Below are 72,089 nucleotides of genomic sequence, written 5' to 3'. Positions count from 1 at the left end.
GAAAGCGGTTCACATGTTTTCACAGTTTTGCCTTTATTTTCATGCTGGTATGATGATGGACCTGACATATGTAAGCTCGGGGGAGGGGGCTTGACACTGACATGGGAAATAAACTATTCCCCTGCAAAAAAAAAAAAAAAAATGCTTACATTTATTTTTCCTCAGGTTGAATTCGTAACTAGTTATGAGAAGTTGGTTCCAAGTTGAGCTGTTATTCTGTGATCCATAGTGCATGCATTTTTGCATTGTAATAAAAATGAAAGGAATGCTGACTGAATTAACTAGAACCATGAAGTATAAAGCTCTAAGACAAGTGGAAGAAATAGCATATGGCTGACCTAAGAATGTACTGACAGCAAATTAAGTTACAATGCGCATTGTTTGGAGATGATAAAAGATGTGGATAGTTTTTGCAATAATAATTGAAGCAAAGAATTGGCACATACACAAATTAGGAAAACTTTTTATCACACAGAGCAACTGTTCACTGGATTGAAACCCATCCCCCCATTATATACTTGCCAATACTTGTCTAACAATTTAAGTATTTATACATCAAACTATTTTTACTTTATGTAAAAAATGCTTGTCTACATGTTACCATGAAATATTCACAGTATTTTAAAAGCAGAGTTGAATTTTGGAATAGTACAACAGAAATGTATATCTTTTAATTCTAGCCTAAGAATGATATATACAATAATCTTCTCCCTAGGACTAATAAAAATATGCCTGAATCTTTTAATAAACAGCACAAATATATCAAAAAATGTATAGTGTTATACTAAAGTAACTAAAATGATCATTTTACACATGTAGCACAGGCAAAATCCTCATGCCCTAGTTAGCTGTATTAACTGGATGCCTAGTGATGCAGGCAGTAAGCCAGATAAACAAGGGACAAATGCATCCATTAACTGGCATATATATTTTAACAGTAGACATTTCCCAGATTCTGTTCTCCAAGCATAGTTTTCTGAAGGAGCGGATAAAACAAACAACTACTGCTTCATAACCACACGTATTAAGTAAGCAAACTGCCAACTTTCATACGTTTGTACACTAGAAATATGATTAAAGTGACTTTGTGCAACAAAAATGTTACATCAGAGAAAGGTGGTGTTCCATGTACTCATTAGAGAAAACATTTGCTGTAAGATTGAAAAGCTATGCTAAGACAATTTCAATTGTAATGAAATAAGATGATCCATTCTCCAGATTCACTAGTTAGACCACTGCAGTATGCTGCCTATGATGGCCATTAAGGTTAGTTAAATACATTCCATTCTTCACTAAAAACGTAATCAGTTTAAATGCATGATATATATGCAGAATTTCTTATGAGAAGCAGGATAACATAAACTATAAGCATTAACTACGTCTTCTAATAAAACATTTCCATTACAATTAGAGCAACGCATTTACACAGTCTGCTCCTAAAGTTCGACTACATTTTTAAAATGTTGTGAACATTTCATGACAGTATGAAGGCATGCATTTTCATTTGACATAAAAATAGTTTGATTTATAAATAGTACTACTTAAGTTGTTAGACAAGTGATGCCACTGGTTTAATGGAACAACTGTTCACCTGTTCAATTCCCTTCTTGAAATTTCACACTTGGTAACACAAAAGCCAAGATTAATTTGTAGGATATAAAAGTCTATTCTTTTCTTTTTAATGGAGAATAAGAGACTGCAAAGTGAACAAAAATCCTGCAAATCATTGTAAAAGCATGAATCTTTAATATATTAGTTTAATATACCAATTCACTAGAAGCACATTCTTGCTTATAATAAAAAAGCTTCTATAATTTTGTTTATATGCTGAAAAGCAATGCATTTTGTTTACCTGTACAGCCAATGAGGAGCTTTAATGGCCATCAGTGAGCTATGTGTATCATTTTCACTGGATCTGTGTGTCCAATATAATATTTCACTAGCTATGCAATTGACAAGTACTTGAGATAGGACATGACAGCCAAGCATAACCTACATTGTTTCAAAATGCCAAACTTATTACAGTGTATGAAAATTACACAAAGTGTACACTAAAGAAGACTGACAAAATGCATATGGCATATGATATTAGAGGTGAACTCTAACATGAGCAGTAGTTTTCTCATGGCTGGGACAGAAGCAATACAACAAAACAAATAAAGGACTGTGGTAACTACCAAACTGGGGGCAGATGTAGTTTATTCTTAAAAAGGTAGGAGTATTAGTGGATATACTCAGTAGATATTTGAAGCCACCAGACTATAGCATACGAAGCATGTATAGCCTAGATAAACACGCTTGGGAACCATCACCAGTAAGTTTGGTCTCCTTTTGTTTTGTTAAGGGTTATACTACTATCCCCTGGAATAAAATTTATATGAACCCATGAAATCCCAAAGCATTAGACTTGAAGGAGCGTGAAGTGTTCTATTGTGTCACAGTGTAAGGTCACTTAACGGGCAGGATACTGGGGTAACGAACCTATTCCTATAAGAATTTGAACTTGTCTCATGGCATAAGCAGAGTGTTTTAGTGTGTGTATTCTTAACATTACCAGTATTTTTGAGATGAAGATTTAGTGGAAAAAAGTCTTTCCACAGCAAAAAGGCAAGGAAGAGACATTCATGCAGACGTTTGTATGAGGCTAAAAAGTAGAATCTATTAGGATAGCTAAGGTAGTCTAACCCTTTGTTTCCATTGCTTAGGAAATGTTGAGGTCTTTCACACTGGGATATGTTATTGGTAAGATACCAGACCATTATATTCAATCATTAGTCAAATAAGGTAAGAATATAATGGCATTAGATCTCTTTGTAGCTAGATGATAGTCCTTTAATAATTAATTAATAAGACGATAAAAAAAGAAGACATTTCTAACTAATAACAATAAGTTTTTAGTCTGAGTATTTTATCAGCACAGATAACACTACAGGTCAAACAACCATTTTTAATTGGCTCAGCACTCTAGCACTTTTATTTGTTATAACTTTAACATGTTTTTATTGGTGTATAATTACAGTAGACCGATGTGATTGGACAGGATTTGTGTAAATACTTTTTGTTTGCTCAGACACTTTGAATCTGAAGGGTAGAAGCCACCTGAAAGCGCTCACTCATTTATACTTATTATAATCGTTTTAAGACTACAGCCATGGTGACTGCACTGGTATACCTTGATACTTGTTTTCTACAGTGCTGTTCTTTGGGTACCGTGAACTACATTCCTTTTTTTATAATTTATTAAATGAGAAGGAATAAGGCCAAGATTAAAAACTTTTACAATGAGTTCAGAAATAATGAACATTGTGGTAAGAACAAGGTAGCCTGATATACCATCTGGAATGGCTATTTATAGTCATGGTAATAGCTCCCAGCATCTTCCATCCCCGGGCCTCTGCTGAAAAGGAGCACAGCCCAGATGGATAATTTTGGTAAACGTAAATAAAATAAATAAAGTCTGGTAAGTGGCGATGAGAAGAACAGTGTTAAAATCTCATAGAAAAGACACTGGAGTATGAGTAACGTGAAGCATTTTTGCTACGTTTATCAACAAAGACATTTGCCATGGCTTTGGAATGAACACAGTTAGTGCCACTTACTTTGATTTCAATGTGGTATTAGGCATTACTTCTATTACTATTAAAAATTAGAAAAAGAAAATTTTGGTCATCATTTGAAGACTTGGCTACAATGCATTCATATTCAGTTGGGCTGGCCTTAGGCCATTTGGACCTATTTGGCCCTATATGGACCTGCTCCCTCAGGGAGTCCTGCACCAAGCTATGATAGGTCATAATGCATTATGTGGCCCAGAGAGTTGCCTGAGAGACACTACAGCAAAGTGCAAGACATTGTCTTACTGGCAATCATCCACCTTGTACTTACAAGTCTTATTAGTTGAAAGGACAACATTTCCTGTCATGCTGCATGGCACTAGGACTAGTCCAGTATTGTTAGTAAATGCAGCTTCACACCTCTTGTATAGCTCACAATGTTACCTGCTACCTCTCCTGTAGTACTCAATTGTTGTCACCAAGTTCTCAGCAGAATTTTCAATACGAAACTAGAAAGATTAACCATCTGTCTTTCCTTTACCATACACTGTTCCAAAGATAATAAAACCAGGCTGAATTTGCACACTAATAGAAAGTTAGTACATTTTCTTTTGCTTCTGTTGCTGACGTGGACTTAATGATGGTTTGCTAATGAGTACAATTACAAGATATAACTGTGGAATGGTGAGTCTCAGACAGTATGGAAACAAACGCTGGTAAGCCAAAAAAATAAATAGACATTGCAACATGAGGTAACTTCTGATCACTTAAACTTGTTACACTTGCCAGTTTAACAGAATGTCGGAGAAAAGCATGTTGCAATCACAGATGGGACAAGTCAAACACAAGGGGGCATCTGCTGATTGGTTAGACAAAGGTGGATCCAAAAATGATTCAATTGGATGAAAGTGAAAAAAAAACAGTAAAAGAAACAATTTGATGTATAAATGTACTGCAGCTCCTGTATCAGAGTCACGTACAAAATGGGGAGCAAGCAGAAACTTAAACGCAGAAAATAGATTGATATGGTGAAAGAGTTTTGTAGCGAACATATAATACAGAAAGATAAGTAGACTGTGTGTGTTTTGTATGTTCTGCTGACATCCATGTCAATTTCCTTCCATCTGCCAAACCAGGATGCTTAGTGACCTCTCTAAATTATCCGTGCATGTAATCCTTATCCTTGCCTTTATGGCATGGGAATGGATGAAAAAGACATACAACCATGTACCCAGTTTCAAAAAATAAAGCAAACAACTGAAAATAAACAAATTGGAATGACTATAAGCGGGATGGTGTGTGAGCAATTCCATTTCTAAGGAGACGATTGAGATTTTTTTACTGAGGAGCTTCAACAGTTTTATGTAGTTTTATAGAAAAACATAGACTCTAAAAATGTATGACAATTCTGTGAAAGGACCTCCAACCATGCAAAGCAAGTGCAGGAGACAAGCGAAAGCCCATGAAGGAAGAGGGGTAATATGACATGAGAAGGTATAATGGAGGTTAGAAAACGTTTGTGCACTTTTTGCCTGCTCAGTCTTCCCATAGTCATTAAGCACAGTCCACCAACTCATTTGTCCACTACATTCTGGCATCCAAAGGCATTGGGCATGGGAGAGGAGCTGGGGACAGTGATGAGTCCTAAGACCTTAGCAGGTTTCATGATTCAGATAAGGCTGCTTCTTGGTTGCATGATCTGCTAGGTGCCGCCTGCAGCACCTGCCAAAGGCACTGGTACTTACAAATGTAGGTTCTTTGTAAAGAATGTTAAAACTAAGGTAGAGCACTGACCCACATAGAGAATTTCAGGTACAGTGTGGTGAAAATGCAGCAAAAGAAGCAATAAACTTTAATCAATATTTATCAGTGGTAACAAGGACAAGCCATGCAGGGAGGTATAACTCATGATAATATGTAGCATAACGCAACACAATCATAAGCAGACAAATACAAGACTTTAAAACAGTAACACTACCATAACATCATTTATTATAATGCTTCTATGGAGAAAATTAGATACAATTACAATGATGTACTATTGCTGGGCATGTAATGTGTAGAGGAAGAGAAGGTATAAAAAAAGGAAGAAATAATAATAATAATAATAATAATAATAATAATAATAATAATAATAATGGGGGGGCAAAGCAGAAGTGTGTTGCTATCTTCTGCCAGGTTCAGGAGCTCTGGGCAGTACTACAGGACTTTGAGAATATATTTATGGGCAAACTAGGATGCATCCACCTGATGAAGCATTATATAAAACATAAGGTCTCAGTGACCCATCAGACAGGTACATTATAGTATGCTTGAGTGAGATAAGCAGATCATGAGAGAGGAACTACAGGAGATTTTGGATTTAGGGTAATCCAGTAGTCCAATAATTGACTTCTCTTTTAACATGCCTTATGATACAATGTATGAAAAGTATTATATTTTATATGTAGTATGTAGTAATAGCATATATTCCTGATATCTAAGCCTTAAATATTCTTATATATGGTAATCCAGCCTGGGGGGGTAGTGTTGTAGGTGTGGAGGTCAAATATGCGGCCCCACCAAAATGGTCAAAATTGGGCCTTGTAGTTAAGGCCGGATCTGATATTCAGTCATACTGTTCCTAATGATGCGTTTAAGACATCTTCAGACATGTACTCCTCCTGACAGATGCAAGAAAATATTTTGTACTGTCCTTACAATTTTTACCTCCTATTATAAACTTAGAAATATCAATATGAAATGAACCCATTGGATCAGGTGAAAAAATATTTCAAACTATGTATTAAGTTCAAATGCATAGCTAAGCACATTACCCCACTGCATCAGACACTTTAAAAAAAAAATCAAAACATTGTGTTAGGTAGTTCTTCACACAACACTTTTCATTTACAAATTAATTCTATTAGCATTGCTATTGTTGTAAACGTAGTACATTTCATTTCAAGGGTGAGGTGTGATGGGTTTTCTGCGGGATAACGTTACAGTATTTTTTTCTCTTAGGGTAAAAGTTATTGAATTATGATTATTATTCACTACATTGTTAGAATGTTTGATGCCATACACACAGAGGTACTAAATGCTAAACAATGTGCCTACAGTTGCAATGAATAATAGGTTGCAGGGGGCTTGCTCCTGCAAAAAAATGTTTATGGGTTGATTTTATTATGCTAGTTTTTCACTCATTAGGGTTTTCCAAAGTTGGTTTCTCAAAAACTTGGCAAGTTGGCTGCTCACAGTGTTGTACCTTAACCATTCATAGATGGACTAGACTCCCTAAATTACCTGGCCTCAAAACACTCAACTTATCTATCTGGAGGATCTCCGAAATGCAGCTCAATTTTCAAATCTAACAAATAAAAAAAAATGCAATAATTTTTACAAGCCACCCCTTCCCTCTCCAGAGTTATCATGGACAGTGTACCAAATTAACACATACTTTACCTATCTGTTTGTGAACTCAGTAATAGGAGAGGTGCTCTAAAAATAAAGCACACAATAAAACTTGAGTAACGTCAACTTGAGTCAACAGGCTTAAACAAATGTAGCTTTGCATAAATTATGCATTTTATATATATATATATATATATATATATATATATATATATATACACACACACACACACGTACATACATATATGCATACACACACACACACACAAACACACACGTGTGTGTATAGTTAGATATGCACAAGTGTGTGTGAGTGTTTGCATATATATGGGTTCTGCTACTTGAGTAAACAGATAATTGATGTAATAATGTCAAAATAACTGTTTTTACAGGGAGGGGAAGCCCCCATGCTGAATTATATAGATTTAATCTGAGATCACAGTCCCTGAGCAAAGAGAATATTACCTATACAGGGACTTTTGATCACTTGTTTGTGCTGACCAAATGGAGTCAGACAAGCAGATGTCGAAGTACCTGTAGAATTGATCCAGGGCCTACAACCTGACTCATATAATGTATATATAGAGCTATGCACAGCACTGTGAGTGTATATAGGTTTACTATCAAAAAGAAAACTGGAGATGCTCTGAAGATGGACAATCAAAAGATGCATGTTCCACTGTCGATGTTGCTGAACACTCCATGTTAGAAAGGCTACTGTGCATTCACTGATATGAATTAGAAGTACAGCACAGAGATTGTGGTACAGTGCAGTTTCCTCCCTTCCCTCACTATAGTGCGATCTTGGAGTTGGAATAGATAGTTAGCAGAGGCTGTGGAGGGGGAGGCTTGCTCCCCTGCAAAAACGTCTTGTGAGGTGTAGGAGTTTCACTTACCTGAACATTGTGAACCAGACGTACAGTTTAACCTTCGTTCTTCCATTCAATGTACCATACGGGAAATCTTTTTTTTATGGCAACATTTTGATAGCAAAACATACATACATATATGTATACACATACACACACAATATATATATACATATATATATATATATATATATATTTTATATTATATATAAAAATAATAAACAAATAAAGTTGGATGTGTACTCCTCTGAAGACAGTTAAAAATATTTAATAAACACAAACCACAATACGGATGAAGTACTTTTCGTTTAGCTGCTAGCTAAACTTCATCAGATACAATTGCATTGTGCTCCCTCCATTTATATTAGTAAGAAGTCATTTGTACATTCTTAATCAGACCTTATTATTCAAATTATTTCTTAAAGCATACATTCCCTTGTGCTATACTTTGGTGTCCCTTCTATCAAGTAATACAAAAAGTTACAAATTCTTAACATTAACTTAAAATTGATTCTTTACATAGAAAATACATATACATAGTCATGTCATCTCAACAAACTTTTCAATTTTAAAATACAAGAGATAGAACATGTTTCATTAAGGCCAGGGTATTGGCAGGCATCTAGTCTTAGCTGCCACAATAATTCAGATTTTTCTAATAATGACGAACCCCCTCTAAAATCTTTTAACACTTTATCTATAATTTTAAATTTAAATTTATGATCTGACGTTTGTTCTTATTTATGTTGTAAATATGTAAATATATATATATATATATATATATATATATATATATATTATATATATTTATCTACACACACATATACATCTCTACACTCACAGGATCGGTACTATTCATCGAATGACCGTTTCACGGAAAGTGAAATGGCCAAGCACACTTTCGTGAAAGTGCTTTTCACCAAAAAAGCAGTTTCATGACAGTGTGCTAAAAAAAAGATGAAAATGTGGGAAATGGCTGTTGCTGAGATTGTAACACAATGGGGGATGACAGAATATTCCCTTTTTCCCACTGTAGTGCGATTTTGGAGTGAGACTATAAAAGTGGGGGGGCACAACGAGAGTACTGTGTTTTTTTTTTTTATTTTGTTATTTTTAAATGTTTTTTGCAAGCTTTAGTGAAAGTGCTTTTTTGGTGAAAAGCAGTTTTGCTGAAGTGTGTTCTGCCATTTACGTTTTGTGGAGACGTGATTTTGTGCAATAGTACTAGATCCACACACATGCACACACACATTTTATATATAAATAATTTGGGCACAGAGGAGTTCATTTGTGGGCATGTAACACATCCTATTCAGCTGATCGAAAAGTACCAGCTTTCCGAGTATAACACTGCTGTATGACTGAGATGGGGAAACTAGCCCTTTCTGTAGTACAATCTTGAAGTTGATATATACTATTAGCAGTGGATGTGGAGGGTGCAAGGAAGCTTTCCCCTGCAAAAACATGGTATGCACTTCTTTCAACCCTTTGTGGACTGTTTTGATATTTAGGCGTTGACCATCGGTTGACTAACAAGTTGCCTTTTCACTAGAAGGTTATGCTTCTGTATAATTTTATATGCAAGCTAGCTAAATATAAATATTGATATTCATAGTCATATATTGTTGCCATGTGTTTCTTTGCAGTCTGCATTGATCATGTGCAAATATTGTCGATGGTTGCAGTGGTCTAATTCTACATTACAGTCGAATCACAACAGTTCAACAATAATATAATTTTAAGAGTTGTCCTTTTTCTCCATGATTGTGCATCTATGAAGTTAGGATATTTCATTTATGGATGTATAAGAGGTGAAGTACCTTATGTAAAAGCAATATTTGTTCTGTAAGTGATTACACACATACACACATATCCAAAGCTGTGGGCAGTACAGCGGTATCAAACTACTATCACACTATATGAAAATTCTGAAGAGGGCGATTGATAAAAGAATATGCAAAGTAGTAGCAAGATGGGAAATGAGCCATCAGGATTCGGGTCAGGCTGCAGCACAACTGATCTGATGTTTGCAGTGAAACCGGTATTAGAGAAGCTAGAAATGAGTAAAGAGTCAAACTGGACATTGACAGACTTGGCGAACCCATATGCCAATGTCTCAAGAAAGCTGATTTGGCAGTCCTATAGTAATTTAAAATCCCATAAACTTTTGTAAAATTAGTGCATGCCATGTGCAGACTCAGTGGCTCAAATATTAACAGTCCTCAAGTCTCACAGAGGGGTTCCCAGTGGGAGTGGGTTTGCACGAGGACTGCTTTTCAAACAGGTGATGGACTAGAAGTTGGAGGGGACAGCTTAAAGTTTCTGTATGCAGAAGATGTGCATTACAGGCAGACTCTGAGATGAACTTCAGCACATGTTAGGGGAGTGGAAAGCAAAACTTAAAAACACATGGGAAAAATGTGTACAGATAAGACAGCTGTAATGGTAGCAAATTTGGGAAACTGGAAGAAAGTGAGATAGAAGGGACAATGGAGGAACAGGTGAACAACTTCAAGTATCTTAAAGATGTGGTTGATGAGAAAAAAAGAAGATTAAAGCTAGAATCATAGAAACTGCAGCCATTAGGCACAGAGTGTTAAGGGTAGTGTATGACAGAAGAATGCCAAAGAAACATTTACAAAACAGTGGTGTGACTGGTACTTCTATATGGTACAGAAACCTGGACAGTAAAGGCAGAGAAGTACAGAAAGCTAGAGGGTATGGAGTTCCTGAGACAGGTGGTAGGATGTACACTGTCGGACAGATGAAGAAATAAGGACATAAGAGCAGAGGCCAAAGTAGCTCCAATTACAGAGAAGTTCAAAGAATACAGATTACTGTGGTTTGGGCCCATGTGCGTGCAGAAAAGCAAAAGACAATCTGGTGAAGAATATTTAGGACAGAAAGGAAGAAGGGAAGAGAAAACAAGACCATCCAGCAAAGACATTGATGGATGGTGTGAGAGAAGACCTGCACTGGGCAGGCATGACTGTATAAGAAGGTAGGCGAGCTGAATTAAATCGAGAGATGGTGACAGTTTACACAACACTCTAGCCCCATGTATAAAATGGGGAAAAAGGCAGTTGATGGTGATGAAATGTATATACACACACACACACACACACACACACACACACACACACACACACACACACACACACACACACACCTGTGAGACATAGTAGGATTTTGAGAAGAAAAGCCTCTGATTAAATAGATGGTTAAGTTTAATCAATGTTTATTGATTAAACTATCACTGGCGGCCACGGTGGTGCAGTGGTTAGCATTGCTGCCTCACAGCAAGATGTTCTCCGGTTCGATCCTCGGCTGGGGTGCCTTCTGTGCGGGGTCTGCATGTCCTCCCTGTGGTCGCGTGGGTTTCCTCCGGGTGCTCCGGTTTCCTCCCACATCCCAAAGACATGCTGCAGGTGGATTGGATACTCTAAATTGGCCCTAGGTGTGCGTGTGAGTGTGCCTTCTGTGGAAGGTTGGGCGCCGGGCTGGCAACTCGACACCGTAAAACTCCACTGCCAATTAATGTGCGGACAAGGTGATCCGCTGTGGCGACCCCTAACCGGGAAAAGCCAAAAGAAGAAGAAGAAGATTGATTAAACTATCACTAGGTAAACCTAGCATCAAGTAGGACAGTTAAACGTGCAATGCCGATTAAACGTTTATGTCCTTCTCTCTCCTTTTACACTGCTCAAATGACAACCTATTCTTTTACTGAAATCCCAAACCAGACTATACTACCAATTTCTCCAAGAGTTCCAATGTGTTTATTTTGCAAATACGCATATGCATTAATAACCTTAATACAATCATCCTGGAGCCATAAAACAGACAATAGCCTGCTCCACCCCAATCACTATACCATGGTAGCACTCTTAGCAGCACCTTTTATCAATAGAGGAGGCATGTCAAAGCACTTCTCAAAACTAAAAGGCTGCTAAACCCTACCAATAAATATTTTCAATTTCCCATTCACTTCATGAATAAAAAAGTTGGATACCCTTAAAATAAAATATTCAACTGTGTTAAAAGCAGACAATTCAATGAGTATTTTTTTTTTCTCTCAAAGCACTACAATGAAGACTAGCCCCAGGATATACTAAATACAGGTACAATCTACTTCAGACAATTTCTTAAAAATAATGTAGGCAATAGACACTGAAGGAGATAAACCTTTATAAACTGAATTTGATGCCCAGTACCAAGCCAACAAACTTTACAATTTTGAATGCAAATTATTGAAATATATTAAAAAAAAAAACTGAATGAAGACGTGTTAGGAATTCAACTAAAATGTAATTCCACTGAGGAAACAGCATCCAAAGATTTGAAGACAATTGAAAATAAACATAAAAGTAAGTGTTGCTACTGCAATATAAAATACTTAATGTGGACTGGGTGCTTAAATCAAGGGCAAAATTCAGAACCAGGCCTAGCTCTGGCAAAATAGGCCTTTTTCAGAAAGCTTGCAGAGGCCAGCAATTCAGAGACACATTAGCTGCAATGAGTAGATACCTCATTATCAGCATATCTGCATATCTATGAATAATTTAGTGATTACCACAAGCACTTTGTTTGTAGTAATTACTGCTGGCAGACCAGGCATCACGTTGCCATAGGCAGCCTCTCTTTCTCTCCCCCATATTCATACATACAAAAAAAAACTCACACACACTTACAGATACTACCACACACATAGACCAGCATATCCTCTACCAGATCACACTCATTCACCCTTATGCACAAAGAAACACATGAACACACACGCCCATCTACATATACCCTAACTCACTCCCCTCCTGCGGCCATACAGGCAGACATGCACACACTCAATGGATAACACTCATACCTCTGCATACACTCTTATATGCAACATACATGCACAGAGGCACACACATGCTCATCATTACATGCATGCTATGCGTCTAAGGTAATCTCAGCTACTGAAAGTAATTAGTGAATGTGAGCTTTTGGCTGAGTTTATTAACATGGCTGGCGGTAGTGATTTACATAGCTGAGAAGTTCTATGAATCACTTGACTGTATAAAGTACTTACCAGAAGATTATTTCAGGATGAGAGCTGATAATTATCATATGCCCCTACCCCCCGATTTCCTCATTTGCATTTGAGGTAGATAACACACAGTGTTGCTGTACCTCTCTGTGGAATGCACTGCAGTAGGGCTGCCTCTGAACTGGAAAAGACTATAGCTAACAGTAAAAACGGGCTTAACACCACAGGTAATATTCCAGAATCCCAGGACAAGTTAAGCATGCACAATCAAACATTAAGAATGCATGCAAAGTCACAAAAGTAACAGCAGGTGGCAGATGTAACAGAACAAAATGCATTACACAAATATGCAGATGGACTGAAAAACCTTTAGGTGAAGCTTCTGTTTCAAGAAATGTTAAGAGGCTGCTTTGAATTACTATGTGTATTGTGCTCTGTGTATAGCAAACAATTTTTATATCAGTAGGTTGCATCATGTGATACTCTGTGTAAACAAATATTTACTGGGGATACATCTTTCCTGCAAAATAAATAAACAAACAAACAAACAAAACCACTCATTTTTGCCCTCTGCCCCTATACCCCTGATCTCTAGAATACTTCTGAGGAAATAAAACTTGGAAAAAATGAATTAAATAATTTTCCTTTACTCTGTGCTGGCATGGCTATACAGGTAATACATGTAAAGACTGGGGGACAATACATGCTGGGGCTGTAGGGGACACAAATCTCCTGCAAAAAATTGGAAAACTCTCTTACAAATGGTGATCACTAGTGGCAGGCATCTGAAGAAGTGTGATTCTGTCAGTAGCCTCAAGGAGTTCTACTTTAGTTCTTTAAGTAGACCTCAATGTAACATCTAGCGACAATAAAATTACCCTACAGTCAGACTATGAAAGCTGAAATGGATATGTCTCATACAGGAACTGTAAAATAGACAAGAGTGAAACAGACATTAAGCATTGTGCCATTTGCTAAAAAGATGCTTTAATAATATATGAACAATTTAAAACAGTAGCAAACAATCATGGCCACTAATACTGGGTGACATTGTTTAGTAAGATACTGTTCAGTTGACACTTCAGCAATATTAACTTAGAAGCACAAAAAAAAAATCTGAAACATATGAACATTGATATGTGGAAATGCTTGTAGTGCTATAGCAAATCATTTGGAACTTGGGCATTAAAAGCTATTGGACAAAGAGCTATTCATCTGATACATATATATCATCCATGCATACTGTGTTAAGCATAATGTGAATTTGGTGCAGACTACACTGAACTGTTGAAAAAATAAGGACTTCAAGCAAATGTAAACAAAAAAGAAGGTCTCAAAATGAGACTATATTTTACTACTAAGACTGATCAGTTGTGCATAATAGAAAAAATACATTCCAGTACATATCAATCAAACTGAGAACCAAACAGTGTAACAACAAACCAGAAGATAAACACATCTGTGATGGTAAGGTATTGACACACCAGCCAGCAATAAATTCCAAAGCTTTATTAAAAATATTGACTGCTTTTGTTTCTATAATATCTGGAACTTCAGAACTAAAACAATCACAATAAATACCTTCAGGATGATAAAACATTCAGCAACAACGACGGCAGGGTAGATTCAATACAATGAACCATCCTGGTCTAAATGATGCCTGCTCCATTAATTCAATTTTAAAATTGAAACATTATGCTGTCTCTGAGCGTTTTTAATTGAAATGGTCTTTGTACTGGTAGCTTTTTCATGTAACTCATATCTATTGTGATAATTACGGAATATTTTAGTTCCAGATATTACAGGAATGAAAGTACTCAGCGTTTTAATAAAGCTTTGGAATTTATTGCTGGCTGGTGTCAATACCTTACCAACACAGGTGTGTTTATCTTCACATTTCGGTACATCACAGTCAAAATAATAGTATAATACATCCCAGAACTGTAACAGCTATTGAACGAACAAATCAGTCTAATTTTAACACCAAGTACTTGTGGAAATAAGCTCATTTGTCTTAGGAGTATAAACATACTTATTTGTTTTTCTGTTTCGCAGAGTGTAATGTATGTATGTATCCTTTTTGGTTTCTTAATCCATTTCACTTCCTAGCACTCATATATTTTAAGTTGTTTTCTTGTTAGGCTACTGAATTTCATTTTTACATCTGATTCTTAAAATAGTCCAAATTTAATTTTGCTTTCTGCTACTTACAACTGTATGAAACACTAGTAACTTATAGTGGATTCTTTTTATTCAGAAACCAAGATGTTTAGACATATACATTTACTCAGGTCATAGGTAGTATAAGGTTGACCATTTCTAAGTGTTCAGTTGAGCCAATCAAAACAACCTTTTGGGGGCAGTTAACCTTTATTCCTACTTCCTTTCTGTAACCTCTGACTTTTTAACATATCTGGAAATTAGGCTAACTCAGCTGTTTATTACACTGTACTCTCTAGTTTTGTAAAACTGGGCCATGGCAGTTCATGCATGTGTATGCAAAGACGTGTGCACACATGGAAGTGCATGCATGTGTGTACAGACACGAGTGTTTGCATGCGTGTAACATACAAATACTCACATGCAAGTGCATGCATGTGTGCACACAAAGACACTCACACACGTGCATGCACACACACACACACACACACACACACACACACACACACTGCTCTAGTAAACTGTTTTACTTCATCATTGTGATCATCATGCATTAAACTTCTGCAGTGGTAGAAATACTGAGACCTTTCTTTCATTAAAGCATCAATTTTCCTACAAGTAACACTGTTTATATACAATTACTACAAATAATGGCATATGATTATTTCTTTCAATTGCAGATGGCACAACTATTGTTGCTTTTGTACCTATTGTCTTTGACATCTCTGACCTCTTGTATGCTGGTGGCCTGAATAAAATCTTACTTCTTGTCTGCTCACCTTTTTACCTCCACACAACAGGAATCTGAAATATGCTTTTATATCACTGTCTATTCTCAATTGGTTTAAAAAAAGAAACAGTTTAGTTAAATAATGACTTAATCACCTTACTAAAAAACAGAATTGGTTTTCTTCAAGCAAAGATCTTTTTTTTAACTCAATCCAACCTTTAGCTACCCTGGAATTAGTTATAATAAGGTTAGGGTTCAAAAGGTGATGTCTCTGCATGGAGATCGACAAAACATCCTTCAATGAACAGACTCCTAAAAATTGTCAAATAAAGTCAGTTGTTTTGTAACTGAATTTCCATGGAAACAATCTTTTTCATGAAATTAATTTGCTATATTTTAAAAGCATTCTATTTAGTTATTCAGATCATCACTAATGACCGATGTTCTAGTTCAGGATAGATTGAGATCTTGTGAGAAGGTGGCAATGCTCTACTTGGTGCATCATCAATCTATGGTGAAGACTTGTCTCTGTTCTACAAAGATTTCTCCAGCATTCTAGCAACATTATGCTGTGAGAGTATGTGTTCTCGGTGGCAAGTAACATTTTAGGATGACAAAATGCACATTGCTTGCTGAAACGTATCTAGTTTCATAAGCTGGTGTGCCAGTATCTAGACTGATGTACAATTAAGTCATCTAGGTCTGCAACAGCTTCGTTACATATGTAGACCTTCACAATGCTTTTCAGGTATGAAAAAGACTTAAGGTACAAAACAGTGTTCAAGCCAGCTTTAACATTAGTGTGCGCACAGAGGAAATTCAACACTGCTACACTGACATCAGCCTGCGGCTGCAGTCCTGTCTTAACCAAGTCAAAGACATTTCCTCTGCTAAAATAACAGAAAGATGGCAATACAAGAAGAAAATACAGGTAAACCAGATTGTTAGGATCTTGTAAAGGACTGTTCAAAGCACCTCTTTTCAGACTATACGTTCTGAAGATTGTTATGAAAATACAGACCTGGGTTCTCTTTGTCGTATGAAATAATTTTAATTTGATTGAACTTGATGTGATATGCAAAGTAAGTGGCCCATCATGAAATTTGCTGTTTCAGCAACATATCCATGCTGCCCTGCAGGTTTTGGACTGGGCAATCAGAAAGCAGGACAGCTTTTTGCTTCTTAGCAGAAAGACAGACTTGACTTTGTCACTGCCAATGTAGCAGGCTGTGAAAGCTGTGAAGGTGACTAGAACAAGAAGTTTGGGGCTACAGGTAGAAAACCATTTCATGCTTCACAGAATATACTTATGATCCAATATCCTCACCATAAAGGACACACACACACATTACAGCATTTATTTAAAAATCTGTGTTGCGGTTCTACTTTTGCATTGAATTGTAAATTTAATCATAACAAATAAAAATATTCCTTTTAGAGAAATTGATTCCATGTGTAAAAAATGCATAGGTCCTGCTTCAGTACAATAATGTGCAGTACGACGTATGTGCACAGAACTATCAGAGAGCTCATAAGAGCAACTGTTTAACTTCACTGAAGGAACGCAGCAGTTAAATGGATCATTCACGTGTTTTGTTCTCTGTTCCAGTCAGTTCCACCATTCTTATAAAGTGCAAAGTCAGTTTCTAGAATTTTTATCCCCCTATTAGCAGTGTAGCCAAGGTTAACGAAGATTTAAGTCAATATTTTTCCCATGTGTACTACAAGGGACTGAGAAGTAGTTTTGTAATTAAGAGAAAATCCCTGAACAGATTATGGTTCTAAAATAAGACACAAACATACTGTGCTATCTAACATTAGATAGTATAATTTATAAATGAAAATTTACTGGATGTTGTAATTAGACCACAAATCCAGATCAGTACCACATCACCCAAAAGGACATAAAAAGAGCACATCTCTTACTTTAAGAACTGCAGAGCCTCAGTCCACAGCTGAGATGCACAATAAAAGCAACATTCATGTGACTACCTTCCTGCCACTTCCCTTCTTCCAAGCTGCATTACTGTGTTTTAGATTCATAATCCCAGGAATGCATTCTGCACACATCTAATATCAATCACTACAAACTATTTCTTACAATTCAAAATAATCAGAAAACTTAAACCATCCAGTTACCCTTATTTACTAAATAAGGTGCAGAAGGCTCTGGGCATGAACAACTCCAGGATTCCCTGAAAACACAAGATGACATATACAGTTCACCACAGAAAGATGTGGTCCTTGTCAAACATACATGTAGTCAAACAGTAAAGTCTCAAAAGACACATTTCAAGGATACAGATTAATTATGTATTCTATTTGCAGAATCTCAGTGCAGTCCACACAAAACATGAGAAGTTAAGGAATCCAATGCGGAGACATCACTGCTATGGAAACAAGTTAAGTTTTGTGTGTTTATGTCTGTGTTATTTGTGTCTCTGTCTGTCCATTCATTAACTAGAGTATACGATTGATCCAATGTACTTTTTCCCTCATTTCAGCCCAGTGTTACTACCAGTCATGCAACAATTGTACTTAAAAAAAAAAAAAAAAAAAACACTACACGTGGGCTCACTCTGCTCCCTTACCCCCATTTCCACCCACCCCTAGGGTCATGACCTTTATACCCAATTAGCCACTCCCTTAAACCTCTCTCACACCAACCTCATTTCTATATAACCATTCCTCTTCTTACAGTCTTCAATCAGCATCAACATCTACCTTCACTCCACATCGCCTCACTCACACAATACCCAATGCACCCAAACTCCGGCTCTATAAACAAGAACAACCGCCCTGCTACCAGAAATATAACATTCTAACCTCCCCAGGAAATCAACATATCTCCTTATACTCAACATAAACATAAGGAGCATACTGAACAAAATCCCAGAGCTACACACTACCCTGGGCCTCTACTCCCAGACATAGTCCTCCTCACAGAGACCTGTATAAAACCACTAAACAATAATAATGACTTTGTTCCACCTAGTTACAATACTCCTAGACAAGACAGAATATCCAAAAGAGGTTGATGCATTGCCCTCCTCTTCAAAAACAACCTGACCATTGAATTGTTAACCAAACAACCTAAGTTCAGTAATGCAGAAACTATGTTCAGTAAGCCTCCTGTAACTCGCTCCATCCCACTAACCTACACGGATTCACTCAATTAAATCAAAACTACAACATGGGTAGATAAAGCATCAAAAAAAGGAGTCCATCCTAAACTGGATCCTTACTAATAGACCATCTCAATCCTACTTCTCAGACTCCTTCCCAGACACTCTCAGCAGCCACCTTCCCACATTTATAATTAGACACCGAGTGAATCCATTAAAATCCTCCACTCTCCAAAAATCCAATATACAAAGAATTTCAAAACCCATGACTTCACATGTGCACCTAATCAATGCAGCTGGAGACTACTCTAATCTCTCCTCCTGGAAAGTGCTGTAGACTACGTCAATAACACTTTTCTAAACATTCTAAATCATCTTGCCCCTATCAGAACTAAATCCAACTATGCCCCCTATCTGACCAGAGATACCGGTCTACTACTAAAATAAAGAGAGAAATCATGGGACTCGTGCTGTCAAAATAAAACACAGACTAATAGACAGGTATACCAGAAACTAAGGAACAAAGCCAAAAAAACAAATTAGGACAGACAAAAGGAACCACTATTTAGGCATTCAAACCAAACACAAAAATAACCCACAACAATTCTCGGCAACCATTAATAAAGTCCTACAACCAGTAAAGGCTAGTACTCTACCCTCAAAGATTGACACCACCACCAATAATATTCCCAGCCAATTCAACAAACACTTCACCAAATCCATCCTAGCCCTCACCAATAGCAGTTCTCCCACTTCAGATCCAAACCTATCTTCCATACCAGCAGACCAGAGCCTCTTCTCCTTACAACCTGTCCCAACTAGCACAATATTATATTATATATATATATATATATATATATATATATATATATGTATATATGTATATATATACACATATACACACACACACACACACATTATATATATTTATACTTATATATATATATATATATATATATAAATAAAACACCTAAATCGGCTTAAACTCACAAACCTGGTGACAAATTACCCCCAGAATATCTAAAGACTGCAGCCAAAGCCATCTCTTACCCAGCCTCCATGCTCATTAACCACTCTCAGAACAATGCATTCCTTCTCTGTGGAAAATTTTGCATACAATATCATTCCACAAAGGAGGTAACTCTGTGGAACCATCTAATTACCATCCAACTGCCATTCTATCCCCCTCATCTAAAATCCTCTAAAAATGTATACATTCACAAATAATGTAGTATCTCCTCACTAATAAACTGCTAACCAACATCCAGCATGGATTCAGTCTCACTCACAGCACTACCACAGCCCTCTATTCAAACACAGTAAACCAACATCAAAACAATGGTAACCTGGTATCCACTGTATTCCTAGATCTCTACAAGGCCTTTGATACTATCTCCCATCCCAAACTCCTTTTTGCTCTCTCCTATCTTAATCTCAGCTACTCCACACTAGCATTGTTTCAAGACTATCTAACCAACTGCCAACAAGCAGTAAAATGGCAAAACTCCTTAATTCCCCTCCCATCAGTCATCCTAGGGGTCCCCCAAGGATCTATTATTGGATCGCTTCTTTTTAACTTATTCACCAACCAACTCCAGAAGCTACTCAGCATGCCACTCCAGTCCAGTATGCCGATGACTTCACTCTAATCTGCTTTGTCCTATCACACCTTCAGCAACAGGAATTGACTCGAGTCCTTTACTGCTGTTGAAACCTGGTTAGCCAACCAACATCCAGCATGGATTCAGTCTCACTCACAGCACTACCACAGCCCTCTATTCAAACACAGTAAACCAACATCAAAACAATGGTAACCTGGTATCCACTGTATTCCTAGATCTCTACAAGGCCTTTGATACTATCTCCCATCCCAAACTCCTTTCTGCTCTCTCCTATCTTAATCTCAGCTACTCCACACTAGCATTGTTTCAAGACTATCTAACCAACTGCCAACAAGCAGTAAAATGGCAAAACTCCTTAATTCCCCTCCCATCAGTCATCCTAGGGGTCCCCCAAGGATCTATTATTGGATCTCTTCTTTTTAACTTATTCACCAACCAACTCCAGAAGCTACTCAGCATGCCACTCCAGTCCAGTATGCCGATGACTTCACTCTAATCTGCTTTGTCCTATCACACCTTCAGCAACAGGAATTGACTCGAGTCCTTTACTGCTGTTGAAACCTGGTTAGCCAACTCTCAGCTAACACTTAACCCCAATACAGCTAATGACATTCTATCCCACTACAGCCTTAGACTCCATACCACCATTCACAATATTCTCACTTAATAACACCCCTATCACACCTGTCAAACACATCAAACTTCTAGAGGTTATCCTAAATTGCAACATGAAATTAGATATGCATATTGCACAGACAATAAAGGAAGCCCATAAAAAACTCAGAACTCTATACAGATGCAAAAAGTACCTCACCAATAACAGTACAGCCACCATCGCAAGAGACCACCTACTATCCACACTCCTCTATGCCTCCCCCATACTCATCAACCTAGACAAAGCAGACAAACACCTGCTACAATAAAATAGCTAGGTTTGCTACTGACTCACCTTTCAGGACACATCACTGCATAGCAATCAGGCAACTATCCTGGCTAGAATTACCTGACCTGCTCACATATAACCAGCTTACAACAGCCCACCAAATTCTATATTATCCTCAGAGTAGATATTAAGTAGATCTTGAAGAGCAGGAACTCTAAAACGCCTATTAAGATCCACCAATAAAGTACTGGCTGACATAGACAAAAGCAACAATAACTCTGGGAGCTCCTTGTTTTCCATTTCAGTTGCAAAAGCATGGAATACCATCCCCATTGATATTAGGACCACTGAAAACAAAAATAAGTTCAAAAACTCCTTCAGTCCCATTTAAATAATTCTTGGTTATATAGTTGTTCTGACCCTGGATAACTTTGTTTAATTAGATCATATCATACCGTAACCTTCTATGAAAGCTTGCAACAACTCTTTTCTGTACTCTTAATCAATTTGTGTTTACTTTACTAGCCACTGATGAATGTAACCAAATGACTGAACAAAATGTCCTTTCAACTGTATTGTTTATGTTTATTGTAACACACTGTGCTCCTATTTACTTTTTGCTCCTTTCTTGGCCTTGAACTGTACTTTAACTTTTGTCTCGGTACTTTACTAACATGTGTATTGTATTATTTGCTGTACTAATCTTTGTGGAGCTGTTCTCCTCAGCCCTCCACTGAAAATGGGATCCATGCCCGATTGGACATTCCTGGTAAACAAATGTAAAATTAATAAAATCTATTTGGACGGGATACATAAAGTTAAACAGTACACTTCACATATATTGATAGGTTAGTGTGTGTGCACATCTGTGTGGATGTATTTCAGCCTGAGTGCTTGTTTGTGTGTTTATCTCTTTCAGCAAGTGCGTGTGTGTATGTTTTTTCCTGGTGTAGATTAAATCTGCAGAAGTAGGATCTGACACCATGCATGTCTGTATAGAAGGAACATTCCCATGATGCAGAAGACACAGAATTCCATACCAACAGCTCTGTAGTGCACGCAAACATGGTTGGAGTGCAAGAATAATGCATATATCTAAATATGCAAGTTTTGCTGTCAGAGAAGTATCAGAGTCCTGTAGCTCTCCAGTCTCTAAAGCAATTTGGAAACAGAATTAACGGATATGTTCAGATACAGTGGTAAAACAAAGCTTATGCTGGACTGACGGAAAGGTAGAAATTTTGCTGGAGAGCACATCTTGAGTAAGTGGATCACAGCCCAAGTGGGAACTCCCAAGCCTAATCTGTATTTGTGCTGATGACAGCAGAGTGCCTTGTTAACCCAATTAATGACTTAAAGTTATGCAATAAGTAAGCTTGTATAAATGCCCAGTCGTGCAACTGCTGTACACGCTTTAGCTATCAGGTGAAATTTAAATGTTGTGTGTTCCATGTTGCCTGTGATCACTATTCTGCCAACATCCCTCTTACTTGAACTGTTGAAGTCATATTGCTGAACTGGAAAAGTTTCATCTGTACCTGCCTTTTCAGTGCATTTAGTCTGCATAATGCCATGCACAGAAAATATATAAGAAAAAGATCAGGAAATGAAATCAATAGATTTTTTTAGACAAAATCAAAAATAGGGAAGAATAGCAAATCTGAAAATGATGTCTTGTTGCCAACACCTTGAAAACAATGCTAATTTTATTGAAGAACTGAATTTAAATCAACACCCAAAAAACTCAGCATAAAAAGTGTTTAGTAATTTAAAACCAGATTTTCAAACATTCTCAGTGGAAAAAATTTGTTTTCAGACAGAATTTGGACCTTTTTCCATACATCATCCCCATGTACCCCCATACTTTATATTCTTAAAAGGTCATGTTAAAATGCATGTCTGAGAATCACAACTGACTTGATAGCCGAGGTGGGATTTGTGAAAGTGTCATACTAAGCATGAACCTCTTACTGTAGGAATGTGGCAAGTATAAGAGATGAAACCTAATTTCTGGATTACACAGAAAACTGCCATCTCTAGGATAAATTATGCATTATAAATGTAAAGATATACAGTGGTGGGGGCATGAGATTCCAGAATAGCAGCTGGTACTGTATCCAGAAAATGGGGAAAGAAAATTTCACTGAGTAAACTGCCCCCCCCCCCCCCCCAGCTTAGTAATGATCATGGCCTCTCCAAACATTTTCATGGGTCTGGTATATGATCACAGACTCTCTAATTATCCAGGTAGTCATAGTAGGAATTGTGAAACCCACAGTAACCATATAGTGTCGGATATGTCCACCAGTGACTACAGCTTTTCTACAGTTTGTCAATTCTGGTAGTAATCAGAATCCCCATCCATCCACATAAAGTTGAGTAATGACTAAGGATCAACCCAAATCCCAAACACAACCTATTGGAGACAGGGACTATACCCATCTCGGATACCTATCTTTCAGGCAGTCAAATTTCCCATCATACTACAACCAGGTTTTTAGTGGCTAGACACCTATATCTACCTCTGTCCTTTTAGCTGACTGCAGAACCTCTCACATTTCCTACACCCAGCATATCAGCAGCTGAAACCTTTTGCTTATTCATTCTTAATTCTTGAAACATTTTAGACCACCTACCAAACTTCACCTTTTTTGTAGCAATCAGGCTTATGATCCAGTATGTCAGTGTTAGTCTACAAAACCCACCTTCTTTGCTGAAACAATGACTCAGGCCCTGCTGCAGAAAGATCTCGGATATAAAATTATGATGTTCTAAATCTTTGTCCTACATAATGTAGGTTGCTTGAAATTTTAAGCAGTTAGCAATGCATAGTATGCATGATAATGAGGCACATTACATTTATTTTTAAGAATCATTTTTAAATAGCTTTTGCATTGAGTGGCCAGACTTCTTTACCATGTCAACCAGATTCTGCAATATTATCCTATGCTCATCTCTACAATGCCCATAGGTAGCCTGTGCTGATCACCCATTAAAGCCAAATGGCTTTCCAAAGCACTAGCTTTGTAAATTACTAACATTTGTCTATTAGCCTACATACCATTTATGCATACCTTCCTCTCTTTCATCAATGAGCACTTAGGCAAAAAAGTGGAATGATCATTAGCTTCCCTGTATGATTTCACAGTAATGCATTTGTGATGTGACCTACCTGCACACGAGGTGCAATTAATAATAATACCTGTAAATGCACACAGCATGATGACTAGTACTGTAACAACACTCTTGACCCTTACCCTCAGATTCTGCAATTAAGCTTATTACTAGGGATATAGTGAGGGGCTAAGTAAGTGAAGACCTTGATGACAAATGTTGATATCAGAAAATGGTAGGCACGGCAGCAATTCATATATCAGCATGCAGTATTTGACACTGATATTACGCAGCTCAGACCAAGGCTTCCTACAGATTTATAAACCCAAAACCAAAACAGGATATTTACTCTATAATTATAACCCTGCTGCATCTTGGAACCAACTACCCCAAGAAATTATGTCCCTTGACCATACCAAGTATTTCAAGCTAGCCACTCTAAGAAACCCAACAAAAAAATGCTAGCCACTCTAAGAAACCCAACAAAAAAATGGTCTTGCCACTGTAGTCATCCCCTCTGAAACTACCCTGCCCCAGCTTCGAATACCCCTCCCTACACCAGTCCTCATGTTTTTATTTCACTGTTCTCCCACTATCTCCTTCCCTTCTATTCTTTTCGGATATACCCTCCCTCAATTTCCTCTCCTCCCCTCTCTATCATAATAAACTTTAACCTCTGTCTCACTGGTTTTAACCACTTGGCTCTATGCTATTGTTTGTATACATGCTGTATATAACAGGAATTATGAAGGCATTATTCCTTCTATGACATTGTACCCTAATATATTTTGCAGATGATTGTAAATGATATTTTAACTGTTTGTTGTTAAATTTTTAAACTCACTCGGGAACTTTTCTCCCTGTGTCTCCACTGAAAATGAGCCAAAGGCTCACTTGAACTAACCTGGTTAACAAATGTAAAATAAATAAATAATAAGTATTACTCCTACTGCTATATTTAAAAAAAAACTGATAATTCCATGATGAGTGATGCAAATGTCAAACCAATTTCTCTGGCAGCTTTGCAGACCCCCCCCCCCGACATGTAGGATGTTTTATAACTTTTTTCCCTTTCAGAGTCAATATAACTCAGACATAGAAATAATCACTCATTCCTTTTGTAACCTTTTTTTCCCTAGTTTCCCCATTTGCTATTCTGACTATTAAAACCCAGTTAAATGAACTAAAGCCCTGAGTACCATTAGCAGTGTGGACAGCCCTGATATGAGGCATCTTTCTCTGTTCCAGTATGGCATGCTATTCATTAGGATCCATCATCCTGACACACATCAGCGTATTTCAGTCCTTGCTGGAATGCTGACAAATAACCAAATTTTTGTGTTTAAGGTTCTATCTCCTCCTCTTGATGGTGACATGAGTACTTGTGTCAACACAGGGGCCACCTGTGCCCCACTATCTGCATTTGTGTACTTCCCCACATGTACAAGTACAGGATATCACCAGCTGGGTGGTCATACCCATGTCATCCATTAACCAGTATCACATTTCAGAACTGCCATCTCTGAAGCAGTGGGCATGGTTAGACAGATCACCATCCTTCCAGGATGCTCATGCCCATCCTCCGAGTCACCAGGTACCCAGGCCACTCTTCAAATTCAGGTTGTCTAGGCTATTATCAGGGTTTTATCCCTTTATGCTACTAATATTGTTTCACTCCTCCTGTATTTTACATCTAAAAGTTGTCCAGTTTGGAATTCCAGATGTGAACTAAAGTTGGTTTTGCATCTGTTATAAAGTACAAGTATCACGTGTGTCTTTTTTCCAGGAAAGAAAAATACACCAATATAAATATACCCAACTGCAAGCATTAGTGTATACCTACCCACACGCCCACCCACCCACCCACACTTTCTTCAGACAGGTATATTATTTCAAAAAGTGTATTCCTTGTCAGTTGCTACCAATTCCGATTTCCTACCCACGCGCCCACCCACCCACACTTTCTTCAGACAGGTATATTATTTCAAAAAGTGTATTCCTTGTCAGTTGCTACCAATTCCGATTGCAGGTCTGGAATCCATGGTGTCAGGAAACTGCCACACTGACATAAAAGCTTGCATTGTCAGTGATAAGAGCATCACCAGTCAGTAGAGAAAATTTGATTTAGATTCACAAATAAGTGTATTTATATGCTTAGAACATGTTTACTTAGAGGAACTCTGACACTTGTTAGTCTCAATGGAGAGTGATCTAACTCTGCCAAGATTGTATTAAAGCAACTGCATCGGCTGTTCTTAGGAGCAGTACCACAACATGATCCATTTACAGACCCACATGGGTTTTGTGCCTGCAGTCAGACAGGAAAATGCCAGTGACTCTGAATGCAATTGAGAAAGGGATACGAGATTGCATTTATCAGCCGCACATATAGTTGCAAGCTTTGTATTTTCATTGCTTCTATATCTGTCTGTGCTCTTGTACAACACTGATTAATGCTATGTATCCTTCAAAGCTGGCTTGAATTAATACCAGTTTGCAATCCATTACCAATACATACACAGCAAATTGATTTCTTTGTCCGTATCTCCCTACATTCGTTCTTATGAGCACTGCCTCTGAATTTAGAACCTAATTTTCCTTTAACAACACTTTCAGGATGCTGAACAGGAAGTTCACTATCCATGGAAAATCGAATTACTTTCTTTCTAACAAGAAATAAAACTCAGCTTAAAAATGTAGAGGAAGATCTTCAAATAATACAAAAGACAATCCTGTCCAAGTCAAATATATTGTTTTGAATAATATATTCAAGTTATTTGACATATTCTGACTTACTGAAATGAGCAAGTACAGTGAGCAATTACAAGCAAACATTTTGGCATAGGAATTAGATTCACTAGAAGTTTTCACTATAAATTTAAATGAGACTGATGGTAATACTTTTCCGTTATTATATATAGACCTAAATTTCCTTTAATTTATCCAGGTTTCTAACAAATTATTTTTTCTTACATAATCTGCTATCCTAAGTACAACTACATTTATTCTATTCATTTCACATTTCTAACAATTACCTCAAAAAGCAATATGTTTGCATACAAAAGACTGGAGTGCATTATAAACAGGGATTTGCTTCTCTTTTTTCCTGAAACGTCTGTATTGAAAAATTATAGTTACAAATTACATTTTTTTAAATGTCTCAGATTTGAGTTCCTGTAAAAATATAAGACTTTCAACTGTCTGCATACCGTTCAAGCTGTGGAAAAATATACAATTTGGCTAAAGTGTCAACTATAAGGATAAGACATTCCATGCAAACATTCTCCAAGACAGCTATATCTAACTTTTGGGTGTGATAGAAGTATATTTCATTTGCCGAAAATATGATTATCCACAACAAATGAATACACTTCCTTGCTATGACATTTGACATCTATTGTTAAAATGAAACATTAATCAGATGGTGTATAATCCTATCTTTGCCTTTGACAATGACACTTTGGACTGAAACGCCCATCTACCCATCTAAATGTGGATCCAAACAATGTACATCATTTTTCATTGATTCACACAATAATACTGTCTCCAGAGAACTAAACTTACAGAAGGACTGCACCTACTTATCAATGCATGATGTTCAACTTTGTTTTCCAGTGCATATTGACTATGTGCTTTTCTACACAAGAATGAAAGGTGTCACAGATGTTTGCATATAAATAATATATATTATGCTTGCATGCAAATATAAAACAATGTAAAAGCTACATGTTTCATTGGATGTGCTTTAGCTAAAATAGTGACTTAAAATTTGCAAACCACCTTACACCACCTGTTCAGATGTTATTATAAATAAAATATACTTAAATGGATGTACCTACCTATACAGCGGCATCATCCTATATTATTATTACAAATAAACCATACTTAAAGAAAGTATCTGTCTACAGATATACATTATGACTGGGGTATACCCGGTTTTGGTTTTTCATTGCTAATTGTTTAGATTATGCAAGCACACAACAAATGACTTTACATTTCATCTTGTACCTTTGTTGGCTCAGTCCTAACACCACATTTATATTTCCATTATCTTACTGATGTGAATTTAAAATAGCTTATGCTATTTTATTTTCTTAATGGCATTAAATGGTGTTACTGATGTGGACTCCAAATGTCCTGAAAACTATTTTGCAAAGCATTGCATAAAGGGACTTACTTTGTTAAATTTTATTACAAAGTATCTATCCTACAATAAAAGGCAAGCCATGTTTGCATATTATAGTCTATGGGAAAGCTATTGTAATGTGGATTAATTGGTGTTAACAAATGCTGTTGGACACATTGGGAATCAACGCTTCACCTGAACTCAATAACTGCTTTGCAGTGCTCACAGTTGATGCCATCAATAATGGATTAAAGGGTCATGTGCCTCGGAATTACTGGATATATCGGGTTTAGGGCCTTCACTGCCTTCTTGTTTACTTTGTGTTATGCAGTACAAGAGGGCACCAGGGAGAACTGTGTGTCTATTTGTGAGTGAGAGTGATAGACAGACAAAGCCACCTGAACAACATTGCAATGACATTGAGAACAGATATGGTCACTTCAGCTGTTCAATAAATGATGTCCCTGAATATTCCTTCATTAAAACTATTGACATCAAAATGTACGCAGTGCGATGAATATATTATTTGTGCAGTGATGTGTTGTAGTAATTCCTTGCTTTCTCACCTGGTTCTCCGTTTATATAATATAGTCAGTAAAGAAAGTATCCTCGCATCTGTTTCTGTGTATCTACTTACGTTAACAATTCAGCAGCCCTAATCAATGACCCTACCCACCCCAGACCCTACCCAAACCTGTGGATGTTCAGAAGTGTATAACTTAAAGCGCCAGATTAACAATATATCACACCGTAGCTCTTGTAAACATTTCAAACAATTATATCTTACGTTGTGAAGTAATAGTAAGCTGACACTACACTGTACCCACTAACAGCTCCAGGAGTTATTTGCACATGTATCAACGCTGTCCCAGATAGAAAGCATCTCAAATGTCGGTACAGCTGCAAGGACACAGACAGGTCTACGACTTCAGCGGACCTCAAAACTTTTCTTTCAGAAGAAAAGTTCAGCAATTACAAACTTTATAATTTGGTTAATGATCCCTACAACTTGCTGCACCAGAACCATTAAGACTAGTTCGGAAAAGCAAAGCCCGTTCTAAGAAGTAGATCCAAGTATGGGAAACAGTTCACCTACAACATGGGTTCGGTGCTTACAGCCAGCTAAACCGCAAAGTGCAGACGTTCAGCTCATCTATCCTTACCTTGAGGGGCTTGGACGGTTGGCACTTAACTTGATGCGACACTGTAGCCGTCTGGTTCATGTTTTAACGCACAGCGTTGTACTCCAAAGAATAAAGATAAGAAACCGCAATAATTCTGACTAGCAGTAAGTACTGCAGTCTTAACACATCCGTTCCCGGTACTTGTTGTTGCAGCAGTTGCTTGGTAAGAAGTCAGGAGTTTTATACCTCCGTTAGAGCTCAGTCATCCAGTGTTGTGTATTGCAGTAAAATAGCTTCCCTCTCCGGTGCGCCGCGAGATAACTGCAGGTCTGTGGGTCCGCGCTCTCCGAAGCTGCCTCGTGAGTGGAAAGAGTGCAGCTGAAATGCACGAAATCAGTTGCTGCAACGTAGTTAATCGGTCTGTTGGGATGTAAACACTACCTGTTTGCTTGTGGTCTATTAAAAAGCTGCATCAACTGACTTGGCAGCAAAACAGCCCTCCCCTCAGGACTCACAAAAAGGCAGGATCTGTGCCAAGACCTACGACTTAGACGACTTTCGTTATTCAGTTCATTTTATCAGAGAAGGTTACAGAGCCAGCATTCCTATGCAGGGAACTTATGTTCATCCTATGGTTTTTAATCACCCACTCATGCCACAAGGCCAGTGTTAATATTTGGTGCTGGTCTCTCTTTTTTTCTGAAGTCCTTGATACAGATAATCATATTACTGTAACCTCTTTACAGTTTACTGCAGTATTGTTGAAATGAACTTGAGTAACTCGGTGGAAATTTATACAGTGGTGTCTGGAATCGTCTCTTCCACCACCTTCTACCATCTGAAGTTGCAATAATGGCTGTACAGACCTTGATCTCTTTGCATGTGGTGCACTGCAACCTGCAATACCATGCACTTTTACAGTGTAAACTTGTCTGTCTCTAGCTAGTTGAAATGTGCTACATGGTCACGTCCTATCAGGACTGGCCTTTGGTCAACTGGTGCCCTAGGCAAAAGGTCTCCAAAGTGCCCCACCAACACCACCCTGTGCCCCCATTCTGGCCTACCCACACCATCCAGATTACTGGAAAAGTACCCCTGCTAAAGTGGCGCCCTAGGCAGCTGCCTAGTTGGCTTATGCCTAAGGCTGGCTGTGCTTCCTATTACTCTTCAGTGCCAACATATTACATCTCCCAGGGCTTTCTCAGGCCTGTATGCCTGTATGGTCACATATTATCAATAAGTTTGTAGTCATTGTTTATTTAACCTCACGTAACTTGGGCATTCCTATCTGAAATGGATGCCCAAATCTCATTGGCCTGATTAAACTCTTAACTCTGTAACTAAAGAATTCTTGATGGTTTGAATGGGTTTGGCTCAACACTCCTACTGTGCCTCTGGCATTTCACACTCATGACTATGGCACTCTCCCCATCCTCCACACCTGGAACTGAGCGACACCCATCATATCATGATCCTGAACAGCCCCAGCATGATACAGACACATTCTCATTTTATTCTCACCCATCCCATGTACCAGCTTTACAACGCTGCTCACTCACACTGGTTACTTAACTGGGTGTATATTATCTGAATCTTTTCATTACACTTTTTACAAACCACACACATACACACACACTCACATAAGTATATGTGTACTGTATAGTGCTGATAACTTTGTGGAGAATGTTTGGTAGGCAGTGCATGGGGTGGTATAGGTGGAGGATTTGCATGATGTAGAAGGTTCATCATCCTAAATATTGCAGATGACTTGTGATTCTGCAGTGGATTCCCATTATGTTTCACATCAGCAGAGAAACATTGTGTGACCAAGTCTCCAAATAGACTTCCATAACAAAGGAGGCCTCGAAGCATACAAGCGATTGGTGTTAAGATTTTCAAAACTGCTCTGTGATATGAAGGATAAACTGCTTTGAAGGAGGAGAAGCTAATCATTGAGCCACAGATCAGAGGAAGTGGAAAGAGATTGATTGTAGTTGTGATATTCTATTTATTGATAATGCCGTTGAGGGGTGTAAACTAAATTTTGAGGCAAGGATTGAGTGAGATAGAGACATTGGTCAATAACGAAATGGGAGAAAGATAGATAAGTCATGCCATTGCTTGCTGACTGAGGTTGGTAGAGGATACCACTCACTTACAAGATGGAGCAGGGAGCCAGAAGGTTCTATACCAGACAGGCTCCATAAGGGTCAGCAGGAGAAGTAACTGTTAATTGGAAAAATAGATGGGTAGGAAGAGGATATAATCTGCCCATGGGATGCATGGAAATTGAAATCTGATGGCTGCACTTGACTGCTGGCTGAGAAAGATGTTTGAACTGCTCTTAGTTTATGCTGGTTAAAGCTAATAATTGTTGTGAGTGAGAGTGGCAGTAAAATGCATTAATTGTCACTGAGATAGGGGAAGGAGGTTTAAAGTAGCTGTGAGTATCTGTCAATGTATTTAGGAGAGTTGTGAATCCAAGCTGATGCATTATCGGTGGATGCAGACTGTCACTTTTCTTTGCTGATGGAGAGTAGATCTGCTTTTCTAGGCATGCTGCATCTAATCGTTGGCCAAATGGCGGCAATTTTTTGAATGCATACTACACTGCACCATCCAATTAAGGATAAATTTTATAAATTCAACTTTCTGACAACAGAAGTAGGGCTACGAGGGGGAGTTGGAGAATATACTTTATACATCATTATTTTCTATATCACAACTTTGATATCTTGATCATGGACCAAGCTTTGGTCATAGGATTTCTCCAGATAGAAAATATTCTTGAATCCTAGAGATTATTTTTGAAAAATATCTCAAAATATGTATAACAAGACAGAATATAATAACAAGGGTCAGATGTCATTTAGCAGCAGTTCATTAATTTCAGAATTTATCAACATCTGTACTAATAACAGATATATAAAACTAAATTGCAAATATTCTGAATTCTAATGAACTGGCTCTAGCAGCTTTACTTATGTACGGAAAGATCACCGACAGAAGCATACCTTTCTTGATCTTTGTTCAAGACTTCTGGCCAAAGTCAAAATTAATGGTGTGACAAAGTCCCAAAAATCAGAGACTGCATTTTAAGTATTATTATAATTCATTTAGAAATAATAGAACAGATTTTATATCATCATGAATTTTTGGAACAATAAGAAGTATAAAACTCTAATGTCTAGCATTACTAACTGTCGCTAAACCTCAGAGATTTACCAGAAAAACAAATCTTACAAGTGATGGGGCTAAAATATAAGGAAAAACCAGAGACATTCTGCAAAATGAATGAATGACTGAATGAATGAATGAATGTGGACAGGAACAACATCAGATTGCAATATGTTTGTTTTTTATACATTTATGTATGCATGCTTGCATGCATGGATCTAGCAGTCAGTCAATCTGTCTATGTATTTGTGTTTGGATAACTGGGATGTCTAATTGGACACACTCCAATTTTAGCAGAGACTTGAGAAGTAAAGTTTCATAACTATGCATCATAGAAATGCATTACTTAATCATTACCAAACTTTTTTCAGTTTTATCAATATTATCACATAAAGTTAAAGGTACATATGACCTGTCACAATTGCCATGCATGCAGGTTGCACAGCAACAAATTGCTTATATAAGTCATATCAGTGGAACCAAGAACTAATATTATCATGATATAAGCAGCATTGATGATAGCTATCAATTGAGGCAGCCATGGTGGTGCAGCAGTTAGCGGTGTCGCCTCACAGCAAGAGGTTTTCTAGTTTGATCCTCGGCTGGGGTGCCTTCTTTGTGGAGTCTGCATGTCCTCCCTGTGATCGCGTGGGTTTCCTCTGGGTGCTCCTGTTTCATCCCACATCCCAAAGGTGGATTGGACACTCTAAATTGGCCCTAGGTGTGTGTGCATGTGTGTGCTTTCTGTGAAAGGTTGGGCGCTGGGCTTGCAACTCGACACCGTAAAACTCTGCTGCCAATCATGAGCGGACAGGTGATCTGCTGTGGTGACCCCTAACCGGGAAAAGCCGAAAGTAGAAGAAGAAGAAGATGATAGCTAGCAACTGGAGAGAAAGGCTAGTAAATAAAAATATAATATTTTAATGCATACCAGATAAGGCAACATTTATACTGTATTTCATTATTTATTTATTTATTTATTTATTTATTTATTTATACTTTTGTTGACTGGTTAAGTCCCACCAGGCTAATAGCCTCTTTTCAGGGGAGACCCAAGGTGATATTCATACAACTAAGTAAAATTTGGCTGGTATATCAGGGAACCTCTTGTACTCTTATTGATAGGTGTCATGGGATCTTTTATCTGCCTGAGCTATCATCGGCTCCAGTAGATGAGGCCTTAATTTAATGTCTCATACAAAGGATGGCACTCAGGAGTGAAGTATAGCCCTAATGTTGCACTGCAGTGTCAGCAATCCATCTAAATGGTGTGGGAATAGAACCCACGGCCTTCTGCACCAAAGTCATATAATTAGTAAATGAACACAAGACTGGTTAGTAGCTGGTAGGTTGAATCACTATACAGACTGGAGAAAAGAATTAATGGGGCAGCTCATGAAAGTAGACTGTAAATGTAGATATGAGAAGAGAAAAGGGTAGATCGAGAAAGAAAATAAACAGAAGCTGAATCTTGTGGAATGAGAATATGTTTTTTCTAGGACAGTCAAAAGAGTAGTTTTAAAAGAATGACTGGTTTTGGGTAAAGTAGAGTATAGAAACTAGGACGTAATGTTACCATTAAAATATTTATAAAAAAAGATGTATATTAGGTCATGCATTCTTTGCAACAGCATGATTATTTGTCAAGAAAACAGTTTTATAAGGCTTGTAGAGAATGATTTAAGATCTAAGGTATGGATAGAGTTCTGGACTTGAGCAATATAAATACTATGATGTGCATCTTAAAAAAGTAAAAGAAAACAAAACAAAGATTTATTTTCTTTAGAGAAATGAAAACCTTCAGCTAGATGATAGTATTGCAGGGTGTTGCACATGGAGGTTCTACCTTCTTATTGAGAATTTTATTGGCAAATTTGCAAAATGAAGGTTAGTAACTTTGACTATTCTGCTCACTCAGGCCACTGGAGGGGTATTTGCACAGTACAATGATAAATCAATTTAAAAGTGCTGCAAGTAAATTCAGAAACAATGTGATATGCTTATTCACATCTCCCTGTAAGGTGGGAAAAGGACTGGTATATGAAACAGGACCTAGAAATACACTGAGATGGAAATGAAATTAAATGAACTTGATTTAGAAGTCAGAGGCAAGATAAGGACTAATACAATGTAGCAGCCTAATGTTTGGTTAGACTTTTAACAAAGATTGAGACATAATCTTAAGACTGTAATGAACTGTCCAGAATAACACCTTAATATCTGACCAATTGTACTTATCTGTACATCATCTCCTTTCACAAAATACATAGACAAGGAGAATAACAGGTGGTTCTGACTAACACATTGCAGAACACCATAATTTCTCAGAGTTATTATTGAATTGCTCAAATTGTTTCCGAAGTATGTAAAACCCAAAAGCCATGGTAATTTAGAGAGAGTAAAAAGTAACCACTTACATATAGATGATTGGAGTCATCAGCAGACTGTACCACATGAACGATATGTCAGTGATTCCACTTGGCATTTGCACAAATGTAAATATCAGTCGACAACTGACCCTTGTGGAACTTATAGTGCAAAAAGTATGACCTGGAATAGATACTGTTCCACTTCAAAGTAATATAACCTTCATGAAATCTATTCTCTGATGCCTGAAATGAAGCAGTTGTAGTGCAAAAAGGATAGCAGCTGCTTGTGAATAATAGCCTTGATTTTTAGGTGGGGGTTAAAAAAAAAGCAATAACCATTAACTGGTCATTTATATTTAATTGTGCAATTGTGACTTGTTTACATATATTAGAAACTACCATGAAGACTACAAAAGCTTTATACTATTTAACAAACACCGGCAGAATTATAGATCTTGAAGAGACATTGATGAAGGGAAGAAAAGAAAATTTCCACTTGAAGCAGTACTTTTGTCAAAGAAAGCCTGAATAGGCAGTCTTCATTCAGTTTGAACACAGTGAAGGATAACTTTACAAGTGATAACTGATGCTGTTTTTAAGAATTGTTAACTAGAAAAAGCAGACAGTTGTGACTAAAGTTTATATTTTGCTAAGTTTTAGTTTGGCAATTTTTCATTCTGCAATAATAACATTGCTCTTTGCAAGTTGAAAATAATAGTTCAAGTATTTTTATTATGTTCACTTGTATAACTACTCTTTTTTAATTTAAAGGATGTGCATTTGTGTTATTTCTATGCACATGGCAATTTATGGTTAGTGATCTTCAATCACTAGATGTTATCCCGAGAGATTTAACAGTGGGCACTTTCTAAACAGAAAACATATTAGTAGGAAAAACTGTTCCTTTCATTAAAGAAGCAATTAGTAACAATTCTCAGCATTTATTTTATTTTATTCAATTTTATTTTTTTATTGAGTTTGTTAACTGGTAGGTGAGCTATTTTGGTGATGATTTAGATCAATTTTCTGATGCAATGCATCTATAAATACTGTATATTAACTATATCCAACAAATAAGGTAAAGCTTTGTCTAAATATAAATAATATATGTGGTCCATTCTGAGAGAAAAAAGCATAACCTCTGAGTGACAGTCTGTGGAGAAGATTTAATTAATACCAAACCACTGATCACATTTATTCTTTGTATTATATTTAAAGTAGTGTTGCATTAAATACATTTTAGAAAATGCTCCTTTCTCTGCCACCTTTTAAAATCTGGTGATCTTCCATAGAAGAAATGAAGTGGTATACTCTGTAGTCTCAAATAGCTGTTAAAATCTGCTTATCCAATTTATATAGTTTACTTTTGCTGTTCTGACTAATCATGTGGAATACAGTCAATCTACAGCTTTTAAATCTCGTTTCTGAAGTTGCATTTGGTCTGCTCTGTTTTTTGTCTAGTTCTTTGTACCACGTGTCCTCAGTAACAAAACAATGACTCCTTCTTATAACTGGTAAAACACTTTGTTGGCCAAGCGCTATGTTACATGGATCTTGTGCATCATTATGAGAATGTAATGCTTTCTTCTTAATTTTTGATATATTTTAAAAACATTTTACTGGATGCTTGTTAACAGAAAGTATAAAAGTTAAAAAAATAAAATATAAAAAGGAAAATGAGCTAAGAGGGGTAAATGTGGTAAGTATGGAAGCTAGTACATCCCAGGTCTGGCAAACATGGATTCAAAATTAATGTATGTGAGCATTTTAAGTATCATATTTTTGCATTTCAAACTGACATACAGTATTTAGGAACTTCTGCTACTAGGGAATCTTTATGCTTAACACATAATATCTGCATTTCTCTTCCATTTCATGAAACCACAGAGCAGTCAGTACAAGAACTTCTATATTTAGCTTTCATTTTGCTGCTGCGCAGGGTTAAGTATTATGACCTCACTGTGCAATATAAATCACTGTTACACAAGTTTTTGTGTGGATGAAGCAGTTTGTTATTTCCATTTGGCTGTAATGCACTTTCTGGCAATGACTGGGCATGTCCATAATAGACTGTGCTGAACACTGTGTATCACTGTGGGAACCAGAGCATGGAACATTTTAAGTGAAGATGACAGTGTGAAATATGGGCCATAATGTTTGTATCCAAGTCTGAAACGGAGAGCAGAATGCAATTAGATCTGCACGGTACACAAGTACATGTACTTGGGTACCCTTCTCATATGCAGCTCAGTACCATAAGTGAGGTTAGATGAGGATGAAGCACTCTATGCATTCTGAGCAGGGTAAGAGAGGAGTGAAATTACATTGTCCAGGACTATTTTCTCCATAATAACAGAAGGAGTAGGACAGAGATTGAGTATGAAGCATGAATTTTCTGTCCCATTCAGAAAAGTGAGAAAATCTGTTCAGCATAGATTAGACAACATACTGTTGTGTGATGTGGACTAGTAGGGTGAACTAACGTTGCAGCCACTATACCAGATACCACCTACTTTGGGCTAGATTGTATGTAGTGACCAACACTTCACTGTTCTCATCATGTGGATTTAGTGTTTAGTGCTTTGTTACTTTATGCACACACTTCCTGTTACTTTGAATTGCATGCTACATGTCTTGTAGGTACTACACATGCCTCCATGCCTTGTTTTTGTTTGTGTCTTTCAGCTTTTCCCAGTTAGGGGTCGCCACAGCGGAATTCTGGTCCGCTAATGATTGGCAGTTGATTTTTATGTACCAGCTTGCCAGGCCTGACGCACAACCTTCAACGAAGGTACGCCCATTCACGCATGTCTCCATGCAGAAGATGCTCTAGCTGAGAATCGAACTGGACAGTTGCTGGTAATAAAGCTTCAAAAGTATTTTTTTTCTCAAGGTTCATATGCCACTTGCACTGCATTAACAAGATATATGAACTGCACCTTCATTGCATACAATGAGTAATAAAATTGCTAAGTGTTTAGACTGCTGAGAAACCACTTACTTTATCTTTAAGTAGTACTGCCAGTCTGGTTAGTGATATAGGAATTGGATATACAGCAGCTAACAAAAAGCAGTGTGTTGATATACAAAATATTACTTCCTCTGTTGTCCTTGAATGGACTGATGAGAGGAGAAAACAAGGGGAATTGTGAAACCATAGGGGTTACATGGCCTTTTCTTTAGTTAAATCTTTGAGTTAATGTAGAAATTTTGAATGAAATGAAGACTTGATCAACATGTTGTTGCAGAGACGTGGCATCTGACTTCCCCACAAGGGTGTCACATTTCATCAGTGGCCTGGCTGCTTGAGATATGGTTGATCAGGTGGATTAGACAGAAAGGAATTTGCCATCTGAGAAAGAATACAGGGAGTATCAGAAACAGGATTGCACCATGATGCAGAGCAAAGTCTAGCCCAAGGGCAGCAACTTTAAGTCTGAGGGACATTTTCACATCTCACTTGGAGACAGTAAAGAAGAGCACCGCTCTTGTTAGTCAATGATTATTAACTGCATGCCAAACTATTGCTAAATGGAGCTTAAGGCTGTATGACACAAACAGCTGCTCATTATCACTAACAGCAGCTTACAAGGAATGAGGGAGAACATTAATTTGGAGAAGTTGTGGAGCAGGTAGGGGTGATTTTATTATGGGGTTTGGCAGCAAAAGGCAGGAAGGCACTTATATGAAGTAATTTGAAAAGAAGATACCCTAGCAGTAGCTCATTTCAGTGACTGGCAGCCATCTGGCTATGGAGAGGGTGGTGCAGTGGTGTTATGAATTTGGCAGATTTTGTTTTCAGTGGATGATGGAATGGTTGAGGTTTTTTTCTTTTGTTAAAAGGCTTCAGTTATGATGGGCAGCCTGTATTCAAGTTGAGCTGGGATGATTCCTTTGCCTATTGTAGCTCTTACTGGTCTGGAGGGAAAGGGAAATCTTTTCCAGGACCGGAATAAATGAGAGTTGATCTCTTTCCTGGTGCTTTCAGTGTTGTAATTGAAGTTAGGTGATGGGTCAAGGTATAAACCTACATATTTAAAGGTGGTTGTTTCTATTGGGGTACCATTAAGATCTACAATTGGTAAGATACATTCCTGTTATAAATATAAATATGAAATATGTAGTCACCGACCCTGTGTTTAACTCCAAACAACATGGTGCTAAAACCCTTATTTGTATGTATAACATGTTTTCCAATAAATCCAACAATTATTATCCTTTATTGATTGCACCGCAGGACATGAACTCAAATAACTGCTTATCTGCAGTTCAGTAGTAGAACACAAGTGTTGTTATCTGTTGAGCATGTGATAGTTGACTTTACTGTTTTTGGAAATAGAGGTTAGAACTCTCTTTTTAGGTTCATAGATAGGTACTAGGCTATCTGTCCGAAGGCATTTATAAGCCTAGCCAGAGTGTGTCGGCTTTCGCTGCCCCATTGATTAATTAACCAATCCTCTATCAAGCAGAGCCAATGAAGTGATCCCAGGGGTATATTTTCCGTTACCCATCCACTTGTCAAGGTTTCTCTTGAAGAGTGTTAGTGAGGGGCTCTGCCTAATGTAGTTTGGAATTTTGTTCCAAAGCATGGGGAGTCTCTGTGACAGGAATTTATCCCTCCAGCATGTTCTATTTATTGTCATGGTGAGGTTTAGCTCACTGTGGCTTGCAGTGACTTGGATTTCTTTAGGTGGAGCATGTCCATCAATTCTGAATTGGACATGGCTTTGTAAGTCAGGCAGAGATCACCTCTGAGTAAGCGATATGCCACTGAGTACAGCCGGAGTTCTTTCAGTCGGGCTGCATAAGACATATGTTTGAGGCCAGTAATGCTCTTGATGAGGTACTTTTGTGGTCTTTCCGGCTGCTGGAAGTGTCTTGTGAGGTACATTCCAAATGGGGCATTGTACTCTATGATGGGTCTGGTGAGAGATGAGTAGAGGGGCACTATAACCTCTTTATTTCTAGATGCGAACCCTTTAGTAATTAGATGGGCCACATAGAAGGATTTCCTAACTACTTTGGCAATATGATTGTCAAAGGAGAGATTACTATCTACCTGGGTCCCCAGATCTCTTATTACCTCTTCTGTATTAAGGGGGCTGCCACCTATGTGGTAATTTGTGGGTATTTTGTTTTTCCTAAATGGGATGACTATGCATTTTTTGGCATTTAGCTTGAGGCCATGACTTTGACACCAAGTGTCCGTCTCAATAAGGCCCTTTTGGAGGATGTCTATGTCAGCCGGAGAGTCAATTATGGCTCCCGGTTTGCAATCATCAGCAAACTTGGTTAGCCATAGTCCTCTTGTGTTTGCATGTACTTCTGAGAAGTATATGCCAAAAAGTAGGGATCCCAGGACCGAGCCTTGTGGGACACTACTTGTGACTGGTTTAGAGTCGGACCTGGAGCCCGCTATTCTTACTGTGTGAGTTCTGTCTGTAAGCCAGTTGGCAACCCATCTCGTGATGTAGGGATTTATGTTCAAGCTGGTGAGTTTTTCTGTAATACCCAAGTGGGGAATGGTGTCGAAAGCCTTGGCGAAGTCAAGGCAGGCTGGTTGAACAACCTTTCCCTCATCTACGGCCTTAGTGACTGTCTCGAAGAAGTCAACCAGGTTTAGTAGGCATGATCTGCCCTTAACAAAGCCGAACTGGGTCGGGTCAAGTGTTTGGAGGTTCCCAATGTTTTTGTTAATAAGTTCCATGATGATACACTCCATAGTCTTGTAGACCAGGCTTATGGGGTGATAGTTACCAGGGTCAGTTGTGGCCCCTCCTTTGTGGAGTGGAATAACCATTGCTGTGCACCATTCTATGGGCATGTAGCCTGTGGAGAGGCTGAGGATGAACAGTGTGTTTAGGCGGGGGATTAGTTTGCTCTGTAGTTCGTGCAAGACACAGCCTGGGACACCATCTGCCCCCATTGATGCTGTGTTTTTGGCTTTTGAAAAGGCTGTTTTCACTTGAGCGTCTGTGATTTCCGGGACGCTAAACTTTTCCGGTATTGTTGTGGGCCCTTTTGGGGGTGAGCAGAGGGTGAAGTTTGCACTGAATCTATCTGCCAGGATGTTGGCAATATCAGTAGGCTCAGTATATTTTGTGCTATTTTGCACTGGTTCATTGCATATCTGCGAGTTGCCACTTATATTCTTAACATAGCTAAAGAAGGCTTTGTGGTTATCTTTTGAATCCTTGGCTATTTTTCTTTCAAAGTTAACCTTGGATGATTTTATGAGGGACCTTAGTTTCCTTCTTGGGATTTGCTTTTTTTCTGAACTTGTTTCCTCCTTCTATTGTATAGCCTGTTTATGGCAGGGGTTCACCTCACTGGTTTCCTTCTCTTAGGGGAGTGAGTCATGGTTTTGCTAGGGATGGCACAATCCTTGCATCCTTGTATGTGCTCATAGAGTGCATTTGTAAAAGTTTCTGCATCTTGGGCAGCGTTATCCTTTAGCGTGGGTCCTGTGAAATGTACCGCCTCTGTCTTAAGTAAAGTGAAGTTTGCTTTAGAAAAGGTTTTTTACTGTGATTTCCTTAGTTGGGGTGGTGGTGGGGGGTGGACATCCAGAGTGATTAGTTTATGGTCTGATCTAATAAGTGACGGAGTGACCTCCAGTGTGGAACACCTGCCGCTCATGGTGATGACCAGGTCCAATATGTTTTCACCTCTGGTAGGGGAGTTTACCAGCTGATCCAGGGCATTTGAGTTGATGAATTCCAGGAAGTGTTGGGCTTGGGAGTTTGTACTTGAGTAGTTTTCACAGTTAATGGTAGGGTATTTGAAATTGCCCAATATGGGGGTGTTCGGTAGGACCTTCATTTTTTCCAGTGTCTCCAGAAAGGTGGAGTGGTGGTCCTGGGTCATGGAGGGTGATCTGTAGCAGGCCACAATTTGCATTGCAGATTTTCTGCATGAGCTTATGAATATAAATGTTAACTATTCAGCATGTGATAGTTCCCTTTACTGTGTTTTGTAAATGCAGGTTAAAACTCTCTTTTTCTGCACACATATGCGTATTATGGCTGTACAATCTTCATAGGTTCATAGGTTCATACTAGGCTATCTGCCCGAGGGCATTTACAAGCCTTGCCCATCGTTTTGTGGCTTACGCCACCCCTTTAGTATGGGGAACTATACCCATTATTTTGCTGTGCCTCTGTCGAGCAGTGACACTGAGGTAATCCCTGGGGTATATCTGCGATCTCCCATCCATTGGTCAAGATTTCTCTTGAACAAGGCCAGCGAGGTGCTCTGCCTCACATGTACCGGGATTTTGTTCCACAGCATAGGGAGTCTTTGGGTGATGAATCTATCCCTCCAGCACGTCCTATTAATAGCCGTGTCGAGGTTTAAGTCTCCCGCCCTTGTGGCTCTGATGGATCTAGATTTTTTGAGGTGAAGCATATTCATCAAATCTGGGTTTGACATGGCCTTGTATGTTAGGCAAAGGTCACCTCTGAGCAAGCGGTAAGCGACTGAATAGAGCTGGAGCTCTTTCAGTCGGGCAACATAGGACAGATTTTTGAGACCCTTTATCCTTTTGGTGAGGAACTTTAAGGCTAGCATGGTAAACAGTTCAAAGAAAAGTCAAACATATTTTACAAATGCCTCCTAAGATCTTCAGTTTGAATCAACTCTGTTTAACCAGAAGAAAAAAAAATACTGGTTGTACTGGGAAGCCAATAACATTACAAATTGAAGTCTTCTATTGACTCATGACCCAGAAAAAAGAGAGAACACTGGATCACAGTAATGTTTTTGCATACTGCTTGAATGTTATGGCAGTAGCATAATCTGACAGCTGCACATGGCTTCCCTAATTTTCTAAACCTTATCACAAGCAATACTTTTTGAAAAGTAGTACCTGACAAAACCCCAGCAAACAAGTAAAAAAAATTGCCAGCTGACACAAAATCAATCACCATTAGTGTTAATATTAAACATTTTTACATCTGTCTGATTTTCTTGAATGACCTTTATTCTGCTGTATTCCTCATAAAATATTTTATATTTTAGGATAATAGGATCATAGGAGGTTACTAGGCTACTGGCCCTAATGCCTCTACAAGCCTAGCCATTTTATATCCTTGCTCCTTTATGGATCAAGATTTATAGTCTATGTTTGCGCACAAATCTGAGATCAGCACTGGCTGCCCCTGTCTAAGAGGGGCATAAGTGAAACTTTTGGTATACATTTATGGTTTCCCATCCAATTGTCCAGGTTATGCTTAAATAGGGTCATTGAGGAGCTCTGTTTTACATCAAATAGAGGAGTGGCAAATTCTGGGAGGCATATCTGTCTCTCCAGCATGTACTGTAAGTTCCTTAGAGTGAGTAAATCTTTTCCCATTGGATTTGCTTATATGCAGCAGCTTCATCAAGGCAGGTTTGAGACTGCTCTGTAGGCCAGGCACAATTCACCTTTAAGCAGTCTGTATGATACTGAAAAAAGTGATAGAGCCTTCAGTCTGTCCCTGTAGGTCATGTGTTGTAGGCCCTGAAGTTTCTTGGTGAGAAACCTCTGAGGTCACTCCAATTGCTGCAGATGTCTGGTGAGGTAAATACAGAAGGGAACATTGTACTCTATTTTTGGTCTGATGAGAAACGAGTACAGGAGAGTTATAACCTCCTTTGCTTTGGATGCTATACCCTTGCTTATGAGGTGTGCAACATATAAGGGCTTCCTTACTATTGTGGACACCTGATGATCAAAATTAAGGCTGCTATCAACTTCAGTCCCTAAATCTCTCACCACTGGGTTTTAACTTAGGGGCTATTATTAATGTTGTAATTAGCAGGGGTTTCTCCTTTGCTGAAGGGGATGATAATGCATTTTTTTTGCATTTAGTTTATGTCCGTGGTTTTGACACCAATCATGTGTCTGTGTAAGCCCATTTTATAGTATGCTGACATCTTTGGGGGATTCCGTGATTGTACCCAATTTGCAGTCATCAGCAAACTTGATAAGCCATAGACCATCTGTTTTCACCTGCACTTCTGAAAAATAAATACCAAACAATAGGGAGCCTAGCACAGATCCCTGTGGACCACCACTGGTAATGGGCTTGCTAGCTGAGCTAGCATCCCCAATTTTGACTGTATGTGTTCTGTTTGTGAGCCAGTTCACAACCCCTCTAGTGATGTAAGGTTTAATACCCATCTGGATGAGTTTCTCAATGATGCCTGAGTGAGGAATTGTATCAAAGACTTTGGGTAGGTCAAGGTTGGTAGTGTAAATTGTTTTGCCTTCATCCAGGGCCTCGTTGACATTCTCAAAGAGTGTACCAGGTTTAGCAGGCAAGATCTGCCCTTAATGAAGCCAAACTGGGTCAAGTCAAGCGTTTGAAGGTCACCTATATCTTTGCTGATATAATCCATGATGATTCTCTCCATGGCCTTGCAGATAAGGCTGATTAGGCTTATGGGTCTATAGTTCCTTGGGTCGGTTGAGGGACCTCCTTTGTGTAAGGTTATTACGGACGCTGTGAATTACCCACTTTGATAGTGTGTCACTGGTCTGTGAGCCAATTGGCAACCCATCTTACAACAAAGAGGTTTACATTCAGTTTGCTCAGTTTATTGGTAATGCCTGAGTGTGTGATTGCGTCAAAGGCCTTTCCCAATTCGAGGTATGCTGTGCACAGAGATTTGCCCTCATCAATGGCCCTGGTCACATTTTTGAAGACATCACCAGGTTTAACAGGCAAGCTCTTTCCTTGATGAAGTCAAATTGGGTAGGATCCAGGGTTTGGAGGTCACCTATGTCTTTATTTATGATGTCCACAATGATACATTCCATGGCTTTACAGATGAAACTGGTCAGACTTATGGATCTATAATTCCCTGGGTCTGTTGCTAGGCCACCTTTGTGGAGGGGAATAACTGTTGCTGTTCTCCATGATGCAGGAGCAAAGCCACTGGTTAGGCTGTGATTGAATAGGGTACTTAATGATGATGCTGGTTCATGCTTTAGTTTGTTTAGAAGACAGCCTGGGATGTTGTCTGGTACCATAGAGGCTGTGATTTTTGACTTAGATAAGCTTTTAATGACCAGCTCTTTGGATACTTCTCCTCCCTTGTTTTTTTCATGTTCATTGTGTGGCTTGAGCGTGTGGAAGGCATTGTAACCCTGCATGGCAGATGTACTCTCTGAGGCCTTGAACCATGTCTGTGACTGAGCAAACTTAAGCATCTTTTAGGGTGATAAATGTTTCAGATGAATGCAGTTTCTGATTTAGACTCCAATCATTAATCAGCAAACCCATGAGTTTGTTTCTGGAGGATATTTTTATGTGGAGAATTTTGTTCTTATGACATTGCCTAAAAAAGGCTATATGGGGGAGGTAAGCACCTTAGCCAGCAACCTAAAGCCTAGAGGCAATAGATGAAGACCATCTCTGGCAAAGCAGCATGGTCTGTTGACCATATCATGCCAGGCTGTCAGATACTGGATCCCCCTGGATTGACACCAGAAGCTAAGACAATTGTTGAAGTCATTCATTTTTGTTTGTATTGTGACATCATGCTGGATCCGGACAGAATGCTGATTAAGGCTATAGACGTACCTGCCTGGGAGACATAATCTGAAAGCTCCATCATATCTCTTCTCATATAGTCCAGTGAGGTATGTCTCAAATCATTTACTCCAACATAGGACTATGACAGAACCATAACAGTACTTGTTGAGAGACTTGAGTGCATGCATTATTTGGTGGATCCTGGCACTTGAGATGCAACTGACCATGACCCTCCCTTGTCTAGCTTAGTGAGGGGGACATCTGTGTGCCTCAGTATGGAGTGACCTATGACCAAGACATTTGGTTTAGATATGTTTTGCCTTAGGCAGGTATTGGGTGAGACACTGATGCATGTGTAGTGGGTGCTGTTGGAACCGCATTGTGTGCAGTAGGTTTGTGCTTTGGAGGTCTTTGCTCTTTTGGTATATTTCTTGTGAGTACCTCAGCATATGTGAGTTTATGTGTTGTGTGCTTGGTATGTGTGGGATGTGGAGTGTGGGTCCTGCCAATCTGCCTGGTATTTGGTTTGTTGTTACAAGAGTGAGAGAGAATTGATTCCAGATTCATAGTATAGATACATCTCTCACATATTGTATTTGCAGATTTTAAGAGTAGTTGGTTGTCTGCATGCATGAGGCAATAGCTACATTGCCTCAAGATGCCTATGTCAATCAGGCTGGCTGAAGAAATGATGGGAAACTGACCTTCCATTACGCCAGTTTTTTTTTCTGTAATAAGTAGTGGAAGGTAGGCTAAATGGACTAGGTTATGTTGTACAACTAGTAAAATCAGTTAATCTATGGGAGGTTTAGGGGAAGGAACCTACACTGGAGCCCCAAAAAAGCACAGCTGGGTTGCTCTCTGGGCAGTAGTGTGCGACTGTATTGGCACCAAGAAGCAGGGAAGCTTAGTAGGGTTCCCTAGCAGTTTTTTAGGGAAAAGTTGAATTTTTAAGTATTTGCAACTATACAGGGCAGTGTTAACCCCTGTTGAGATTTGTGCAGCTACTCACAAATGCTGTGTTTAAATCTCAGCTAAATAAACAATTTTCAAACAATCCAACCAATAGGAAAGACCAAGACTGAGCCTTGTTCCAACAATCCCCAACTCAGATGGGTCCTTTTGGTAAATGACTGCAGATTTCAGTCCATCAGTAATGTCAGACAGAAGAACTGTATAGTTATTAGCATTCTGAAAATGCATGTTGATATAAAACCAGTTGAGCTATTTGCTTAAAGGTCCCTGATGTTTACTAATGTTTCCCATTTCTCTTATCAATCATATCTACATATTCTTCAGAAAATGTATGTTGATGCAAAACCTGTTGTTTTATTAACTTTTAACTTCCAGGATTTTATTTATTTTATTATTTATTTATTTTACATTTGTTGACCGGGCTAGTCTAGCTGGATACATGTCCATTTTCAGTAGAGGCCCAGGGAGAAAAGCTCCAAGCATGAACAGTGACAAAGTTAACAATATAAAAAGACATAATAAAGCAAATACAGAGGCAGTGTTGTTCAAAGAAAAATTAAAAATTATAAACTATAAAAATGTTAGTAAAAAATTATACTAATTAATATACTACACATATGAGAAGGTATGAGCAGGAGTCAGTTAAGAGAAAAAGAAGTTATATTTTATCCTCATACTATGAAGAAAAGGGTAATAGCTAGATTTGAAGGCATAGGTTAGAGGAGTAGAAAGGAAGGGGAAAAAGATATCAGTCTGGGTTAGCACATGGACAGAGCCAATGAGTTTTGAGATGTTCTTTAAGATGTTTTTTAAATAGAGAAGTTGAGGTAAGGGTTGATAATTCAGAAGGAAGCAGGTTCCAGTTTTTACCTGCAGTGTTTGAGAAAAGTGAATCACCGGCTTTGTTGTTGGATTTAATAGAGGAAACTAGAAGCTTATTAGCAGAGTGTAGTGTAGCTAGATTTTTATATGGTGTAATTAGATTAGTGAGGATAGGAGTGCTGTTAGGGTGGTAAAGTATCTTTTGAGTAATAAGTAGTTGTTGACAGAATATGTGGTTTTGCAATTCAAGCCATTCAAGTTGTTTGAGGTTGAGGCAGTGGTGAGTTTTAAAGGGGGAGCATGTAATGAATCTAGCTATGCTATTATAACAGGTGGAGAGTTTAGAGCAGTTGTTTTTGGATAGGTTAGTATATATAACTGAGGCGTAGAAGAGGGTGGAAATTAGGTGGGTCTGAGCAATAGTTTTCCTTGCAGAAGGGGCAAGGAAGGGTTTAATTCTATAAAGGGTACCAAGTTTTTTGTTGACAGAGTTTATGGTGCAGTTGATATGGTCATCAAAGCTGAGACGATTATCAATTGTTACACCTAGTAGGCGTGTTGTACTCTCTGGGGTTATGTTGGTACCATTGTTAGAGGTTACAGAGAAGAATGGAGTATGTGATTTATGGGTTGGAGTAAAAAGCAGTAGTTTTGTTTTTTTGGGATTCAGGAGTAGACAGTGTTCCAAAAAATAGTTTTCAACATTATTAAAAACAGTTTGGGTGAGAGAGTGGAGAGAAGGTATATTCTTGGCTGAACAGATTAAGGTGGAGTCGCCAGCATATTGAATGCAGGTGGCTTGAGGTATGTTCATGTGTAGATTTTTAATAAATAAGGAAAAGAGTAAGGGATCTAACATAGAGCCTTGAGGAACTCCAATATTTACTGGGAGTAGTGAAGACAGACTGTTTTGCCAAAGTACTGCTTGATGTCTATTTTCCAAATAAGACCTAAACCATTGTATAGATTGAGGATCGAGAGAATCGGCCTTACGTTTATCTAGAAGTAAGTTATGGTTAACCATATCAAAGGCTTTTGACAGGTCAATAAATAGTGCATAGGAAAAAGAGTTATTGTTACAGTTTTTGTTTATAGAGTTGGTAAAGGATAAGAGGGCAGTCAATGTGCTATGGAATGGCCTAAAGCCATGTTGGCAGTTTGCTAGTAGGTTATTTTGTAGTAAGTGGTTAAGTAGTTGTTTGTAAATACATTTTTCCATTATCTTAGCTAATGGAGAGAGTAAAGCAATAGGACAAAAGTTAGAAAGCTCAGTAGAAGGTCCACCTTTATGTAGGGGGATGATGTGGGATACTTTCCATAAAGTGGGAATTTTGCCTTCTGAGATGGTTCTGTTAATAAGGATAGAGATGGGAATGTCTATAGCTTTTGTGGCAATTTGTAGGTATTCAGATGGGAGATGGTCAGCAGAAGGAGTGCAAGGTTTCAATTTTTGAAGTAATTTACAGATGAGAGATGTAGATACCAGCTGTATATGAAAGGTGGGAGATGAAGTCTTGGATATATCTAGTGGGGAAGCAGTGAATGGTGGTAAGGAATTAGCTAGAGTTTGAATAGCTTCTGTAAAATAGTTATTAAAGGAGTCTGGTATCTGTTTGCTGTTGTTATGGTTGAAACCGGCTTGGACTGGAGTAGTAGGGTGACCTGGTTGAAGAAGTTTGTTTATACCTGACCAAAATTCTTGTGGAGTTTGTTGACTGGTTTGTTGGAGGTGATGATAGAAGTCTTTTTTGTCTCTAAGAATATCTTTCTTGGTGGCATTTCATAGCTGTTTAAAGAGGAGGTGATCTGTTGGACATTTGGTGGCTCTCCATTTAGTCCAGATTTTATTTCTGAGAAGTATCTTTTGCCTCGTTTGTTTTGTGAGCCAAGGGGCAGATTTGGTTTTTATTCTAGTAGAACGATAAGGTGCATGGCAGTCAAGGATTTGAAGAAAGTTAGTATTAAAGTAGGTAACAGCCTCATCCAGTTCAAGATTGGTTAGTGGTGACCAGTCACATGCTTGTAATTCATTTAGGAAGCTGTCAGGATTGAAGTATTTTTTTGAGCGAGAGGTTCTATGATTATGAGTAGTTGGAGTATGGACTTTTTGTCTAATAATGTAGGTAAGCATATGGTCACTGATATCGTTGGGAAGGGCTCCTGGAGTATAAGTTTCAGGGTGGCTGTTAATAAGGATCCATTCCAGAGTAGTTTCCTTACTGCTAGGTTTGCGGATTCTAGTAGGAGTTGTTATTAATTGTGAGTATGCAAAGAGGTTTATGTGGTTAGTAGGGTTAGGAGAACTACAAGTAGACCAGTCGATGTTAAAGTCACCCATTACGATTGTCTCTTGGGGTAGTTGGGTAGAGAGGTAACTAAGTAGGTTTTCAAGAGTATTGGTATTATTACCTGGGGGGAGATACGTGCAAATTAGATAGATGGATTTGGAGGTATTGATTTGGAGTTTGGTAGTTAGGATTTCACATTTGGTGTCTGATGGTAGAAGCATATTAAAGGTTGAGATTTGGAGGTTAGTTTTATAGAGAATGGCTATACCTCCACCTTTTTTAGTTTTACAGTCACTTCTAAGGACATTATAGCCAGGAGGGGTAATTTCCTGGTCTACAATGGATGGTTTTAGCCAAGTTTCTGTAAGACATAAAATGTCAAATGAGTGGACATCGAGGAGAGCATGCAGGTGGGAAATTTTATTGTTAATACTTCTAATGTTAAGGTGAGCTATCAAGAGGGAGTTAGATGGTTTAGTTAATGTAGAGATCATAGGCACAGTTACATTGTCAAGGTTTTTTGTATAGTCATCATTGGGGCCTGGGTTAGGATGAATATCACCATCTAGGAGGGGATGTTGGCAGGGGTGTAGTATAGCTTTAAGGAGTTTAAAGAGGTTGATAAAGGTCTTTTTGGTATTGAAGTAAATAATGTGTGTTGCTCTATGATATTTAGGTAGTATATAGTTAGAGGTACAGGTTATGTTACTGTGGTTAAGGGAGTAGCTGAATGCAGATGGTAAAGTTTGTTGGATGTAATGGTTTTGTTCAGGTAGAGTAAGATTTTCAATGGAGGTGAGTGAATAAGGTATGGTAAGACAGAGTAGTATGTTTGTGAAAAGAGTTTTATTTATTGAGGCCATAGTAATAAGTAGATTTTGTAGGGAGTAGTTTGTGATTGGTAGGTGGTGTAGAAAAATAGAGGAGAGTGTTTCAAGAGATTGAGCAGGGTTTAAAATATATTGGTAAGAAATTAGTGGAGGTTAGGATAGGAGTTAGTATTGGGAGGTATATTGTATAGAAAAAGGTTGGAAAGGGGAGGGAGTGGTTCAAAATAGAGTAATTAGTACAAATTAGGAGAGATAGAGATAGGGGAGTGGGCTGATGATGCCGGGGTCTGTGATATGAAGAGAAACAGGGGGGAGTGGTCAGTGAAGTATAAGTGTAGGACTACTGGGGGGGTGTGGGAATTGGGGGTAGGGTAGGGGAGCGGAGTGAGCCCACAGGGCAAACTGAGCGGGGCAGAGCCAAGAAGACCAGAGCAGAGGAAAAACAATCAGAGAGGTAGGGAGATGAGGGCAAGTAAGGTTTCTAAGCTTTAAAGGACTATGAAGTAAGGGAGTAGAGAGCTGAAAAAGGGTATAAAGTAGTGGCAAAGGGACTTGTAATGTGGAAGACTGAGGCAAAGAGACTAAGACTCAATTTTATTAACCCAGGCTAGAATGCTAGTAAGTAATGGGGAGTGTAAGGGTACTACTGCCCTCAAGTGGACATTCAAGGTACTGTTAAATAATGCTCTTTGTTTATTGCATTTTTTTACCGGGAAAGTCCACTGGGCCTAAAAGAGCCCATTTTCAGTGGAGGCCCAGGGAGAAAAGCTCTGACAAGAACATAGATACAGAAAATATTAAACCTTAATTGGTACAACAGTAGATACAGTGTTACACATAGTGATTACAGTAATACAAATACATAAAAGCAGGACTTTTTTTGGTTGCCAGATGAATTCAATCAGAGAGGTATAAACAGAGTTATATTAATCAGCATTATTGTACCAGTATCAACAAGTGATGAAAAAAAGTCAGGGCTGGTAACTCGGCACGTAAAAGTCAACTACCAATCATTAGCGGACTGGAGTTCTGCTGTGGCGACCCCTAACCGGGAAAAAGCCGAAAGACACAAACAAATGGAGAAAATATCAGTCACCAGCAGCAAAAAGCAAATTAGTTCAGTTATCATATAAGGAGAAGGAGGAGGTTAGGTTATAGAGCAGGTACATAGCCAGGAAGAGTTGAGATAGAGCAGGTACATATCCAGGAAGAGTTGAGATGATTTTTCATTATTTGTTTGAAGGTGGTGGTCAGATCTTGCCTTTTATTATTTCTTCTTTGCCATCATAAAATTTGATTATCTGATAAATCACTGAGGATTACAATCAGTAAATAATGACACACAGTACACATCAAACACGTAAATCCACATACATGAAGGTTCTCTTGAAAAACTTATGAAAACACCAGAGACCTCCAATACACAAGTCTGCTACAGCTAACACAGTATCCACAGCACCCATGGTATGTAGCAAAACCAGTGCCTCACCCACCAAGCCTGTAAGGCATAACACTGAAAAACAAAGTTTTGGACTCAATAGTGAGACACACAGATGTACCACTCACCAGGTGGGACAAGGAGAAAGTCATGGTCAGCTGCCTCTCCAGTGCCAGGATTCACCAAATCACACATGTACTCCAGTCTCTCAGCAGCAAGTACCATTATGACTTTGTCATAGTTCATGTTGGTGTGAATGACCAAAGACATACCTCACTGGACTGTATGAAGAGAGACATGGTCAAGCTCTCTGAGTATGTGTCCCAGGCTGGTATGTCCCTAGCCTTGAGCAGCATACTACCCTCAGCTAGAATGAGGCTACAATATAAACAAAAATGATTGAGTTCAATAAGTGGCTTAGTTTTTGTTGTCATTCTAGGGGGATCCAGTTCCTGTCTGCCTGTGAAGCCATTGTTAACAAACTTTGCTGCTTTGCCTGAGATGGTTTGCATCTGGTACCCCTAGGCTTTCAGCTGCTGGCAAAGGCTCTTTCCTCCCCATAGTGCCTTTCTTTTAGGCGAGATCTCAAAAACAACATTACCGATATAAAATTAAACAATCAGAACAAAATAAGAGTTATGCTGCTAAATCCTAGGAGCTTAAACCAAAAACTGCACTGCCTGGAAGCACTTCTATCACTAGAAGATGTAAATGTCTGTGCAGTCACAGAACCTGGTTTAAGACTTCAGAGAGTACCCCAGCCCTGCAAGGCTACAGTGCCTTCCACACCTTTAAAATGCAAAATGAATGTGTGAAAACTAAAGGAGGCAGCGTTTCAATCTATATTAGAGATAAATTCACCTCATAAATAAGACAAAGGTGACCTCCAATCCTTGGATCCTACCCAATTTGGCTTCATGAAAGGCAGATCCTGTCTGTTAAATCTGGTGGATTTCTTTGAATGTGTGAGTAAGGCCATTGATGAGGCAAATCTGCACACAGTGTATCGTGACTTGGCAAAGGCTTTTGACACAATCCCACATTCAGGCATTACTGATAAACTTAGCAAAATTTATGTAAACCCCTTTGTTGTAAGATGGGTTGCCAACTGGCTCACAAACTGGAAACACATTATCAAACTGGGTGACTCCACATCAACCAGCAGACCTGTTACTAGCAGGGTGCCACAGAGGTTAATACTAGGCCCTCTACATACTTCTCAGAAGTTCATATCAAAATTAAAGGGCTGTGGGTGACCAAGTTTGCAGATGACTGCAATGCAAACTAGGTGCAATCACTGAATACCCAAGTGATGCCAGTATACTCCAGGATGGTATCACACAGACCAATGACTGGAATATTAGTCACAATCTCAAACTTGAATGCAAAGAAATGCATCATAATTCCCTTCAGCATAAACAGTGTCCCTTCACATTGTCAAATCAATAACAGTACCCATGAAGTGGTAAGGGACCTGGGATCACAGGTTGACCGTGACCTTAAGTTCGACCACCACATGTCTACCATTGTAAGGAAAGCTTTCCATGTAGCTCACTTGATTAGTAAAGGCAAATCCTTGAGAGCAAAAGAAGTTATAACCCCCCCCCAGTACTTGGCACTTATCTGGCCCATAACTGAGTATGAGGCCCCATTCGGTATATACCATACAAAGCACCTACAGCAATTAGAGAGACCTCAGAGGTTTCTATAAAAGATCAAGGGGCTCCAGCATGTGCCTTACATGGACAGACTAAAATCCCTGTCACTATACTCCGTATTGTATAGACTTCTTAGGAGAGACTTATGCCTGGCCTGCAGAGCAACCCAAGACCCAAACCTAATGAACATATTGCATATCCGTAAATCAAATGGGTCTTGGGCTACCCATTTCAGGGACTTAAATGTGGCTGTGACTTAAATAGGACATGCTAGAAGGACAGATTTATCTCCCAGTGACTGCCACACATTTGGAACTGGATACCAATTCATGTGAAACAGAGCAACTCTGTGACACTATTCAAGAGGAACCTGGATGATTGGATGGGACACCATAAATTCTTACCAGCGATAGTGCTCATAACCCTCCTGGACATGGGCAGGCATCACTAAATACAATCTTGGGTATTGACTAATACCTCTACAGTATTACATTGCGTTGAAACGGCTAGGCTTAAAATGACCTCCAGGTCGATAGCCTATTAATCTTCTATGATACTATGAATTAGTGTTTCATATTTTTTCATGTTGAAAAAATATATGCTGATGAAATAACCATTGTTATTTCTCTACTAACATTTTAAGTGGATAAACAAATCTCAATGAATGTGTTATATTGGCATGTGCATACTGGTGTCTGCATTCTTGATCTCTACCTACATACTGTCCAGTGTCTTCATTCTCAACAATGACACTGAGATTTCACAAATCCCAATAAAATTTAAAAAAATACCTTAACTGAGGTTTACAATTACACAATCTGCACCAGATAATTGTTAAGGTTGTAACTGTCTCCAGCCTCCATCATCCAGTTGTTTGTTGTGCAGATGATTTGACCTTGTCTGCTAAGGTAAACACGCTATATATTGAACATGTAACACTAGGCATAACCCTTGTCATGAGAATAATACTAAATGGAAAGATTTCTGCATCCCCGACTGTTATGGCTGTAATTAAAATATATCTCGATGATTAAGGATAAAATAGACTTATGGATGCAGTGTTAATGAAGTCCAAGCTAAATTTATGTGTATACCTGGCATTTTGCACTAACTGAAGTCCCTAGCCTCATAGGCATGAGCATAGAATAAGGATCTTGACAAGTGCACTTAAATATTTAAGCAGAATTAAAATAATTTGTCTGTAAAATTCCACATTTATTAATACTAGATGCTTCAGCAGTTATAAATAGTAATAATCTGCACGTTTTTTTTTTAAGTAGAGAAGGAAATTAGGCCTAAAGCCCATTTGACAAGGTGGAGATTTTAGTCAAAAAGTGTAAAAAGGAGCTCTATAACAACAGAAAGTGGAGAAAACACTGAAAGCTGTTGAAAAAGTTGAAAAATCAAAGAAAAAATGCCTAAAAATATTTTGTAAAAGGTGAAGCACTCAGCTTGCTTACGATTATGATCACATCTGAACACTGAGTTGCGGGTGTGGGTGCTTTATGGGTAAGAAAAATATAAATTCAAGGCTGGAGCACTAGTTTTGCCGGTTTGGATCCACAAGTGGATGAAGACCCATAAGTCAGAATGGACAGATGGAATGAAAAGATCTGCTGCAGATTACATTGTAAAGTAGCTCTGTACAATATGCCAGAGTATTTTAAATGTGGGATGGAGTGGAATCTCATCAGTGACTGCTGTTTATTCTAGTGATATTACATTTCTTGACTGTAATGTTTCCTCATATATACTGTAATATAAAGGCTGGATATAAGCAATACAGTGTTGTGATCTTAGGTTGTTGAGGCGACAGGTGCAGATCATATTACTTTTCTATTAAAATATAACAATTTCCCTGTTTAAAAAAAGAGTTTCCTATAATTTATATATATGGGAGGGCATAGAAACTCTCATCTGCCCATGATTTTGCATACTATTTTATTGCTTTCTTTCCTGTAAAATGCATGTTGTTGAGGATTTTAGTCAGTAAATAATGACAGGCATTTCAGTTTCAGACTTAGCAGATTACAGACAAACACATGCTAACATAAAGACTGATATTCTACCAACCTTCAAGTATAAAATGGAACAATCTGTCTCTGATTTTATTTAGTTTCATCCATTATTTTTCAGCTTTCTCCTTCCTCCTTTAGCTAACATGTTGAGAGGAAGTTGAGAGAAAAGGATACACTGGGCTGCAAAATGTATTTTGTCAGCAATGATGTTAGCAGATAAATTGTTGTTTATGTATCTATTTACTCTTTCATTTAGTCACAACCAAACACTTAAGGCATACAGTTGCAGTCATACAAGTGGCCGCAGTTCATGGCTACATTGGTGTGTGTGTCTGTAGGGGGTTATGCTCTTGACTGTTCCTGATTTTGTAGAATGTCTCCCAATTTTTGCATCATATTCTGTCTCTTCCTCAAAAAGTTTGTGCTTGTCATGGCAAATCAATAAAAAAAAAACAGTACATAATGATGATAGATATTTGAGTTTTATAAACCTTTTATAAAAGCATGTTAATGCAAAACCTATTATTCTTGCAAGTTTATAAGTATATAATGACAGCAGCCATCCTTGATTCCAGCCCTTACTTCACCATTGTTTTTATATTTCATCTTTATTTAGATAAAGAGGTAGAAACATGTCAGGTGGGATTGCTTACTCTGTTCTAACAGCGGTAAGCTGAGAAGATAAATTCCTGTGTGACAATTATTTATTTATTTATTCATTAATCCATTCATTCATTTAATGCGGCCTAATTGCAGTTGGCTGTAATTGATGGTCATATGTGTTTGTGTTTGTGGGGGGGGGTGTTTGTGGTGGGGTGTAGACACTCTCAGCAGTCCCTGATTTTGAAGAGTGTCTCTAATATTTGATTCAAATTTTGGTCTTGCTCTTGTAAGGTTTGTGTTTTTATTTCTAGCAGATCACTGAAGATTGCAGTCAGTAAACACTGCCACAGACACTTGAGTTTCAGACTTAATACCTTCAGAAAATATATGCTAATGTCAATTTTGTTGCAATTCTATCCAGTTTTTAAGTATGTTGAGTCAAGAGGTCATTTCTCAGTATTCATAGGTTCATAGGTTCATAGGTTCATACTAGGCTATCTGCCCGAGGGCATTTACAAGCCTAGCCCATAGTTTTGTGGCTTACGCCACCCCTTTAGTATGGGGAACTATACCCATTATTTTGCTGTGCCTCTGTTGAGCAGTGACACTGAGGTAATCCCTGGGGTATATCTGCGATCTCCCATCCATTGGTCAAGATTTCTCTTGAACAAGGCCAGCGAGGTGCTCTGCCTCACATATACCGGGATTTTATTCCACAGCATAGGGAGTCTTTGGGTGATGAATCTATCCCTCCAGCACGTCCTATTAATAGCCGTGTCGAGGTTTAAGTCTCCCGCCCTTGTGGCTCTGACGGATCTAGATTTTTGAGGTGAAGCATATTCATCAAATCTGGGTTTGACATGGCCTTGTATGTTAGCCAAAAGTCACCTCTGAGCCAAGCGTAAGCGACTGAATAGAGCTGGAGTTCTTTCAGTCGGGCAGCATAGGACAGATGTTTGAGACCCTTTATCCTTTTGGTGAGGAACTTTTGTGGCCTCTCCAGCTGCTGCAAGTGTCGGGTCAGATACATTCTGAATGGGGCATTGTACTCAATCATTGGTCTGATGAGTGATGAGTATAGGGAGACTATGACCTCCCTTGATCTAGATGAGAATCCCTTCATGATAAGGTGGGCAATGTAGAAGGTCTTCCTAACTACTTTAGCTACATGGGTGTCGAATGACAGACTACTATCAACCTGGGTCCCCAGGTCCCTGATAACTTCTTCTGTACTCAGTGGATTGCCACCTATTTGGTAGCTAGGGGTAACCTTGTTTTTCCCGAAGGGTATGACTATGCATTTTTGGCATTTAACTTTAGGCCATGGCTCTGGCACCAGTTATCCGTTTCTGTGAGACCCTTCTGAAGGATATCTGTGTCAGATGTGTTTTCTACTATGGCCCAGTTTGCAGTCATCTGCAAACTTTGTCAGCCATAACCCTCCTGTGTTTGCTTGTACTTCGGAAAAGTAGATGCCAAACAAGAGTGGGCCCAGGACTGAGCCCTGTGGTACACCACTTGTGACAGGCTTTGAGTCTGACATGGCGCCAGCAACTCTGACCCTGTGGGTTCTGTCACTCAGCCAGTTTGCAACCCATCTTGTGATGTATGGGTTAACATTTAAGCTGATGAGTTTTTCAATGATACCCGAGTGGGGTATTGTATCAAAGGCCTTCGCCAGATCGAGGTAGGCTGTATGGACATATTTCATCTTCTCTCCTTGGCTGTATTGACATATTCTTCATCAATTTCTCCAACATATTTTTCCCTTTCATCTAGCCTTCCTGCTGTCCTACTATAATTTTGGACCCGTGTTCTGTTACACAAAACGTATATCTTTGCTACCATATCCTACATCTTGCTACGCCCACCATTCCTCCTGATACATGTCTCTTCCTCACTACTAACAAATATAACCTAATTTCACAGGATACAGTAATTCAATGTATATGACTCACTTCCAAAGTTAAGTGTCTAAATAAAATCCATCTAGACTATTTAATTTCTACTGAAGTAAACACCTGATAGTGTTATGATGTATATAATTAATGCCATTTTTCTGCTACAAAACACTTCATCCAGTTTATCAGTGTAAACAGTACTTTCTGCAGTTCTGTCATTCAATGACGGCATCTCTGAAACTGTACATGTGTAATGTAAATCCAGTTATGTGTTTACTTCTGATTGAGTTTTTCTCCCAAACCTGCACTGAAAATGGACTTTACCCTGTCAAACTAGCACTGTCAACAAAGGCAATTAAATCAATGATAGTTGTCCCTGATTTTGGTCCTTTGTCCACTATTATTTTTAGCTTTCACATTGATTCAGAAGATAAGTGGTTGAAATGTATGTGTGGTGTGTGGTTGGGGGAGGTGGCAGTTGCAATCTGAAAGCAGTGAGCTAAGGAGATAAATTCCTGAGTATCTAAAAGTAGAAATTTGACCATATTTTTTTCACTTTCCATTCAGGTCAAACATTATCACTGTATTCTATAAGTGGTGGTTTGTGGTAGTCTAAGTAGGATGTGTGAGATGGTAGCTGATCTTTGGCATAATGTTGCAGTGAGTAGTGTTGCCATCTAACAGACCTCATTACATTTTTGGCTGTGATTCCTTCTGTGTGGAGCCTGCATGTACTCCCTCTGTCTATGTGAGTTTTATCCATGTGCTTTAGTTTCTCATCTGAGAGTGTCAGCTGTATAATATATACCTCAGGCCATTTGCACTTTTACACTCATCTCAGTCTAACGCCAAAGGAGTACAGAAAAGTTAACTATCTCTGTTTGGAGAGGCAGGGAGGCAGGCACTATTCCCATGTGGTATTTAGATATCCTTCCACTTGTCATCCCAGGTTATTGGGGAACTACTTCTTTGTTTGCTTGAACATATTGAGTTTTAGACACAAGTTGGTTTTCCTTGAAATAAAAATAAAAAAGATGGAATTTTATTCATTACTGAAGATTTTTTTCATGCTACCTATTAAAGCAAAAAGTTGCAAGAAACACTTTCTCAAGGCATCTAGAGCCCTCTGTCTTCTGGGGGCCATCAAACCTTGGCTTAATTCAATTATATTTTCCACACTTATTACAATAGAGTCTTAGCCACTTAGGGTATGCAGACAACATGGGAAGAAGTTGAAAGGCAAAACAATGTCTGAAAAAAGCAAGAAAAGAAAAAAATAATTTGGATGGTGAGGGACTAGCATGAAGGGAAACAGTGCTATGGTACTGGAGAAGTGCAAAGGGGACTAGTCCGCAGTAGAGGGGCCACCAGAGTTCTTTGTTTAGGGATGCTTTTCACCAAGGCTTGCCCTTTTTGACAGCAGTTAGGCATATGAAGTGTTTATAGTCAGTAATGTTACTATAATGAGTGGGTTCATACTGAAGCAGTATGTGGATGGAAATGACTGATCACATCTGTTGTTTGACCAGAAATAATTGTTATTAACCTTCTGTAATAGGGGCCCCCATTCCAGTCAGCCTGACCCATTGACTTGTTTCCAGCAGCTCTTCTTGCTTTGAAGGCACTAATTGCTAAAGATTTAAGGGCAAAGTTAATCATATGGCAGCAGCATAAATGAGCCTGTAGATTTATTTTAGACATATCCCTAATCAACAACATAAACCTGAAGCTCTAAATTATTATGCATTAGTCAGGCATACAGCAATTTTATATGGCAATGTTTTTATATCTACACTTCTACATGAGCAATATCTAATCCGACAGTAACATTTTAATTTTGTTTTGTGCAATAGATCTTCATTGCTTATCTTATCCTACACAATATATATAAGATAAAAGCAGAGTATTAATTTATGCAATTATGCTTCTCCTAACCCAAAACTTTAGAAATTCATAAATATAAAAAGAAACAAAAGAACCTATGTTCCAAAGATTGGTAAAGAGCAATGCAATAATGAATGAAATCCAGAGCTTTGTGAAACTTAATTTTAGCCATCATTGTCAAGGAGTATGAGTAATATATACCAAGCTGATACAATTTTAGCCATTATTTCATTCACTTCATAAAATTACAAAATGTGAGAAACATAACCAAGTTAAAAAAAGGTAAACAAAAATGTCTGTAAGTCATGAGTTTATACTTCAGAAAGCAGTAATGTGAAAGATATCTGAAAGTTTGTGTGTTTATATTTACACACATACACACACACACACACACACACACACACACACACACACACACACACACACACACACACACACACACACACACACACATCTAGTCTTTATGGCTGCTAACATCTTTGACCTGGCCCTCACAAATCTGGGAGAAAATTATCCCCCCCTATCTAACACTGGAACTTTAACAAATTATTCTACGTTAAACCCCCTACTATTAAGTGACAAGCTGGCAAAATTTCAAGCACCCCAAACAATGAGAACACCACTACCTATGCAGAATTGTTCACAGAAACCCTATATAATCACGTTAATGGCTGCATTGAGACAGCTGTACCTACCCAGAATAAGCGCAGGACAAACTCAGAAAAGCAAACTATCTTTGGGTAGTCCCAACATTAATAGGCTGTAAAACAAAAGGAAGCCAATTATTTCATAAATTAGGAAGTGCAACGTGCAACCAGGTAAAAACTCCCTTGTCAATCTAAAAAAGCAGGGGGCTAAACAAGTCTAAAAAAGCTGAATTTGATGGTAAAAATATCCTCCCTGACCTAGGACAATTAACAAGTCATTTTTCAGCTATGTCTGCAACCTCAAAGACAGTACACAAAAATGTGCTGAACTAATTGTATACTGAGCTGGAAGATCCAGCAAATCTATTGCTCAACAAATTTATCTCTAATTTTTATCCCCTTCCCCCCTCAGACACCCTTAAGAAAATACCTTTAATAATAACTCACCCAACTGTCTCTTGTGAACAGGTCCCCAGTGTACTCCCCAAGGCCAAAAACACTGCATTGATTGGCCCCAATAATATCCCAGGATGCCTCCTTAATACTTTAAAGCACAACTTATCAGGACCGTTAGAATCACTCTTTAACCATAGCCTTCATAGAAGCTACATGTTAAGCAAATGGAGCACTGCAACCATTATCCTTCAACACAAGGACAGGCCATCTGTAGACTCAGGTAACTGCAGACCCATACATCTGACCAGTCTCATATGCAATACCATGGAAAGAAAATGATAAACAGTGACATAGGAAGCCTTCAGACACTGGATTTAACCCAGTTTGGTTTCATCAAGGGCAGATCACTCCAACTTAAGCTGAAGGACTTCTTTGAGAAAGTTATCAAAGCAATAGATGAGGGCAAAATGGTGTATAATGCCTACCTTGACCTGACCAAAGCACATGACACAATACCACACTCAGAAATTGTTGACAAATTCACAAAATTAGGTATAAACCTCTAAGTCCTCTGATGTTTCTCCATCTGGCTCAGACATAAGGCCCAAGAAATTAGGATTGAGAGTCTACCTTCACAGAGGTCAGTTACTAATTGAGTCCTTTAATGTTTGGTGCTGGGGCTGCTTTTTTTTTGGCTTCTACTTCCCTGAAGTCAAGGCCATTGTCAAGGGCTTCTGGCTCACTACATCTGCAGAAAATTGCAAAGTAGGTGCAGTGACAGAATTCTCAAAGGACACAAATACTCTCCAAGAAAACCTGACACAGGCTAATAACTGGTACCAGAGCCACAATCTAAAACTCAATGCCAAAAAATACATAGTAGAATCCTTTGGGAAGATGGCTGCCCCTGATAATTATTACATTGGTAATACACTCCTAAGAGTATAACCAGATGTCACGGGCTTGGGAATGCATGTAGGCAATAACCTGGCATTTGACCATAATATGTGTACTACAGTAAGGAAATCATTCCATGTTATGCAACTTATAAGCAAGGGTATGGTGTCTAGTTCCAAGGTGCAATCATTCTGCTGTATTTGGCTATCAGCAGACCAATCACTGAGTACAACACATTCTTTGGTATTTACCTGACAAGGTATGTGCAACAACTGGAGTATCCACCGATGTTCCTCACAAAAAGAATATAAGGTATAAACAACTTATCCTACATGGACCACCTCAAAGCCCTATTCCTGTACTTGGCCATCAACAGCCTAGTGAAAGGCGCTCTATGTCTGGCTAACAAAGTATCCTCTAATCCCACTCTGATGGACCTGGTGCACATCTGCATCAGAATTTCCCAATCTAGGTACCTAAACCTTGTCTGCAACATGAATAGGACATGTTATAGGGACAGCTGTGTGTCTCAGAGATAACTCCTTCTCAGGAACAGGCTGTCTATCCATGGGTGGGGGGGGGTTCTCTAACCCAATGCAAGCATAACTTGAACCAGTAAATGGGGACCCAGACATTTACTCCTAGTCTGGTACCTACATGAGAAACCAGAAATTCCTCCCTGGTTTGGCACCTATATCTCTGATACAAACAGGTAATCTGTAAATGGTTCATCTCCCAGGCCCATGCTTACACTTATCAAGGGTATCGGAACTCATCACAGATTTGGGATGTATGGCTAGGCTTAAAAAGGCCCTTGTGGTCATTAGCCTAGTAAACACCTATGAACCTATACCTCTAGTAGACGGGGGTAGTCTGCAAATGTTTGAACACCCATGTCCTAGATAACATATACCCCTTAAAATAACCTTAGGGTATCAAAACTTGTCAGATTCATTTGGGAGGCATGGTGAGGCTTTAAAAGTCCCCCTGGGTTTTTTAGCACTTTATCACTTATGAACCCATGAACATATTTGCATCTGTATTTTTTTTCTTGTTTAGCTTGTGAGTTGCAGTTTGCTACTATGCAAATGAATAGAAACCAGTATGAACTATTATAAGAAAGGGAGTAGGGAAACATTGGTAGACAAATATTATACCTGTATACGCATGACATTATGAATTGCAATGATACTGATACTGTGTCTTGCAGTGAAAATGTTAAAGCAAAATCCATATCCTGGTCATTCTCATTAACAGTTTCTTTCCAAATAGATAAAAGAGCAAATCGTACAAAGACAGTCTTCAACTAATCTAATTTTAAAGAATTAGAAAAAAATCCATTGCACAACCCGGAGTAACAATTTCAGTGCTATGGAAGCCCACTACTGTCCAGTGATTATATTTGTGCCATTCAGTTCTGTATTCATTTGAGTCTGCAAAGTACAGCTTCTAGAGCCTATATTAATTCAACCTTACAAATGCATAGTAATGAAACCACTGCATTTTTTCAGACCAAAATTTTCCATATCGCTTCCCTCTCAACATTTTTTTTCTTTCAAATATGCAACACACATCCATCTTTGCTAGTCCTCGGTGCTGGTCTTTGCACAACTGAATTCTGTATTTTCTTACTTGTGCAAAAATACATTCTGTCTCTCCAACATGCAATATTATTGTCTTCATCCTTTGACAAATATTGTCCTGTGATATTTGATAATAAAAATAATACCAAAATATAGGCACAGTGAATATTTTATTTTAATTTATATGACTGCAAGTAATTATTTGGTAGAGTTCCTTTACAAATGAATGTAGGAGTGATTATACATAGTCTAGCTTTGCGGGTCATGACTACTAATGATAGAAATATTTTACATCAGAAAAAAAGATGGTCAAGGGAAGAAACTGCATTCTAGATCTGACACTTTTACAAGCACTGTTCAGTGATATCTGATAGATAGTCTAACAAAACATAGGCAAAAGGAGCATTTTATTTTAAAAGTTTATCATTTGTTGCGTTGTTGGTCCTGCCCATGACTTACTGATGCAAGACATCTCAATATCAACTGCAAACACTGTATCCCTTACCCTTGGCTGTGTATAACATACTTCTATACAGCTTATACATAAAAAAATGAACAAGCCACATTGTATGGAAAGCTTTCCTCATGGCTCACCTCATTAGTAAGGGTATCTCATCCAGGGACAAGGTGGTCATAACATCCCTGTATTCTTCCCTTATAAGACCCATTATTGAGTTCAATGACCCTCTCGGCATGTACCTCACAGAGCACATGTAGCAGCTGGAGAGACCACAGAGGTTCCTCACCCAGAGAATACAAGGCTTCAAACATCTACCCTACACAGGCTAAAAGCCCTGTCCCTCCTTTCAGTCTCCTACACACTCCTCAGAGGCGACCTCTGTCTGGCATAGAGAGCATTCTCAGACCCCGCCCAGATGGGATTGCTGCATATCTGCAAGTCAAGCTCCACTTGAATAACCTGCATGTGTGACCTCAACCTGATCTGTACATCAATAGGACTTGTTGGTGGGAGAGATTTGTGACCTTGAGACTCCCCTTTTGTGGATAGACTCCCTCTCCACGTAAAGCAGAGTACCTTATTAAAGATTTTTAAGCGCAACCTGGATAACTGGATGGAGAACAGAAAATATACCCCAGGGATTCCACCTGTGTCTCTGCTGGACAGTGGCATAGGGTGTTGACATGTTGAAACATGGGCTAAATTCTTGGCTTAGTTGTGTGACCATAGGGTGAGCATATCTAAACAATCCTAACTTGGTTTGTGATTTACTGTGGAGTCGACTTGTAAGAGACATTTTATTTGAATTTATATTGCATTTGTTATCACTGTTTTTCATTGTTTGTAGGTAGGAAGGAACTGCTTGTTAACAAGATTTACTTTGATTAATATTTTGTTGTTTTTCCTTTAATTTCACTGGTGGTTGTTAGAAAGGGATAGGTTTTAGACAGGCATGCTATAGCCACCCAAAGGGCTTAGACAGCTATACATTTACACAGACTTCAGAGAGGAAAATCCTGAGCATATCTAAACAATCCTACCTTGGTTTGTGATTTATTTAGCTTTACTGTTAAAAAGAAGTACAATTGCGAGAAATAGTGAGCAGAAGCTACTGCACATGATGTAAAGGAATTACAACTATTGTCTGGCTTGTAGAACTTGTACAGTCAGAACAACTATAGTGTACTTTATTCTTTAGTTGTATATTGCTGATGTCATTTTTGTCATAGAAGTTGATTTAAGTTCTCTTTGAATTCTGTGGATACTGATTTTGATTATTTTTTTTCTTTTTTAATATTTTATTCATTTGAAGATGAATATGGATTCCTTAAATGAGTATAGTTTCATAGTTTCATAGTTTAGTACTAGGCTATCTGCCCTGGGGCATTTATAAGCCTAGCCATAGTGATGTGGCTTTCGCTACCCCATGTAATGGTACAAAAGAGTACAGAATAGATTTAGAATACTGTGCCTCTGTCTAGTAGTGACACAGTGAAGACCCCCGGGGTAAACCTACGATCTCCCATCCACTCGTCAAGGTTTCTCTTGAACAGAGTCAGTGAGGGGCTCTGCCTAACATGAACTGGGATTCAGTTCCAGAGTATGGGAAGCCTCTGAGTTATGAATCTGTCCCTCCAGCATGTCCTATTCATATTTGTGCTGAGGTTTAAATCTTTAGCTCTCATAGTTCTGATGGATTTGGATTTTTTGAGGTGGAGCATGTCCATCAATTCCTGATTGGACATGGCCTTGTACGTCAGGCACAGATCACCTCTGAGTAGGTGGTATGCTACTGAATAGAGCTGGAGTTTCTTTAGTCTGGCAGCATATGACATATGTTGGAGACCTTTGATCCTCTTGGTGAGGTACTTTTGGGGTCTCTCCAGCTGTTGCAAGTGCCGGGTGAGGTACATACCAAATAGGGAATTGTACTCAATCATGGGCCTGATAAGGGAGGAGTACAGGGGTACAATGACCTCCTTTGATCTGGATGTGAATCCCTTCATGATAAGGTGGGCAAGGTAGAAAGTGTTTCTAACCACTTTGGCAACGTGGATGTCAAATGAGAGGTCACTATCGACTTGGGTCCCCAGGTCTCTGATTACTTTTTCCATACTCAGTGGGTTACTGTCTATGTGATAATTTGTGGGTACTTTGTTTTTCCCAAAGGGGATGACTATACATTCTTTGGCATTTAGTTTAAGGCCATGACTCCGGCACCAGTTGTCCGTTTCAGTGAGGCCTTTCTGTAGGATGTATGTGTCAGATGGTGTATCGACTATGGCACCTAGTTTGTAGTCATCTGTGAACTTTGTCAGCCACAACCCTCCCATGTTTGCTTTCACATCTGAGAAATAAATGCCGAACAAGAGGGCTCTCAGGACAGAGCCCTGTGGGACACCACTTGTGACTGGCTTTGAGTCTGACATGGCTCCAGCGATTTTGACTTTATGGGTTCTATCCTTTAGCCAGTTTGCAACCCATCTTGTGACATATGGATTTACATTTAAGCTGTTGAGCTTATCTATGATGCCTGAGTGGGGTATTGTGTTGAAAGCTTTAGCCAAGTCCAGGTAGGCTGTATGGACTGCTTTGCCCTCGTCAATGGCTCTAGTGACTGTTTTGAAAAAGTCAACCAGGTTCAAAAGGCAGGATTTGCCCTTTACAAAGCCGAACTGGGTGGGATCAAGTGTCTGTAGATCCCCAATGTCTTTGTTTATGAGTTTCATAATGATTCTTTCCATAGCTTTGCCGACCAGGCTGGTTAAGCTTATGGAGCGGTAGTTACCAGGGTCTGTAGAGGTGCCTCCTTTGTGGAGTGGGACCACTGTTGCTGTACGCCAGTGTTCAGGTACATATCCTGTAGTAAGGTTAAGGTTAAATAGCATTTTTATGTGCGGGTTTAGCTCCTCTTGGAGTTCACGTAGCATGCAACCCGGGATACCGTCAGGTCCCATTGATGCTGTGATTTTAGCTTTGCTGAGGGCGGTTCTCACCTGGACATCTGAGATGACAGGGAGGTTACATTCAGCTGGGATAAGTATTTCCTCTTTTGGGGGTAAGGGAGGGGAGAAATTTGCACTGAACCTGTCTGCCAGAATGTTGGCAATATCCATGGGTTCAGTGTATTTTTTGTCATTGTGAACTAACTCTGAGCATATCTGAGGGTTTCCGCCCAGGTTTCTAACATAGCAGAAGAAGGCCTTGTGGTTATCTTTAGTGTCCATAGTAATTTTTCTCTCAAAGTTGGCCTTGGATGTTTTTATGAGAGAACATAGCTTTCTACTAGTGCTGATCAGAGATGCCTTCTCTTTATGAGATTTTGCTCTGATGTGCAGTAGCTTCCTTCTTTTGTTATACAATTTGTTTATGGCTGGGGTCCACCAGACAGGACGCCTGCCCTTGGTGGAGAGGGTCTAAGAGGGCTGTCAGTTCTCTACTAACAGTCAAAGAATCGTTGTGGGTGAAATCACTTGCACCAACATGAATAAAAAATGATCCATACTTCCTTACATCAAAGCATTCCAAGGCTTGTCTCACATCTTCAATTCTTGCTATTGCAATTAATGATTTGCTAATGCACAAATATCTTGTACAATGTTATAAATGCTATGCATATTTAAAGGTAATGGCTGATAACACTAGTGATCTGTGTTCCTCATGTCAAAAGTTGGAAGATTTGCTTACCATTGTTAGAAGTACATCTAGACTTGATCACAGGTCTCATAGCTATCTTTAATCCCTATCATATCACCTTCACCTGTTTTTTTTTAGAATGTCATGGCTCGGAGAACTGTTGTTTTATATATTAATGACTGGACTAATGACGTAAATAATGTTAGGCATAGAACAATAGAACACATTTAGGAAACAATGCATTTATTTTCTGCAAAGATCATTCAACCCCTATGAAACAAGATGATGTTCCTGACAATTTTTGAACCCTGGATGCAAGTATTCAGCAATCTGAGGATGCAGTTTCTTTAGAAAGAAACAAAAAAAGAAAGAAAGGAAGAAGTTCATAACAAATAAGAAAGAAAAAGAAACTGATTTAATGACTATAAAGGAAAGAGAATACATAGTAAAAAGGACACTGCTATTTTAGATAACACACAGGTTACAGGGAATGATAATGTTTTTATATCAGAACATCTTCAGTCTACAGAAAAGAGCATCATTTTTCTAACAGAGAAGATAGAAAAAAGAGGCAAGGGGCAGGTGAAAAGGAAGAAATCCAAATTGAACATGGAAGGATTGAAGAACATTACTGTAAGAAAAAAGAAGAGAAAAACAGATGTTGACTACATGGCTCAAGCTGTGGATTTACAGTGCCAGCTAGATGAGAATTTAATATGCAATGAAAACACTGGGATTAATAAGACTAATAGTGATGAAGATCTATCCTTTGTAACAAATGGTAGAGCAGATATTACTGTATTAGAAGCTGAAGATTCTTCAGAGCTGCCCGGGAAAGATATTCCTGTAATTGGGGATTCAGTTAGTAGAGGAAATGATACGTATATTTGCAGAGGTGATAATGAGCATCGAATAGTGTTATGCTTGCCAGGAGCAAGAACTGAAGATGTGAAGACAAGCCTTGGAATGCTTTGATGTAAGGAAGTATGGATCATTTTTTATTCATGTTGGTGCAAGTGATGTCACCCACAACGATTCTTTGACTGTTAGTAGGGAACTGACAGCCCTCTTTGATAGTATAGCTTGTACTGGTGTTAGGATGCATTTTTCACAAATCAACTATAGAAAGGATAGTCAGGCCACTGTGAATGAAACAAAATTGGGGGGTAAATACCTAAATGGAAAAAATGTCCTGCTTTAAAAAATGGAAATGTGTAGAGCATCCAAGCCTAGTTTTGGGTACACATGTCTTCAGACAGGATGATGTGCATTTGTCAAGATCAGGGAAGAGAATTTTTGCTGCGGATATTTTGCAGTATTTGACAAACACTAGGCAGGATTTTTGCCAGGTCAAAAATTTAACAATTCACAGCTAGCAAAATTTGAATCATCTCTGGTGGTTGTTAATGCTAGGAGCATTAACAATAATGCCTTTTTATTGTAAAATTTGTGATGTTCCCACAAGATTGATATTCTTATTGTTTGTGAAACATAGTTAAAGAAAAATGACTGGAAACCAGTTATGTCAGAGTATAAATATTTTTACTGTAACAGACATTCTAAAAAAAATCAGGTGGAGGTGTTATGATAGGGATTAAAGATAGCTATGAGACCTGTGATCATTACATATTCAATGATAATACCAATACTATAGACTGTAACTGTGATAATAAAGACAACCCTGGAATATATAACAGTTGTTGGACTGCGTACACTGTAAAAGTCAAGTGCAGATGACCTAGAGGAATTTATAACATTTCTTGCATGAAACACAGGAAGTAAGAATAATATTAGCTGGGGACTTAAATTTACCAGAAACAGACTGGAATAATATTGATTCAACAACATTAGTAAAGAAATTATTTACAGTGTATATTCAGGAACAAAATTGCTTCAAATTGTAAAAAAACCTACCAGGGGACTGAACATACAAGACATTGTTTGTGTTCCCAAAGAAATTACTGTAACTTCAAGTCAAGTTTTGCCACCATTGATGTGCAGTGATCATGGGGTTATAAAGGTTAATTTGTTGCTAGATAATTCTGCCAAACTGATATCTAAGTCAATGCACAGAAGGTTAATTCCAGATTATATGGAAGCAAAACAGTCACTGTGTAAAACTAACTCAAGTGAGGTGTTCAGTGGAGAAATTGCAGATGGAATGTGGAAAGTTTTGAAAGACAAATTGAGTGCAAAAAATCAAAAAAAATGTTTAACATCAGGATCTAGGCATACAACATCAGGAGGATATATTTCCATAAGAGCAAGATATCTGATTAAGGTGAGAGACAAAAATATAAGAAATGGAAGACAGGTCGAACTACAAGTTTGAAAACTGAAATAAACAAGCTCGATAAACAGATTAAGCATAGTGTGATCCAAGACCAAGAAAAATTTGAAGAAAATTTATATAAAGATATTGAGCATAATAGGAAACCTTTTTATAGATACATAAGATGTGAAACGAGTAAAGACACACAAATTGATAGACTGTGTACAGATTCTGAAATTTATTCTCAGACAGCACAGACTATAGATATAGTTACAAAATCTTATGCAAAACAGTTTGGCTCCACAAAAGGGGAGATAAGTTGTCCAAGTGGCATCCAGTTAACTCCAGATACTGGAATCAAATTAGATTATATTGAAAAAGAACTTCACAAATTGGATCCAAACAAAACACAGAGAGGAGACAGAATTAGTAACAAAACATGAGAACACTTCAGCAACAACTTATAGTACTATTATATTTATTATTCACTAGGTCATATAAATATGGGGAGATTCCTCAAGATTGGAGACATGCGCTTATTAAGCCTGTCTTTAAGTAAAAAAGAGGGGAGTAGGACAAACCCAGAGTCATATAGGCCCCTAAAGTCTACTTTCATGTTGTGGAAAAATAATGGAGAAGGTAATATTGGATACGTTATTGTCAGAACTGGATAGGCTGGGACTTGAAACCATATATCAGCATGTATATGTTGAAAACAGATCTATTACCACCTGTAACATGATGTTCTATAATAGTACAATAGCTAAGAATGAAAAGTTGTGTTGTGATGTAATTTAAATAGATTTAACTTCAGCATTTGACAGGGTCATACACAAAACACTGATCAATAAATTAGTACAACTAGGTATTGATGTATTCTTGATAAGACGGATAGCTGCATGGCTTACAAACAGGATATGGCAAGTATCATACAGCAACTGGACAGGTGAAATCCTTGGTCACAGTAAAGGTGTTCCACAGGGCTCTGTCCTAGGCCTTTACTTATTTAGATTGTATCTTTCAGACCTAACATTTTCATCTGAGGTGTTCTATAGTCTAATTGCAGACAACCTGAAATTGGGTAAGCTGATTACGTGTTACAGATAAGGCACGTCTGCAAAATAACTTGACTAAATTGACCATTTGGGCACAGGAGAATAATCTGTTGTTAAATACATCAAAAACTAAGCATATGAGATTTGAGAGACATAAATTGAAAGGTGAATATTTAATATAGCAGACAGTGATTGAAACTGTAGACTCATTTAAGGACCTGGGTATACGGGTAGATTCAGCTATGAGTTTTTCTAATCATGCCAACCAATTGGTTAATGATAGTTATATAACTATAGGTTGTATAAAAAGATTTATAAAGTCTAGGAAATCAAAAATAATGAAGTCATTGTTTGTTAGTTACATTAGACCCAAACCTGAGTATGTAATAACAATATTGAAACCTTGTAAGGAAACAAGCATATGTAAACTGGAAAGAGTACAACAGAAATATACCAAGGGCAACAATGGATGTGAATATTTTAGTTATTATGAAAGACTAAAATATCTGAACCTGTACAGTGTCTTTTACATATATCTAAGAGGAGACCTTATTCAGGTATACAGGGCATTTAGAGGCAGCTACCTCTGGGAATGTTTGAGGTTATCAAAAAGTACTAGAGAATCATCAGACATCCTCTGTAGAAGATTCTATAGGAATGAGAAGTGTACTAACTGGTTCTCTGACAGAGTAGTCGATGCATGGAACAGTCAAGGTGTCCCATATGGCTCTGTCCTAGGCCCTTACTTATTTAGATTGTATCTTTCAGAACTAACTTTTTCATCTGAGGTGTTCTATACTCTATATGCAGACAACCTTAAATTGGGTAAGTTGATTACATGTTACAGATATGGCATGTCTGCAAAATAACTTGACTAAATTGACCATTTGGGCACAGGAGAATAATATGCTGATAAATATATCAAAAACAAAGC

The sequence above is a fragment of the Protopterus annectens genome, chromosome 6.part0 (assembly GCF_019279795.1).
Source record: "Protopterus annectens isolate FY-2018-M chromosome 6.part0, PAN1.0, whole genome shotgun sequence".
In the NCBI taxonomy this organism is placed as follows: Eukaryota; Metazoa; Chordata; order Ceratodontiformes; family Protopteridae; genus Protopterus; species Protopterus annectens.
The sequence above is the reverse complement of the archived record's forward strand: the minus strand, read 5'-3'. Positions refer to the sequence as shown.